Below are 72,089 nucleotides of genomic sequence, written 5' to 3' on the forward strand. Positions count from 1 at the left end.
ATCCAAGAAAACAACAGGCGACGCGGCGGCAGATCCGCTGTTGACAACCCCCGATGGGAATATAACGGAGAATATACCGGGTCCATCGGCGACTGGCTCAGAGAGGGAGACAATAGAGGACAACATAACGGGAACGACAGGAAAAAGTAGCGTGAAGGACAAAGCAGAGGATATTGAGAAGATAATAGCCAACAAATCCATCGGCCCCATCACTGCACCTACAATATCAACTGGCACTGGCAGTGTAATTACACAACCCGACTTCAACTCTCTGACTAGCCTGATTAAGGATCTGATTAAGGAACAGATGGTAGCTTTCAAAGTACACGTCGCACACATCGATGCTAAATTCGAAGAAGTTATGGAAGCGGTCGCTGTACAGTCCGTGCGAATCACGACAGTGGAGAATACGGTGACAGAAATTACACGGGCAGTCAAAGAGAACGAGAAGAACGTCAACGATGGTTTGACAGAGGTAACGAAGGAGATAAAAAAGGTGGAAGAGGCATGTCGGATAAAAATACAAGAAGTTAAAGATGAAGCGATGGAGAGGCTACTCGAAACCCAACGTTACTACAGGCGAAATAACATCCGCATTGTAGGACTTGATGAATCAGTCAATTGCACAACAGTGTTAGAGATTTTGGGTAACAACATTCTAACCACAGAGCTGATAGTGGACCAATGTTACAGAATCGGTACTCGGGAACAAAGAGGCAACGGTCCAAGAGTCATCATTGTTACTCTGCGCAAGACGGCAACAAGAGATGACATCATCAGAGTTGCACGCAACCAAAGGGGAAAGCTGAAACATGGTGAAAATTCAATATTTATCTACGAGGATCTTTGCAAAGAGGCCATCGCTCAGCGGTTCCCCTACAAGGAGGTGATGCAGAAATTGTGTGGCCTCAAACCAAGGCTAATATACCCGGCACTATTATCGATCGTGGGTAGAGACGGCCGTAGGGAAGGATTACGCATGCCTAAAGACGCAGAGGAATACTTGAATCTACATGGAGCAGATCCCCCAGGGCAGAACGTAACACTGTCTCGCACCAGATAAGCCTACTCATCTCTCTCTTTCTCTGTGTATCTCAGTATTAGAATGACTTTATCCGGGCTCAACAAAAGTAGCAGATGATATGCATGCCGGCAACACCAAGGCACAATGTGTATAATATGGTTCGTAATGCATTATATTTACAGACTTCTGGTCACCGTGGAGACAAGAATATATCATTGACACTATGAACAATCTGGAATATTCTGGGCTCATCGCTCGACTGCTCTGGGTCACTAAGAAATATCCCGAAAATACTAGTAGTCATGAACCCTGGGTAGGAAGACCATTCTGGAACATAACAGCAGTCTGTTAGTATATACTAGTGTATTCTACAACCTTCTAGAATATAATGCACCATTACAACGAAGGCCTGCAACTCTAACATTAACATCCGGTGTGTATAAGCATAAGCATATGATCAATTGACTGAAGTTTAATCAGGCCTTAATAAGGCTTTAAAAAAAATCAGCCACACCTAAATGTATGAGCACAACAAGGTTATTCTAATAATTTAAATAATCACTCCACTGATGTAGAGATTGGCACAATGTAGCTCTAAACGTCTCTGTTTTTCTCTTTTATCTATTTATTCAATTCTGTTCTAGTGGTTTCTCCACGTTGAGTTTTATTTTAGCTCTCACTCCTTTTTTTCTTTTTTATCTTACATTGTTCTTTCCCATTGTTCTTCATATTAAGGTGTTAGTGTTTCTCTACAATCTTTTCCTTTTTCTGATGTTTCCTACATAAGTTAGTAGAAGGTTCAAATGAATATATCAATGAAGGTATATTCTTTTTTTTTCATTTTTCACAATATTTCACTACAGTAAGGGAAGGCGCAAGACCAAAAGCGACATTCTATTGAATTAGAATGAAAATGTTAGATCCTATGGCAATTAGCATAGGAAGATTAGGATTACAAAACTCAGTTTGGGCAATCCGGTGGCCTAAGGGAGGGAGTCATACGCGGAGGATGTATTTATGGAACACAGGCCTGTACGACTCTCTGGGAGAGGGGAAAAAAGGGGATTTTTATTTGTATATATATATGTTTTTAAGCTCGGCTCTCAACGGGACCTCAATAATTGGATGTACATCTATTGTAGCTTCGCACTCCAGAAGCATTACCAAAAACTACACAAAAACATGTATAGATTATGGCTAGTTTGAATATAATGATATGGAACACTGGTGGGATAAATAAACAACACAAAAGTGTGCTCACACTGATGAAAAAAGAACATGTGGACGTGGCTCTACTAAGCAAAACGCACATTTTAGAGGAAGACATAGATACGTTAGCGGATAACACATATCATAATATTAGTCACTCTTCTTTTGGTACGAGAACTCGAGGTGTAGCCATAGTCGTTAGACGTAAGTTAAATATTGAATTAAAGGGAGTATGGTCGGATGCAGATGGGCGTATAACTATAGCTAGGATTGTACACAATAACAGGAAAATAGCGTTGGCAGCGGTATATGCCCCAAATTTGTACGAAGAGGGTTTCTTCTCTACACTAACCAATGCAATGTTAAACCTTCCCGATTACTCATTTATAGTAGGTGCAGATTTGAATGCCATTTGGAATCCAAGGATGGACAAATCTTACCTCGCCTTTTCCAGCGAACAAAAGAATTCATCTAAAGCATTAAAGGATTGGTCGAAGATTACAGGTGTAAATGACTTATGGCGTTCACTTAATCCCACGACCCGAAAGTACTCTTGTCGTTCGGCGAGACATAACACATTATCCAGAATAGATTATGTCTTTGCATCCCGAGACTATTTGATAAATATGAAGTGGAAATGATACCCAATGCACTATCAGATCACTGTTATTTACTCCTAAAAGGAACATTTGGTATACTATCTTCCCGAGCCCCAAGATGGCGTTTTAATTCGTTGCTGCTTAACAACAAGGAATTCATTACACAACTCAAAGAAGCCCTTATAGTATTCCTACGGGAGAATGCAAACTCGGTGCAAGACCCCAGAATAATATGGATGTCGGTAAAGGGAATGATCAAGGATTTCACTGATAGCTTTTCCTCCAAAATGCGCAAGAATCAATGCACAAAACTGTCTGAACTGGAAACGCTTTACTCAACGTTATTTAATTCTTTAAAATACAACAACTCAACTAGACTAGAAAATCAAGTTAACGTACTAAAAATAGAGATCAATGCCATATACAGACAACAATCGGAAATACAAATACGCAGCACAAGACAACAGCAGTACTCCCAAGGTTCTAAACCTAGTCACCTATTAGCCATGCGATTAAGAATTAATGCAAAATTTGCAGATATAACTACCATTAGAGCACAACAAGTACTTGAAACAGACCCCGAAATAATAAACGATACATTCAAAGAATTCTACTCCGACTTATATAAATCAGAAACGACCTTCGATCAAAACAAAATGGACACATATCTTAATCAAATTATTCTCCCTAAACTTTCAGAGGATGACGCTAAACAGTTAGAAACACCAATCACACTAGAGGAACTCAAGAAGGCCATATCCGAAATGCAAAGTGGTAAGGCTCCTGGAAGAGACGGTATCCCACCAGAAATGTACCTTTCTTGTTGGGACATAATTGGACCCTTATTACTAAATATGATCTTATACTCAGTCAAGGAGGGGAACTTCCATAAAAACGACAATATTGCACTCATAACAGTCCTTCTCAAAAAAGACAGACCCCACCGAGTGCAAGTTACAGACCCTTAAGCCTCCTCGGAACCGATATCAAACTGTACTCTAAGGTATTAGCCATCAGATTACAAAAGCATATGACGTCTTTAGTTCATCCGGACCAAACTGGCTTCATAAGAGGTCGCCTGATCACTGATAACATAAGACGAATACTGCACGTACTAGATGCAGACAAGGATGACACCATACCTAAGGCGATGCTGTCCCTGGTTGCTATGAAAGCCTTTGACAGGCTGGAATGGTCATATCTATGGGCAGTATTAGAAAGGATGGGGTTAGGAAAAGGATTCATTGATATGATTAAAGTATTATACAAAGACCCATCGGCCATGATTACAACAGGTACAATCATCTCCAAAATCTTTCCGGTATCACGCTCAGCCAGACAGGGTTGCCCTCTTAGTCCCGGACTATTCGATCTATCATTAGAGCCTTTAGCACAATATATAAGACAATCCCAATCCATAGAACCAATCGTAATCAAGGGCACACAACATAAAATTAGTTTATATGCGGACAACGTAATATTGTTCATGCAAAGCCCCAACACCACATTGCCTCATCTACTCAAGTTGATTGAGAACTTTGGTGATTTATCGGGATTTAAGATAAATTGGCCGAAGTCGGCTTTCCTTCCACTTAACACCCCTGCAAAAAAAGATATAACCCTCCCAGGTGAGATACCTATGGTAAAACATTTTAGATGCTTGGGAGTGGAAATATTCCCCACCATAAGACAAACGGTGAAGCACAATTACACAAAAATCCAAAACAAAATCAAAGACGACCTTGATAGGTGGGTAAAACTTAAAAACTCAGTACAGGCAAGGATATCAATAGTTAAGATGGATGTACTACCTAGAATCAACTTCTTCAGTTCAATGCTACCGTTACCCCCTCCAGAGGGTTACTGGAAAAGATTACACTCCTCCACATACAAATTTATTTGGAATAACAAACCACCACGTATAAAAAGATCCACCGCACAGAGAAATAAAGCAGACGGTGGCATGGCATTTCCAGATTTTTTCCACTATTTTAAGGCGTACACATTAAGACCATTGACAACATGGTTTGATCCCCAAGCATTAGTATCCTGGAGAAAATTGGAAGAAAACATAGTAGCCCCACATAGACTGAAGGACATAGCATACACTAAACTACCAATCAAGCACTGTGAACGGAAATTTGGCCCCATAATTACCCATGCGATCCGGATATGGCGTGAAACACAAAAAAAATATCCTAACCCACAAAAATGGCACAATCACACTCCCTTATTCAATAACAATGCACTCTTAATTGAAAAACGACCTATAAGATTCCCTATATGGGAAGAGCAAGGCATACACTCATTAGGGGATGTTTTTAACAACCAGGGTTTTTGTAGTTATGGAGAAATATGCACAAAATGTAATCTCACCAAGTCCACATGGCTTTTTTACATACAGTTACGGCTATGTTTGAAGTCTCACGGTGTTCCATTAGACATACCAATTGAACACCACAGATACCACAAATTCTTCTATGAAAGAGAGACATCGAGAGGTTTTGTTTCAGGTTTTTATCATCAATTACTAACGTCCTCATATGAAACCCTCCAACTAGACTCTTTCTGGAGGAGGGATATACCAGACCTGGAAAGTGACTGATTGGCAAGGAGCATGGGCAAATGTCCGACTTACATCAAGGAACCCGGACCATCAACAAATCAATCTTAACTATATTCACAGGACATACTTGACTCCTATAAGACTGAACAGAATGGGTCTTAAACAAGACTCCAAATGCTCCCAATGTACAAATGGAGACGAAGGGACATTTATGCACATGTATTGGGACTGCCCACCAGTTAAGGCATTTTGGAAAGATGTGACCCAACAATTATCAAAACTCGTATCATGGAATATACCTGTACACCCCTCTGTATTACTATTGAATGATGTTTTTGAGTTTGCAGTAAATCCACAGCTAAAGAGATTGGTTTTATCGGGTATCACAGTAGCTAAAAAGCTGATAGCATCACGCTGGTTTCAACCGGAAAAAATGTGCCGGAAAGTTTGGTTTCTTACATATCTCGATGTGATTTATCAAGAAATATCTACAGCAAGAATTCTGGGTCTCAATGAATCCAAAATGTCAATGTGGTTAGAAGTGGTGGAGAGAATAAAAGCTAGCTTATAATGGTAGTGTCTGGTTATGAGCGAGGGATAATGGAGGTACTATCCAAAGAGGGGTCCGGGAGGGGGGGGTTCGAGCTGGAGCATATGTGTGTAGGGTTTTAGATAACAGGTATTAGGGGTATATCCTGTATAAGACATTGGTATAATTGGTAATTTCGTTGGATATACACTGTATACTGTAAAGTATTATTATATACTTTTTTTGCTTTCTGTTTCTGTGCTTGCATGTCATTTTAGCCATCTTAATTGTTAGTTTCATTATGCATTGTGTGTTGAGTACTGACTTTTAATAATTTTGTTTTGCAATAAAAAAAAAAAAAAAAAAAAAAAGCATCTGCCTAGATAATGTACAAAATAAACATTTTCCGGTGCTTTAGACGTCGCTCTTTTATTTTGAAAACCCCCAGAAAGGAAGTCATTATATTTGCTTTGTTGACCGTCCGGTTCTGTGTTAGCTCCGGTTAGCTACGTGCAGTAGTTAGTATTATATTATCAATACCAGCCATTGGATTACTGTTTTCTAAATTGGGGAGGCTTTTAATCGTCAAGGTAAGAGGATTTTAAGTCATGGTATCCATAAACTTCAATCGGTTCGGATCCTTTGAATGAATGAGAATGTCCACAAACACGGCTTCACGTAGAAATCACTGACTGCGCGCAGAGACGAGTGCTTAGGCAAAAAAAAATTTCGGGTATATTTGCTTAGAAAACGTAATAGTCTAATTCAATTATTTTTTATTTCTCAACGTGGTAAATACACAGGTCACAACATGTTTACATGAACGTTTGAGTTGTATTTGGAGTGTATTTGGTGACTGTAGGACACTGTAAGGCAGTGGTCACCAACCTTTTTAAGCCCAAGATCACTTTTTTTTTTTTGGTGAAGGCAAGATCTACCTATTGAAGCGTTGAGAGAAAAAGACAGCCAAGATTGTACTTTAAACTAAATGACTTTTATTTGCCTGTATTCTAATTACATGCAATGCTTTGGTCCAACATTAAAACGTCAAAGTAGAACTATTATGTACTTTCTCAGTCAGTGCTAAGTGCAGTCATCTTATGCAGCATCACTTTTCACATCAAAACAAAAGTAGAACTGTAATGTGGACTTTCTCATATTATTAACATTGACAAACATATTTACAATTAGCATTTTATAAAGTAGAACTGTAATGTGTCCTTTCTCAGTCAGTGCTAAGTGCAGTCAGTGCTAAGTGCAGCATCACTTTTCACATCAGAACAAAAGTAGAACTGTAATGTGGACTTTCTCATATTATTAACATTGACAAACATATTTACAATTAGCATTTTATAAAGTAGAACTGTAATGTGTACTTTCTCAGTCAGTGCTAAGTGCAGCATCACTTTTCACATCAAAACAAAAGTAGAACTGTAATGTGTACTTTCTCAGTCAGTGCTAAGTGCAGTCAGTGCTAAGTGCAGTCAGTGCTAAGTGCAGCATCATTTTCACATCAAAACAAAAGTAGAACTGTATGTGTACTTTCTCAGTCAGTGCTAAGTGCAGCATCACTTTTCACATCAAAACAAAGGTAGAACTGTAATGTGGACTCTCAGGGTAAGATCTAAAAAAAAAAAAAAATTTTTTTTTTTTTTTTTTCATGGAAAGATCTACAGGGACAGTCTCAAAGATCGACTAGTCGATCAAGATCGACGGGTTGGTGACCACTGCTGTAAGGGAACGTCAGGCTATTGCACCCCCCCCCACTTCCAGTGATGAAGCTAAGCTATGCTAACGGAGCGACTGTTCCCAAAGCTAAATGCACGCACAGAGACAAAAAAGGTATGTATCTTCTTGTCTAACCTCAGGGAAGATGTTAAATATGCTAATTTCCCAAAATGTTGGAGTTTTCCTTTAAATAAAAATAAAAAATTTATTAAAATGTTAATAGTCCAGTCATCCATCCATCCAAAATAAATATCACATGTACATGAATAAAAATGTATTTCTTTATTAAAATGTTTTATTTCTGTGTACATTATTACAGATTAGATCATAAACATAGTTCAATATTTCAACAAGAGGACTGAGCAAACTGTACAACATAAACAGTCAATGTTTTGGACCCTCATTTAAACAAGATGGCATCAAACACCCCAAGCCAATGTACCACTAGGGATGCGAGCAGGATAATTGCAGAAAAACGAGGGAAAATGTATTCCACACATCTGATTTTGACCAATAATACTTAATGTATGTTATCCATACGGACTGTCACGGTTGACGACCTCCATCCAGGACATAAACATCTGACCCAGCAGCTGACTGAGGCCTAAACGTGTATATATATTTTGAACTCTTGCACTGTTTTGGATAGACTACAGATGGGAATTAGCTTCTGCTAAATCTGGTGCAAACATATTTTAATGTAACAATGATTAACTCATTGACTGCAACGCTGTTTTCCCATCTTTACTCCCTGGTGCCAGCGTTATTGACCATTTTCACGATGTTTGTGGACCCATCGTATATTCTATATTATAGATATGGAGACAAAAACTCCCGTATTAACATTATCATGATGGCGGCGCGCACAGTCGCAGCGGCCCGGAGCTCACAGAGCTGGCATACACTTTTTATTATTTTGGTAGCACTTAACTTTATTTGCACATGTTATATCTTATGTTGTATGCCAGTGGTGATGTTCCTAACAAATTTCGTTGTACCAACAATGACAAATAAAGATCTATCTATCTATCTAATAGTATGGCTAATTTGACAGGCACTATTTATAGTCCAACACTGACAAACCAGTTAATTTCTACATACTTTCGTTTGTGCGCTATTCCACACTAAACATTGCCCCGTTTAAAAATAATCCAGTCTAGTTTTCTAGATCGCGAGATATGACGTGTTATATGCATATGCGCAAATTGTTCGGGTTGCTCACCTGAAACCTATATTATTTCCAAATCAAAAGGTATATACCATATAGATGTGTCTTCACAAAGTCATCAAGGGGGGGGGGGGTGTCATTTTACGAAGCTGCGATCGTTACCAAAAGCATGTTTTAGGTTCGGTAAAATACAACGCTGTGATCAATACAAAAGCATGTTTTAGGTTCGTAAAATAGACCTTACCTTTGTAAGAAGGTACTCCAAAATGAATAATCCCAGTAGTTCCATCGCGATCGTCATTACCGGTGTACATTGGGCCTGGCTAGAATATGGAAAACAATAGGTTTCAGGCGAGCAAATCCACGACTTTGAGGGGGAGGGGATTCCTGCAGCCAGAGGCACAGAGAGACACCTTAGAGACCCAGTTCAAAAGGTAGGCGATACTGCCACCTGTCGGGATTCGATCGTCATTGCAATGCAATGTAAATGCACATCGTCTATAAAAAGAATAACACACTGGAGGTAACATAGTCCAGTAACATCTCGTCACCTGCAGCAGAGAATAATGTGGACACATTTCACCTTGTTCCTCAGGACCTGATGACCTGCAGCTTTTTGGCTGGTTGCTCTATATTCTTTATTTCATGCCTCTGTAGTGGCTGGTGGATAACCTCTTGACAGCCAACGTATTTCTAGATGCAAAGCAGCATCTATATGACCGGCGATGTCACCAACATACATTCAGTAACTCAGTAACTCACTCATGGTTAGCCGCTCTGCACCTAGTGGCGACTCACAGGAACTGCACTTTGCATCTATGAAACTGTGTGTCCTTGTTCACAACAGAAAAGTTTGACTGAACACCGATTCAATTGATCACCTGCCAAAGTGGCTAGTAGTAGAATTGACTGATCAGTGTTTTGTTGGCGCTACTTCCAAGTCCTGATCATTAATCTCAGCATTAGCTAGTTACCCTCACAGTATTTAATGTGTGCCAAGTTTATTTATTTAAATTTTTTTAAACAAGTTACATTCACTTTTTAAAATCAGTACAAGACTGAGTGGGCGGAGTCGGTGGTCATTTGGAGGCGGAGCCCTGACTGGAACTTCCTGTTTGTTCTTGAAACTTCTGGAAATGTTTCTGTAATCAAGGAGGAGAGAAGTAAAATGTCAGGGATGTTTGTGTTTCATGTTTATTTATATCTGTTCATGCATACTAGAATGTTTTTCATATTTATTTATACGTTCATGCATACTAGAAACTTGAAAGTGTTTCATATTTATTTGTCTGTTCATGCATACTATAATGTGTTTCATGTTTATGTCTGTTCATGCATACTACAATGCGTTTCATGTTTGTCTGTGTTCATGCATACTACAATGTGTTTCATGTTTATTTATGTATGTGTGCATTAGGGGTGAGCCCAAACGTTCGAACCGTTACGTTGGCATTCGAATTCTAAATCAACATTCACATTTTTCTTTTTTAATAAAAATTTAAATAATATATATATATATTTTTTTTTAATCTATTTTTCTATTCATTCTGTTTAAACCACACAGTTCACAGTTGCAGATACAGATTAGGCTACACTAATATTATAGTATTAAAATAAACTGATGAGTTATATTCATTAGAAAGTTGATTTAATTGATTTAGTTGGGCTGGGGCTTCTCCCTGGGCTGGGTCTGGGGCTGGAAAGTTGATTTAATAAAAGAAAAAATACTAATTTAATCAGATTAATCACTTTATTCAAATTGAGGATTTAGTTTGAGTATATATAAAAAATAAAAAAAATAAAAAAGATTTAAAAAACCGTTTTTAATTTTTCTTTTAACTTTTTTTTAATTAAAAACGATGTTTCGAACGTCCGTTCGCAAAACCCTGACGAAGTTCGAATCCCAAAAACAGGCTTCGGGGACAGCCTTAGTGTGCATGCATACTAGAATGTTTGTTTATTTACATCTGTGTGCATGCATACTAGAAGTTGAGTGTGTGAGTGTGTGTAATTGTGTATAATGAGGTTAACAATGTATGAGGTTACAGTTTTTCTCAATTGCTTTTGTGCATTTCTCTGATCAGAATTAAAGTTCTCATAACTGTTAGTCCAACCTCCACAACATTTTGTAATTTGTGCACATCATAGTAGCAGTTTCTCATTCCTCCGAACAAATTGCAAATGCTTTTGGACATGCATCAATTGCTTTCATACAATTCTCTGCTGTTTTATAACATTATCATTTGCTTAGGTCATGTCAGTCAAAATGAACTATACTTATGTTATGACTGCTGAATAGTCATTCCCTATAAAACTAACAGTCCTCATTTCATTGCTTGAGTCATTACATACAAATATGTTGAACTAGTTGTCAAAATCTGTCAAGCAAATTTTATACATTTCTTTATAATTTTTCCCCTGAATGGAGCTGGATGCCAGGGAATCGCTGCACACATTCATATATGTTGATGAGGCGGAATTTCAATCTGGCAAAAGGTAGAAGGCGTGGAACTAATCGCATTGGACAGAGAGCAACCACTGATGTCCCAGGCCAACGAGGAGGGAATATTACAATGTGTGCAGCCATCTCAGAAAACGGCGTCCTCACCCATATGCCCCGCATTGGTCCATACAACACACAACATCTGCTGACTTTTTTAGACACTCTTTACAGGGACATAATCCCTGATAATGAGAGGGGTCTAAATGGCGACCATCTGACCAAGTACGTTGTTGTATGGGATAATGTGCGTTTTCACCACGCAATTCTGGTCACACAGTGGTTTGCAGCACATGAAAGGATGCTGGTGGAATATCTCCCTCCCTACTCCCCATTCCTGAATCCAATAGCCAGACAGACAGGAACGTCTGGATGTGAATGAATGATTTACAGTACTGTGTATGTTGTATGTTCCAATTCAGTTCCAATATGTACTGCAATATTGTTTACAGTTGTGCACAGCTCTACCCAAAGGCCAAAGGGTGTTTCTTATGTTTGTTGTAAATTAGTTTGTATTTTTCTTTTGCACAATGCTGTGAACAAATTAAAATTGCAAAGAGCATATGCAGTTAAAATGTGAAACATACGTGTCTTGTACTCATTTACCTCACTAAATACAGCAATGTGTAACTGTAGATTTCAAATGGCTGTGCAAATAGTGTATAGTGCTGTCTTGAGCATTTTCAGAAAGTGTCACCAAGATCTGACTTTTTTTGCATTGGAAAACACTTACAGAGTGAACTGTCATAACGAAAACATGGCAAAGCCATTTGACTATCTTGTTCATAAACAATGGTGTCAGGACTTTTCATTTTGATGACAGTGACACTTTCATTGACATGAATACTTGCTTTTGACGAATGAATTATCCATTTTGAGCAAGTGACACGCTTCTGCAGGTTATCACCTAGGTTTTGCAGTTTGTACTAATTGGTTTTGAGAAATGCACTAACAGTTATGAGAACTTTAATTCTGATCAGAGAAATGCACCAAAGCAATTGAGAAAAACTGTAACAAAGTGGATTTTGTCCCTTCACTGTCTATGACTGTGTGTGTGTGTGTGTTTACCTCCATATTCTGGTAATGTCTCAGACTGCCACAGTGGAGTTTCTTGGCAGAACTTTCGCTCCCATAGAACGTAGAACACAGCTTACAGAAGAACCCTGTCTTAGGAACCACAAACTCCACACCTGAAAAGAAAGAGAGAGAGACAGAGACAGAGAGAGAGAGAGAGACAGAGACAGAGACAGAGACAGAGACAGAGACAGAGACAGAGAGAGACAGAGAGAGAGAGAGAGAGAGAGAGAGAGAGAGAGAGAGAGAGAGACAGGAGAGCAGGGTGGGCGACAGAAAGTGAATCAGTGACCAATAGTCCAGTTTCAGTTTGTAAATGATGACATGTGTGTATTTAGGCAACAGGCAGACAGTGAAGTGTAGTAAATGCATATTAACCCTCTGAGTACCAGGGCATTAACCCTCTCAGTACCAGGGCATTAACCCTCTCAGTACCAGGGCATTAACCCTCTCAGTACCACCGGCAATATGGCTGACATACACTTCTAGGTTTTTAATTGTATTACCTTTTTACATTTTGCTCCCATCCCCCAATTCAGATATTATGCCAATTCCCTTCCTGGTCATTGTGCTACCCTACTGTCAGTCTGGGGAGGGTGTAGACTACCCTACTGTCAGTCTGGGGAGGGTGTAGACTACCCTACTGTCAGTCTGGGGAGGGTGTAGACTACCCTACTGTCAGTCTGGGAGGGTGTAGACTACCCTACTGTCAGTCTGGGGAGGGTGTAGACTACCCTACTGTCAGTCTGGGGAGGGTGTAGACTACCCTACTGTCAGTCTGGGGAGGGTGTAGACTGCCCTACTGTCAGTCTGGGGAGGGTGTAGACTACCCTACTGTCAGTCTGGGAGGGTGTAGATTACCCTACTGTCAGTCTGGGGAGGGTGTAGACTGCCCTACTGTCAGTCTGGAGAGGGTGTAGATTACCCTACTCTCAGTCTGGGGAGGGTGTAGACTGCCCTACTGTCAGTCTGGAGAGGGTGTAGATTACCCTACTCTCAGTCTGGGGAGGGTGTAGACTACCCTACTGTCAGTCTGGGGAGGGTGTAGACTACCCTACTGTCAGTCTGGGGAGGGTGTAGACTACCCTACTGTCAGTCTGGGGAGGGTGTAGACTGCCCTACTGTCAGTCTGGAGAGGGTGTAGACTGCCCTACTGTCAGTCTGGGGAGGGTGTAGATTACCCTACTGTCAGTCTGGGGAGGGTGTAGACTACCCTACTGTCAGTCTGGGGAGGGTGTAGATTACCCTACTGTCAGTCTGGGGAGGGTGTAGACTGCCCTACTGTCAGTCTGGAGAGGGTGTAGATTACCCTACTCTCAGTCTGGGGAGGGTGTAGACTGCCCTACTGTCAGTCTGGAGAGGGTGTAGATTACCCTACTCTCAGTCTGGGGAGGGTGTAGACTACCCTACTGTCAGTCTGGGGAGGGTGTAGACTACCCTACTGTCAGTCTGGGGAGGGTGTAGACTACCCTACTGTCAGTCTGGGGAGGGTGTAGACTGCCCTACTGTCAGTCTGGAGAGGGTGTAGACTGCCCTACTGTCAGTCTGGGGAGGGTGTAGACTGCCCTACTGTCAGTCTGGAGAGGGTGTAGATTACCCTACTGTCAGTCTGGGGAGGGTGTAGACTACCCTACTGTCAGTCTGGGGAGGGTGTAGACTACCCTACTGTCAGTCTGGGGAGGGTGTAGACTACCCTACTGTCAGTCTGGGGAGGGTGTAGACTGCCCTACTGTCAGTCTGGAGAGGGTGTAGACTGCCCTACTGTCAGTCTGGGGAGGGTGTAGACTGCCCTACTGTCAGTCTGGAGAGGGTGTAGACTGCCCTACTGTCAGTCTGGGGAGGGTGTAGACTGCCCTACTGTCAGTCTGGGGAGGGTGTAGACTACCCTACTGTTGGTCTGGGGAGAGTGTAGACTACCCTACTGACGGCCTGGGGAGGGTGTAGACTACTAGGGCTGTACCGAATGTCATTTTTTAACATTCGAAGCTTCGATTGAAGTATTCGAACGAAAAATATATATATATGTACTACATTTTTTTTTGTTTTTTTTTTAACTGAATCCTCAATTTGAATAAAGTGATGAATCTGATTAAATTTGTCTTTTTCTTTTATTAAATCAACTTTCTTTAATGAATATAACTAATCAGTTTCATCAACATAAATAATCCAATAAGGACACGGTTGGTATGAAAGTGATGGTGACGTCTTATAGTATAATATTATAGAAAAAAAAAAAATATATATATATATATATATATATATATATATATATATATGTTTTCTTTTTTATTAAAAAAAAATTCTAATGTTGATTTAGAATTAGAATGTCAACATTATCATCGAACCTTCGAAGCATTCGGTACAGACCTATAGACTACCCTACTGTCAGTCTGGGGAGGGTGTAGACTACCCTACTGTCAGTCTGGGGAGGCTGTAGACTACTCTACTGTCAGTCTGGGGAGGCTGTAGACTACTCATGTCTCCTCTGATACATGTGGAATCACCAGCCACTTCTTTTCACTTAACAGATAGGAGTTTCACTGGGAGACCTTAACACTATTTCTCTCAGATCCCCTCCCTGCTGAACAGGCGCCGCGACCGACCAGTAGGAGTCGCTGTTACAACGACCAGGACTCATACATCACAGGCTTCCCTCTTGTGAACACTGCCAGTCGTGTTCATAAGGACAACTGACCAAGCCAAAGGTACTGCTGCCGGGAATCTAACCTGGGTCTCTGCTTAGACCTCTACACTACCCAGCCACCCTGGGTCTCTGCTTAGACCTCTACACCAGTGGTTCCCAAAGTCGGGGTCGCGACCCAAAGGTGGGCCGCGAGCAGCCACGGATGGGCCGCGAGATGATTTAAAAAAAATAAAAAAAAAAATAAAAAAAAATAAATTTTTTTTTTTTTTTTTTTTTTTTTTTTTTTTTTTTTTTTTTTTTTTTGTCAGGCCACTGAACTTAGAAGCAGGCTAGGACAGTGTTTCTAGTTGTATTCTAAAATTCTATTCTATTGTATTCTAAAATGTGACTATATGGTTTTATATTAACTTAATAAATAAACAAAAACGAAAAATCTACTTATTTCAACGAACATTTCAAACTAAATAACAGATTATGCACATAAAACGCTGAAAACAACCGAAGCAACAATAGTATTTTAATGAGGCTATTATTATTATCATTATTATTTTGCAACAAGTTAGCCCTCTCATAAATAGCACATATAAATGAATAACTAACTTGAACTAACTTAATAGGATTGAAGTGATATTTGGCTTAAAAAATCGGTCGCCTGGCAAAAAAAAAAAAAAAAAAAAGCCAGACGATGTGCATTGGGCCGCGGCTCTCTGACGCCTTATTTTCTGGGCCCCGGCCTGAAAAGTTTGGGAACCCCTGCTCTACACTACCCAGCCACCCTGGGTCTCTGCTTAGACGTCTACACTACCCAGCCACCCTGGGTCTCTGCTTAGACGTCTACACTACCCAGCCACCCTGGGTCTCTGCTTAGACGTCTACACTACCCAGCCACCCTGGGTCTCTGCTTAGACCTCTACACTACACAGCCACCCTGGGTGTCTGCTTAGACCTCTACACTACCCAGCCACCCTGGGTCTCTGCTTAGACCTCTACACTACACAGCCACCCTGGGTGTCTGCTTAGACCTCTACACTACCCAGCCACCCTGGGTCTCTGCTTAGACCTCTACACGACCCAGCCACCCTGTGTGAACTAAATAAATTCTAGGTTCAGAGTGAATGTGTGTGTGTGTGTGTGTCTCTCACAAACAGGATTGTTGGGTCTGAAGGGAGGCAACTTGAAGTCAGCTGGGACATCTAGAGACCGAGAACAAAACCTCTTAGCATCTGAGGACGAGACCTCCTCCCTTCTCTGTTTACTAACATCTAGAGAAAGAGGGGGAGAGAACAGACAGTGTAACTGAGGGGTACAATTCCCTGACTGTATTGTTAGATATGATATTTAATACCACTACCTCTTGTACTTTAACTTCTGGCCATCCAGTACATGATATAAGTATGATGAACACTTTCCCACCTGATGAAACGAATCCACACAAATGTACCAAATCGAAGGTTTAATATAGCAAAAGGTATATACAACGTTCACTTAATTACATTTATGATTTGAAATATGAAATATGCACTTTTATGGCAAATGAGTATTCGTAGGTAAATCAACATTGAATGTCCAATCTCTGGTTACGCAGGGAGTAAGTATACAACCTGGAATATTTAGGAAACGATAGCGATGGTACTTAAATGATTATAGCTGGATACACTAAAGGGGGGGGGGGGGGGGTGTCCCGCTGGTTGTAAGACAGTAGGAGGGGGGGGTTAGAGAAGCCGCTGGCGGTATCCCATCTGGCCGACGGTGTCTTGGGAGAATCCAAAGTCTTGAACACGGTGCCCACAGAACCTCGGTCCGCAGACGAATACAGCTGGACCCTCTGTGGACGGTAGCTGCCGGTCCACAACGGAGAGACGTGAGGCGACCTCACTGGTGTAGAGCGCCGTCTCACCTGGAGTCCTCTCCGGGGGGTAGTTCCAACACTCTGCAGTGTTGGCCTTTATCCATGGAATAATCAAAGCACCCAAAGCATAATCCAAGCCGTGGAAGGCTCGCCGTCGTCCGGGTAGAGTAATCCAATATACAGGTCCAGTCGCTCTTGGCCCGGAGCTCCTCGGATGCAAGCACCACTAGGGGTCTGCTCAGCCTGGTTAAGCGTCCAGATAACGTCAGGAACGATGGGGGTACTGATAACTTTAGAACTCTAACCGAACGATGCACCATACATAAATAGACTATTATTAGCTTAATAGAATACGTCCAACTCGACGGTATAGTGCCAAACTATGACTATTCAACTATTAATCTACACGATATCTCAATGCCTATTTCTGGGCCAAGTAGGCCTTACTACACCACACGTGCGTCGTGGGGAGGCTTTGCGTCTGTCACTCTGTTGGAGGGTAAAGAACTGGACTAAAAAGAAAGTTCTACTTTACTTGCGCCATATATATATGCGCTATGAACAAATAGTACCATTCGTATTTCGCCCGACATATTCCTGCGCGGAACCGGGGCTTGCCACGACATGTTAGGCGGCACGATTGAACTTGGACCTAGGGGTATGGCAACCTGGCGCCAGGTTCTCGTCCAATGGTAGAATGAAACTATTATGGGCTGTTTAGTAGACTAAAGGGATATTCAGTGCATATTGTACAAGGAATATACAGGGGATATCAAACGATATACAAATACAATTAAATATATATATAAATAAATATATATATTCGGTTTAATCTGATCCTTCACAACAGACAGGATGAGACATTTGAGAGTAAATGAGACAGGATGAGAGATACAGAGAGAGAGTAAATAAGACAGGATGAGAGATACAGAGAGAGAGAGTAAATAAGACAGGATGAGAGATACAGAGTAAATAAGACAGGATGAGAGATACAGAGATAGAGAGTAAATAAGACAGGATGAGATAGAGAGAGAGTAAACAAGACAGGATGAGAGATAGAGAGTAAATAAGACAGGATGAGATAGAGAAAGAGTAAATAAGACAGGATGAGAGATACAGAGAGAGAGAGAGAGTAAATAAGACAGGATGAGAGATACAGAGAGAGAGAGAGTAAATAAGACAGGATGAGAGATACAGAGATAGAGAGAGTAAATAAGACAGGATGAGATAGAGAGAGAGTAAACAAGACAGGATGAGAGATACAGAGAGAGAGTAATTAAGACAGGATGAGAGATAGAGAGAGAGAGTAAATAAGACAGGATGAGAGATACAGAGAGAGAGAGAGTAAATAAGACAGGATGAGAGATACAGAGATAGAGAGAGTAAATAAGACAGGATGAGATAGAGAGAGAGTAAACAAGACAGGATGAGAGATACAGAGAGAGAGTAATTAAGACAGGATGAGAGATAGAGAGAGAGTAAATAAGACAGGAAGAGAGATACAGAGAGAGTAAATAAGACAGGATGAGGCCCAGTCCACACGATCACAGGTATTTTTGACAGAGGTTTTAAAAATTATTCAAAAAAATTTAAACTCTGTCCACACGACGTGGTTTAAACCCTGCACAGAGTGACGTATATATATATATGTAGTACAATGCCAAAGCAGTAGGTGGCGATGTAGTTCATGAAGGCAATTGCAACCAATCAGAAGGGTTTAGAATTAATACCGGAAACTGAACTGAAGCCTGAACACAAACATTCCTCCTTGCTCACAGCCAAATTAGCTACAGCTAGCAACGAATAATGTAAGTGCAATAAACAAAAAATTATACATTCACTGTCTGTTCTGCCTCATTTGTTGATGAAACAAAACCAACATCAACACAATTCACCACCAAGAGCGGAGTTTAGTCTCACAAAAAGATCGCCGATTTTGTTAGCTTACGTGCTAACGTAATAATAAAGTAACTAGTAGAATGAATGGATGAAAACGTTATTTAACACATTGCAGAATGGGTACAATACAATACGGCTCAATACAAACAATTGTTAAGGGGATGCAGACTGTTGTAGTTTGGACTGGGTTCCTTATAACAATAACTTGACAACGCGTGAGCTTAGTTTAGCCGCAGCTACAGGTTTACTCTGGTCAGGTCAGGAATGCAACAACCGACATCATCAGTCGATCACAACACTCTTCAACACAGACGATACGTTTAGAACAAAAGTTTGTTACAATCATTTTCATATAACGCTACTTGGGACAGCTCTGCTGTAAAGATGTAGTTGGCTCTGCTCTAATCTCTCTACCCCGCGTTCGGTTGCTAACTAGCTATTGTTTGCGACAGTCTGCCGTAAACATGGGAAATAATTGCGACAGCTCTGCCGTAAACACTGGAAATAGCCTCGGTTACTATGCCCACACGCAACCACTGTAACCGGGATGCGCGCAAAACTTCATCCTGGACTCCGGTTTTCAAAGACCGCGGTTGCAGTGTTCCAAAACCCCGGTTGCGTGTGGCCGAGCAGTGCAACCGCGCACATTAAGGCTCGGTTATATAACACCCGCGTTCGTGTGGACAGGGCCTGAGAGATACAGAGAGAGTAAATAAGACAGGATGAAAAATACAGAGAGATAGTAAACAAAACATGATGAGAGATACAGAGAGAGAGTAAATAAGACAGGATGAGAGATACAGAGAGCAAGAGAGTAAATAAGACATGGTGAGGTGAGAGGGGGAGAGAAGGAATGAGAACATAAAAAGCGAGGGAGCATAAATGAGAAGAAAAGAAAGACAGAGAGAAATACATCAAAACTGAAAAATACATTCATTTCCATTTTGATCGAGTGAAAGCAGGATTATAGAACTTTCAGCAAGTTAACCTCTTAACCTGATGGGTCCAGTACCGGACCCAAAATGACATCACGCCATAAATCCATCTCTACAGACTGTATGAATTAATGTAGCTTTTTCCCCCTCAAATGTAGCCAAGAGTAAAGACCCTAACTCTATCACAACAGCAGTCAATGTGTATATTTTCAGCAATATGTTTGTTTACCAATAGGTTAAAATGTTATTAGTGAAATATGAGTTTTGGAAATCAATTCAGAAACTAGCAAATATCGACAGAAGGAAATGTGCGCCGCCATTTTGTTTGTAGTCATATGAGGAGAGGAGACCCAGGGCTTTCAAATGGCGTTGGAATTTCGAAAAACTACACTACACAGCTCAAGCCAGCTCCCGTCAATCATATGACTTGTGGATTTACTTTTTTTTTTTTAATCAGGATTATCTCCCACAAACCTGAACGTTATTGGCATAAATTAGAACGCAGATCGTTTATCTACCTTTCTGTGAACGTCTAGCAAGAAATGTCATTGGAATCTGATGAAAAATGACGGAGAAATTCACAGAATAAAAAAGTAACTTACAGTAGATTTCATTCACGGTTTGTGGATCACGCCTGGTGATACTAAATCCAGATTGAACGCTGCCATTGGAAAGGGGAGATTTGGCCCGATCCATAGATGTGCGACTTGGCTATAATAAGGTAATTTATAGGCCTGATATTCTATAATCATATTTCAAATTGCATGTGTCCTTGATGGCAGAATTCAGTATTGTATCTACAAAACCTTCTGTTTAATCATATTCCCTTTGCTTAGATTTTCTGTACACATGATCTCAAGAAGGTGCTGAATTTCTGACACTGTGAATACATTCCCTGAGATCCATAGATGTCCCTAGATACCAAGTACATGCAAATGGACCTTGTAGAAGTGGAGCAATCTTCCATTTACTTAGGTATGTCATTTTAGATGGATTTTCAGAAAATAGGGCTAGGGCTAAAGAGGTTAAGAATGTATTACTTATAAAAAGAAAGAGAAAATGACACTTGTATCATGTATTGAATCTCTCTACCTTTGAGAGCAGCTCTAGCCTGGTCTTCTGACTCCATCCCTCCAGCCGAGGTCTGGTTCTCAGGGGGATGATGCTGCTGGTCCTGCCCAGTAGAGGCGGCATCGATGCTGGGTCGGTTCTCTCTCACCTCAGCCTCTTTGATCTGGAGGTCTGGGAGATCGTCAATCAACGACGCAGATGCATCTTTTACCAATGAAGAGGTGGCGTCTGGCAAAGTGGAATGGGTTTGTTCTGTGGGAGGGGCTTGTATTTCTGTGAGAGAGGCTTGTTGTTTTGTGAGAGGGGCTTGTTGTTTTGTGAGAAGGGTTTGTTGTTTTGTGGGAGGGGCTTGTTGTTTTGTGAGAGGGGCTTGTTGTTTTGTGAGAGGGGCTTGTTGTTTTGTGGGAGGGGCTTGTTGTTTTGTGAGAGGGGCTTGTTGTTTTGTGAGAGGGGCTTGTTGTTTTGTGAGAGGGGCTTGTTGTTTTGTGAGAGGGGCTTGTTGTTTTATGGGAGGGGCTTGTTGTTTTATGGGAGGGGCTTGTTGTTTTATGGGAGGGGCTTGTTTTGTGGGAGGCTTTTCCTCCTTTTCCTCTTTCTCCTTCATGGTCCCACGTTTTCCTCTAGTCGACTGCCTCACTGATGAAGAATGGAAAGAGGAAGAGAGGAAGATTAAATTAGAGACAAAATGGATTCAAACATGATTCTCTCTGGTGTCCATGGATCTATCTTGATTCTCTCTGGTGTCCATGGATCTATCTTGATTCTCTCTGGTGTCCATGGATCTATCTTGATTCTCTCTGGTGTCCATGGATCTATCTTGATTCTCTCTGGTGTCCATGGATCTATCTTGATTCTCTCTGGTGTCCATGGATCTATCTTGATTCTCTCTGGTGTCCATGGATCTATCTTGCACGACCCTGATGCTGCCAGAGTTAGAGGTTCGAGTGCCACTGGGAGCCATGCTAATACTGTATACACCAAATTACACGTTATTTCATGTACATGTTGTGTTAATATTAGGGGTGTCTCGATACCGGGTCCGATACTGTGCTCATGTACTTGTAAAACTACTCCGATACAGCGGCACCTGCTACCACTTTACGCCCATGTCACGTTTTACAGCAACAGATGTTAACCTCTTGTCGGTTGAGCAGGTAGGCAGAAGAGGAGCAACGTCAGCTTGCTCTGCTAAACTGTCAAGAGAAGTGATGTGCAGCTGGAACAACAATAATACATGCTACATGTGAATATTTGGGTCTGAATATAATCTCACCGCTCACCAGTGGACAGTTCTGGAAAATACTATCTGTTCTGGCTCCGTTTGAGGAGTTAAGCCGAAAAGTGAGCTCCTCACTTGTGATTCCTGCTGTGACCATTGCATCAGAGACATTTGACCAAAGAAACAGACGAGGATCATGGCATTAAAACAACAAAAGGAACCTTAGCTGTAGCCATCAAGAGACACTTCATGACCCATTCTACTGCATTGCAACTGTATTCGATCCAAGGTAAATTGTATGTGTGTGTGTTTGGTGAGTATGTGAGAGAGAGAGAGTATGATGAAATTGTTGTCATTATGAATAACGTAAAACCTTTTACTATTTAACTTTTACATAATCAATTTAATGGTATTATTAAGTACTCATATTGGTACCTTGTATCAGCAAGTATGCAATAGAGTTCTGGTTCTACCTGTCCAGTTCCAATATAGTTATGGTTCAACCCATCTAGTCCCAATAGAGTTCTGGTTCCATCTGTCTAGTAGTCCCAATAAAGTTCTGGTCTAGTCTGTCTAGTCCCAATAGAGTTCTGGTTGGTTCTATCTGTCTAGTGCCAATAGAGTTCTGGTTTGTTCAATCTGTCTAGTCCCAATAGAGTTCTGGTCCCATGGTCACTGAACTTCGTAAAGGAAACATGTTTGTTTTGGATTTCTAGACCTAAATAACCTAAACACAACAGACCTCATTCTCGAACATTTTCGCAAGTGTCTTCATAAATATCTTCTTAAGAACTTGTAGGAAGTTTGTAAGAACAAACTTAAAGATCCCTGTCAGATTCATGAACACATGAAAACGTGAGTGAAGAATGCCACTGATTCCTCTTAACGTGCAACAGCCCGGCTCTTGAGGATGATTTGCCCACCGGTGGAACACGCTATTTTGGCGACCTCTAGCATATTATGTGCATATATATATATTTATTTTTATACAATTCTGACCTCCATCGAAAGCCCTAGGTCTACAACGATTTCATGACGGCATCATTTGCTCACGTCTAAATCATCCGGTTTCCGATGCAATGTGTGTGCTGAGATTTCTATAAACTCATATTTCTGGGGAGGGTGTAGACTACCACATCCTGCCTTACTGTTGGTCTGGGGAGGCTGTAGACTAGGGCTGGGCGATTCTTGCTAAAATGTGAATCACGATTTTTCTCTCTAAGAATTGAGATCACGATTCTCTCACAGTTCTTATTTTTTCAATAAAATCATTTAAAAAGTAAAGTAAAAAGTATTTTTTTTTAAATCGTCATAACTTAGAAATGAGATTGCATAGGTCTATGAATCGAGATCGCGATTTATTTTCGATTAATTGCCCGGCCCTAGTGTAGACTATCACCTGCCTCCTCTGATACATGTGTCAGAGTCGCCAGCCTCTTCTTTCCACCTGACAGCTAGGAGTTTCACTGGGAGACCTTAACGCAGGCAGAGGTTCATGCTATCTCCCCCAGATCCCCTCCCTGATGAACAGGTGCCCCGACCGACCAGTAGGATTGCAACGACCAGGACTCATTCCCACCACAAACACTGGCAATTGTATTCATACGACGGGACGACTGACCAAGCCAGAGGTACCACTGCCGGGATCTGAAACCTGCGAGTGCTTAGACCTCTACACTAACTAGCTGCCCTGGGTCTCTGCTTAGACCTCTACACTAACCAGCTGCCCTGACAGTGGGCTTAGACCTCTACACTAACCAGCTGCCCTGGGTCTCTGCTTAGACCTCTACACTAACTAGCTGCCCTGGGTCTCTGCTTAGACCTCTACACTAACCAGCTGCCCTGACAGTGGGCTTAGACCTCTACACTAACCAGCTGCCCTGGGTCTCTGCTTAGACCTCTACACTAACCAGCTGCCCTGGGTCTCTGCTTAGACCTCTACACTAACCAGCTGCCCTGGGTCTCTGCTTAGACCTCTTCACTAACCAGCTGCCCTGACAGTGGAACATCATACAACTGTCTGCGTAGCAGCATTGCAAGAAGAATTCTGGAAAACATTCCAGACAATGTACACCTGAAAAGGTTTAGGTTGTCAGGCAGACTGCATGTGTGTGTTACCAGGGGTCTGTCTTCCTCTCTTCTTGGGTCTTCCTCGTTCCTTCGGCGTAACGACCACCACCTCCTCTTCCTCTTCCTCCACGACCTCATCAACAGTAACAAAATTCATCCTTTCCTCTGAAGAGAGACAGAGAGATGGAGACACAGGAAGAGGGTTAAGAGGGATGAGTCATAATGAAAGGACAAAGAAAGTTCACTGGGGCAACTTCAACCACCACACACACACCTGTGTGGTCAGTGCTAAGCTTGCGTTTAGCAGTGCTGGACGTTTTCTTCGCATGTTCCTCCTTTGTCTTCTCCTCTTCTTCACCTCCTACCGCCTCATCTAGACTCACCAGAGTCTACACAGAGAGAGAGAGAAAGCATTACAGAAAAACAACAGAGTGCGAGAGAGAGAACTTAAAAACCAAAGGCATGGTGGAAGCTATTTTGGGATGGCTTCATAGCGGAGATGCTCACAATCAAGTCTTTGAGCTAGAGTCCAAGTCAAGTCTCAAGTCTCTTTGGAATAATAAGTATTTAATCCGCTGTGCATCATATTTATTTCTAGGGAGTACAGTTTGTTTTTCATGATGATCATCCATCTCTGATTTATCTTTTATCATTTCAGAAATGCATTGAATAAAATTATATTATGTCATCTTTTATCTACATTAGGGTATCGATAAGGTCACTTTAAAATATCATACTGCACTGTAATATGATAAAAGACAGGATTGCTATTAAATGTTATTCTCTATCTATTGTTACCGCAGCGCATTGCCGTTTTTAGTGTTCCACCCTCTGTCCAACGCAATGTATTTCCCCATTGCCCATTTCTAAATCGTCGTTTAAAACAAATAAAGCATTAACATTTGCATGGTGTACCTTTCTGTGCTTATTCATCCACAATCTATAGCTCAACATGAAAATATTCACAATTAATCATTAAAAAGAATCGCCAAATTTGATTTCAACCAAAAATGCTTAAAGGGGACATGCATTATAAATGGCTTTTTCATTATTTAACATTGTTTTATAGCAATAGGGGTTATTATCAATGGGTCTGTGTCTCTAATTACCATATTGGCTCATCAGTCTAGTCTCGAGTTCAGCTAAGCTGTTCTGATTTGACGGTATTGCTGACATGAATAGGGTACCGATTTGCATAACTAACGCCCCCTCTATGGTTGACAGCGACAGCAGAGCGAGTGGAAATATCTTCACTTCCTCAAACAGAGCGAGGCAGAAAGAGAGCGAGAGAGAGAGAGAGAGAGAGAGAGAGAGAGAGAGAGAGAGAGAGAGAGAGAGAGAGAGAGAGAGAGAGAGAGAGAGAGAGAGAGAGAGAGAGAGAGAGAGAGAGAGAGAGAGAGAGAGAGAGAGAGAGAGAGAGAGAGAGAGAGAGAGAGAGAGAGAGAGAGAGAGAGAGAGAGAGAGAGAGAGAGAGAGAGAGAGAGAGAGAGGAGCTTCTGTCAGGGAAACAAACACACACGCATATTACACACAACCTGACGTGCGGGGCTTCTCCCTGGTAGAGAGAGAGAGGGAGGGGCCGCAGTGCAGGAGTGTGTGAAACACAAACACACGCATTTACACACACAACCTGGATCGCGCGGGGGAAGCAGTGGAGAGATAACTTTATGCTCCGTGTCCCTCTCTCTCTCCCTCCTGAAATCCTGAGGCTGGAAATGAGGCTTTTGAGTACTTCATTAGAAATATAAAACAATGAATTTTTTTGAAAAAAACCTTACAGACTCACAGGAATTGTGTAAAGTTGCCCAAATAGTGCTAGGAATAGCAATGCATGTCCCCTTTAAACAATAATGTTAGTGATAGAAGGGAACTCATTTTGTGCAAAAATGGAAAGCTTTTCAATTTCCATGCGGCAGAATTGTTACAATAGCCGATAATCCATTTTCCCAATGATAAATCCCTATACGGGTGGAACAACCAGTGACGTCAGACTACACCTCCCTATAGGACTGGTCTTCTACAATATGCGTATTACTAAATCATCAATGAATACAACCGTGTGGCATTAATACTGGGGCATCACATTGTTGAATGAAGTTGGGTACAGGTAGAGGGAGAGCGGTGCATCATGAATAAAGCTCAACAGGAAATAGTAGTTTTTGATAAGCATGGATAAACATGCTTATCAAAAACTACTATTTCCTGAATAAATAAACGAGTGAGTTAATATATTAACAGAACCAGTTCCTGACCTCAGGGTTGAAGGCATCGCCCGGTTCCTCCTCCTGGCTGGGTGGTTGTGGCGCTGTAGCGCTCCGTCCCACCCCTCCGTCCTCTTCCTCATCCAGGGTGACCAGTGCCTGAAGATATCCCTCCATCATCCCTTCATCCATCATCCCTTCATCCATCCTTCCACTCCTCTCAACTCCTCCTTCAACCACCTCTCCACCAGGCTCATCTGCTCCCACCTCATCCAGAGTCACCAGCCCCTCCAGATCCACCTCTTCTTTGTTTCTCCCTCTCTCCTTCCCTCTTCTCCTCCCTCCTTCTGCTCTACTGCTACTGTTGCTGCTGCTATTCCTCCTCTTCTTCTCTCTCCCTTTCTCCCGCTCTTCTCTCTCCTTGCTCCTCTTCTCCCTCTTGTCTCGCTCCTTTGTCAGACACTTCTCTTTCACAGCGGCTTGTCTCTTGCTGAGCTCTTTCTCCTCCTCTGTGTCGTCTGGGTAATCTTTCTCTTCCTCGCTCACCTCATCCAGCGTCACCAGAGCACTTTTAGTTGTCTGGTTTTCCTCTCCTTCGGGTGTTTTATCCTCCTCCTTAGTCATATTGTCTTTCTCCTCGTTTTCAGACCCTTCAGCGGGGCCGTCGCTCTTCTTGGCTGTTTGGTCTTTGTCTTTGTTTTCATTGTCAGCGGCTCCTGTAGTGATGTCACAACTCTTGCTCAGTGTCTCATATTTTTTTGAAGTTTTATCGTCTTTCTTAGCCATTCTTTCTTTCCTTCCTCCATCAGACCCTTCTGTGGTCATCAGATCATCTTCAACTTCTTCCTCGACAGAGTCCACTATCTGATAGATAGCCTCCTCTTCCTTGGATTCATCAGTTCTACATTCTTCTCTAAGCGCTCTGTTCTTCCTTTGTCCATCAGACCCTTCTGCAGTGGTCAGAGAATAATCAATTGGCTCATCCTCCACAGAATCTACAATCTCTTTCTTAGATGTTCTGTCTTTCTTCACTCTCTCAGACCCTTCTTCGATGGTCAAATAATCAACAGTTGGCTCATCCTCCACATAATCTACAATCTGATATGAATCTGATACTTCTATCTTGGTTCTGCTCTTTCTCGTTGGTTTGTCATCTCTTTTAGCTGTACCATCTTCTTTTGTACTTGTGCTTTCCTTCTTTCCTCTATCAGACCCCTCTGTGTTGGTCAGATGGTCTTCTACTGGTTCATCCTCTACAGAATCCACTATCTCATACATAGCTTTCTCTTCCTCCGTTTTGGATGCTTCCTTAGTTTCCTTGCTCTTACTTGTTGGTTTCTCCTCTTTTCTAGCCATTCTATCATATGTCTTTGCGGTGTTGTTCTTCTTTCCCCTCTCAGGGTGTTCCGTGGTTGGCTGGTCATCAACACAATCTACAACCTGAGAAGAAGCTTCTTCTTCCTGTTTTTTGGATGCTCTCGTCGTCCTTACTGGTCTAGTCATTCTCTCCTCTTTCTTCTGTGTCCTTTCCCTTCTTCCTTCAGGCGTGTTGCTTTTCCTTGTCATATTCTCTCTTTTCGCCGCTCTATCATGTTTCTTGGGTGTCCTTTCCTTATTTTGTGCCTCTTCTGCAGTGGTGAGATTGTCGTTATTTGGCTCATCCTCCACCGAATCTACAATCTCAAATGCATCTTCATCTACCTCTTTTTCATACGCTTTTGTCATGGTGTCACTATTTGCTTTCAGGTTGTTCTCATCTTTAGATGTTTTATCGTCTCTCTGAGGTGTTGCTTTCTTTTGGTTTTTGGACATCCTGGTAGTGATGTCACTCTTCTTTATTACTTTGTAGTCTTTTTTCACTGTTTTTTCCTTCTTTCTTTCCTCACATTCCTCTGTAGCTGGCTGGTCTTCAACAGAGTCAACTATTTGATATGTATCATCTTCTTTTATCTGACTATCCCCTTTTTCATCAAACTGAATACTGGGCATTTCAAGCACTTCGCTTGATGTGCATTTTAAGCTTTCCTCATCCATGGAAGTGGCATTGTCAACCGAATCCAAAATCTGGAACAATTCATCCTCCAAGATCTGGTTATCTTGTTTTTCTATGGTGTATTTCCTGTCATCTTCTCCAACACTCTTATCCTCAGCAGAATCTGCAATCGGAAGAGAAGATTCCTTGGGGTCCTTGTTATCTTGGATTTCTAGATCGTCTTTGGCAGCTTGGTTGCCATCTTGTAAAGATTCCTCTGAAACCAGTTTGTTATTATCTTTACAATCCATTGGAGTTTGTTCGCCTGAATCCAAGACTTGCAAATTATCTTCCTTAGGCATCTCGTCATCTTTGCCTCCCATGTCTTTATCAAATGTGTCTATCATTTGATGAGCTTCTTCAGGTAGTTGTTTTTCCATTTCTTTGTCATCGTTGACTGGTTGATTGTCTTCTGCATCCATTTCCGTTAGGTCTTCAATACTGTCCAAGACTTTGAAAGAATCCAACATATCCATCGGATGGTCACTCTTGCTTTCTTCATCATCGACACTGTCCAATATCTTATACGTTTCCTTGTGTGCAGTCTGGCCTTCCTGGGATTCAGCAAATTGGTTTTCATAGCCATCATCTTTGTCCAGGTGATCTTCAGGTTTTTCATCACAGTCTTCTGTAGTTTTCTTGATGTCTGTTTTGAGGTTGTCTTCTGTAGCACCAGGATCAAGTGAGGGAGAGGCACCACTCTGGGCGTCCTCCCCTTGAGGAGGTGAGTCTCTCTGGGCTTGATTTGTTCCCTCTACTCCCTCTTTCTCTGACACCTGTGGTTGTTTGACTGATGTTTCCATTTCTGCTTCTGACTTTGTAGTGTTCACTGCAGCAGCTTCTGCCGACACCTTGTGGTCAGGCTTTGCTACTACACCCTCCGAGGTTGGTACTACTACATGCACCAGGTCCTTCACGACTTCTTCCATTGGTTGAGAGGGGGCAGTGTCGTCTGTTACTTTCTTAATGGCTGTTGCTTTGGATGTAACAGTAGCAGAAGAGCAGGTTGTACGTCTCGTAGATGGTACCGGCTGTGACTTTTGAGCAGGAGTTTTACTGCTAGTGATGTCACGCTTCTTTATTACTTTGTCTTTTTTCACAGTTTTTTCCTCCTTTCTTTCCTCACATTCCTCTGTAGCTGGCTGGTCTTCAACAGAGTCAACTATTTGATATGTACCATGTTCTTTTATCCGACTATCCTCTTTTTCAACAAACTGAATACTGGGAATTTCAAGCACTTCGCCATCATCTTGGTCCAGGTGATCTTCAGGTTTTTCATCACAGTCTTCTGTAGTTTTCTTGATGTCCGTCTTGAGGTTGTCTTCTGTAGCACCAGGATCAAGTGAGGGAGAGGCACCACTCTGGGTGTCCTCCCCTTGAGGAGGTGAGTCTCTCTGGGCTTGATTTGTTCCCTCTACTCCCTCTTTCTCTGGCACCTGTGTGACTGATGTTTCCATTTCTGCTTCTGACTCTGCAGTGTTCACTGCAGCAGTTTCTGCTGACACCTTGTGGTCAGGCTTTGCTACTACACCCTCCGAGGTTGGTACTACTACATGCACCAGGTCCTTCACGACTTCTTCCATTGGTTGAGAGGGGGCAGTGTCATCTGTTACTTTCTTAATGGCTGTTGCTTTGGATGTAACAGTAGCAGAAGAGCGGGTTGTACGTCTCGTAGATGGTACAGGCTGTGACTTTTGAGCAGGAGTTTTACTGGTAGTGATGTCACTCTTCTTTATTACTTTGTAGTATTTTTTCACAGTTTTTTCCTTCTTTCTTTCCTCACATTCCTCTGTAGCTGGCTGGTCTTCAACAGAGTCAACTATTCGATATGTACCATGTTCTTTTATCCGACTATCCTCTTTTTCAACAAACTGAATACTGGGCATTTCAAGCACTTCGCCATCATCTTGGTCCAGGTGATCTTCAGGTTTTTCATCACAGTCTTCTGTAGTTTTCTTGATGTCCGTCTTGAGGTTGTCTTCTGTAGCACCAGGATCAAGTGAGGGAGAGGCCCCACTCTGAGTGTCCTTCCCTTGAGGAGGTGAGTCTCTCTGGGCTTGATTTGTTCCATCTACCCCCCCCTTCTCTGGCACCTGTGTGACTGATGTTTCCATTTCTGCTTCTGACTCTGCAGTGTTCACTGCAGCAGCTTCTGCTGACACCTTGTGGCCAGACTCTGGCAGTGTTTTACTGGCAGCTGTGGTGCTCTTCTTTTGTTGTTTTTTCTGAGCAGTGGAGGACGGCTTTTCAGTGGGGGGAGCAGAAGAAGAGGAGGAGGAATACCTAGTGACAGTAGAGGAGGATGAGGCGCAGGTTGTTGTAGATGGGATGATTTTAGACGAGTGCTTGGAGACTGAAGGAGAGTCTTTACTTGATTCTACTTTTTTGGAGGATGAGGACGATGACGATGCGTTTTCTTTTGTGCTGACTTCATCCACAGTGACAAACTCTTCCAAGTTGAAATCATCCTGGTCGAATGGGTAGGCTTCAGGAGGGAGATCGTCCCTCACAAAGAAACTCACGTCCTGGGTGGAGAGAAGATATTTGAATTGATTATAACCTGTTGAACAATTAACATTAACAACAGTGTTGTAAGAGGTAAGAACAGGGAAGAGAACATTTCTGTTTTGCGGAGGTAACATGAAAATTATTCAATTCTTCATCATGAGGTACGAAGTAAATATAAAGGGAGTTAGGTCATGTGGCTGAGATGGTGCTCTTGTATCCTTAACTGTCTGTAAAGCAATGCAATGTAAAGCAAAAACTCTGAAATATATGAATCTTATGTATGTATACCTTAACTGGTCAAACTGTTCTTCAGATCACCCCTCTTGCTATATTAAAGCACTCCAAGTAGGAATGTATTTCTTCACATCCCTCTGAGAAACACATACATGTAGGCTCCATTAGGAGGTGTCGGCTCACAGTCAGCTGATTCTAGCGCCACCTGGAATATATTGGAGGCTAAGTGTCCAGTATGTCACCCAATAATAATAATAATAAACTGTATTTGTAGCACCTTTCATACAAGAATTGCAGCCCAAAGTGCTTCACAACAGTGATGTAGACACAAAATAGAATTTGGAGAGAATTAGTAGTACTTGTCACACTACCTTCTATGGCCAATATTGATTCAAATGTAGTAGGTCTGCAAACCTTTACTGTATACACTTCAACCTCTTAAACCCTAGCCATATTTTCTGAAAATCCACCTTTATCCATTTGCATTTTATTGGTATCTAAGGACATCTATGGCTCTCAGGCAATGTATTCCCAGTGTCAGAAATATTGTGTCTGTTACTAGGCTTGAGTAAATTGTGATGAACCAAAGGAGAATATAAATCTTTGTTTCTTTTTTCATCTTTGACGGTGAATAACACCATGCTAAAAATGACCAGACATGAAATGTACAAAAAATTTAAGTAAATTAATAAAGGGCAGATGATAAACAGGAGATTTTGTAGAGACTACTAAATTCTGACATCCAGACACATGCTATTTGAAATATGAGTATATAATATAGAATATCAGGCCTATAAATGACCTTATACAATGGCATGCAAATTTCTTGATTTTGATTGTCTGAAACAAGTTATTTCTCATAACACACGCCAAGTGATCCCAGAAGCCGCCCACAACCGAATAACTTTGTTTCCGAATCACTCCGCCGTTCATTCTTTTACTGAATGAAACCAAGATGGCGGACAATAATCTTTATGAATGGATGTATTGATTCAGTCATAATGACTCATTCAAAATAGATAAATTTACCTAGAAGATGTTAGTTGTTTACACAATGTTGGATTATGTAATTGGTTTGTCATGACTCATTGTCAAACAAAATATAAATCGCGGGGGGGAGTGGCCACTGGCAGAATCCGACTCCTCTCGGGTGAACGCGCAGACACTATCAGCCTACCCAGCATGTAATAGAACTCAACTCGTTATTATTGGCGCATAGATAGCAGAAATATGGGAAAGTTTTGATTATATTTAAAAGGCTTTGACATTGTAAAACGAAATAAGTGGAGTTTCGAAGCTGTAAGCAGAATACAAGTCATAGGAACACCCACGATAGTGCTCTTCCCCCTTCCTACTGTATAAGAAAGAATTAAAGGGGCGCCCCAGTGGTGAACCACATGGCGCGCTCAGCCGCGACACGGCCGACCCGGGTTCGACTCCCAAACCAGTCGTTATTTGCAGAATGTCTTCCCCCCACTCTGTCTCCCATTCCTCCTCTGTCTCTCTCGACTGGACTGCCCAGTAGAATAAAGCGATAAAACGCCAAAAAAAAATCTAAAAAAAAAGAAATATATATTAAAAACGCATTGCAAGGAGAACAGAGGTTATTTTTTTTGCGTGATTTAAAAAATGCTGTATTAACTCATTCAGAGCCACGCCCCTTTGACCATATTAGGGCTAGCGTGCCAGTAAGGAAGTCAATGGGAGGTCGGGGAAATTTGCAAACGCCTAAACTATATCTTAAATTATGGCTATGGGTCTAAAACACCCCTCGCTTATCAATGACTTGCTTGCAGTCAACATGTACGAAACGGATTGTTTTTTCATTGGTACATTTCCGTTTTATACCATTTTGAATACGAGTATAGTTTGAGATTTTGGAGAATTCCAGAGAAATCCGTGATAATAGCCCTTTACTGGAATACACAAAACAAGTCATAATTTTTCGGCTGATTTATGAATCGTTTTCAAATAAACGCTAGATTATCGATAGTATATGTGTACTTATGCACGCTAGAGAAGCGGGCTGAAAAATCGATTATCCATGCCGTGGATACAACTAACGTTACGCACACACACACACACACACACGCTGCAATGGTGGTGATAGGAACATCTGATTACCCCAAGACTGGTAACATAGAGTCCTTACCTCAGATCAGATGTTCTGCAAAAAGATGAATCAAATTCCTGATAGACATTCCAAATATTGATCGCGTTTATTGATCCAACGTTATAGCACCAAAACATAATCGAAAGCTGCTCCGAGCCTCCCCAGTGAATGTGGTAACAGATACTGCTTGCCCGAGATGGGAAAACCCCGGACCAGAGTTTTTCTCTGATGCACAGTCCCATCCAATCCAATGATGTGCAATACCATCCGGGAGACAATAGGCGGCGGTATTTGCCCTTTTCGAGCTCAGACCCATTCCCAATGATAACGTCAGGCTGGATAGATGAAAAATGAATGGATATTGCTAATAAAAGAAATAACGATTAAAAACCCGAGTTTTCTCGGGTTTTCTCGGGTCTTGGCACTCAACGCATAGCGAGTTAACCCGACTAATCTCGTGGTTGACACTGAATGGGTTAAAAGAACCAATATAAGGATCCATGCAAGCTTTCTACTGTGGGTACATCTTGGCGTCCCGCAACTATTCCCCAATCACTTCTATCACCGAAAATGCTTAGAAAAGGAAATGTTATTTCGTATATAATACACTCCACGTGACCCCAGAACCTCAATGTAAATAAACCATAATCACCCTACAAAAACAGTAGTGTATTTGTAAATCTGGTATGTCATAAATGTATAGATGTAGCAGTACTGTCTATCTGTATGTCATGTATGTCATGTTATGATGCATTGAAAATGGGGGACCCTGATGTAAACAAGACGAAAGTCTTTCTCTGGTCTGCATCCCCTTAACACATCCTGCGCCAAAAACGGGTTTACTCGTTATTGCCCGCCAATTGAATAACGCCAACAACGAGTTTACTCGTTTTTATGATCGTTATTTCCTTTATTCGCTATTGGCATTCATAATTCATCCAGGAAGGCTCCGGGAGCCAGCTGGACCCGGTTTGATATTTCAATGCCTCAATACCGCCGCCTGGTGGATTTCGGGCGAGTTGCACTCCACTCTAAACCGGATGGGGCGCTCTGTGCATCGGGGAAAATCCTCCGGCAGAGATATCTTGTTATGTTGATCAAGACAAACACTTGAGTGCATTTGATCGCTTTCGAGACACAAGAATCAATATGCTTTCGGCGTTTATTGCGTCATACAAACGGAAAATGGATCTAGCAGATCGACGTCAAATAATTGGAATTTTTTTTCTCCAGGCGCATTGGCCACAGGTAAGAGGAATCTAACGTTAATTCCAGCTCGATTGTCCATTTATTTCATTGCAATCCATCTGCTCAACGTATGATGTCTTACTAAGGAAAGCTGTTACTGACAATCAAGGAATCATAAACGACCCCCCCCCCCCTTTCCTTCACGCATGATGGAGCATAATATAGCGTGTATAGGAATGAAACGCCAATCGATTATGTGTAATATGCGTCGGGGCCTATAACTCGCGTTCTAGGAATGACTGCTATACACTCCAAAAACATACTTGTATTCATGACGGTACTAACACGACAATGTATGAATGGAAAAATATAACATTCTCACATCCGGAATGATAGATACCCGATGTTAAATGGGCCATAGTAATGTCGATATAGCTATAATATTTAAAAAGTTATAGCCCTGCAAAGAAGGTGAGCAACTCCATAGGCTTACAGCAGTGGCAGAGAGTGGTATATGATGGGCAAACTGCGTGGCACAGAATGTGTTAACAATTGTGTGTATTGAGCTGTACTGTATTGTACCCATTCTGCAATCTGGTAATAAAATGTTCAATCAATCAATCATTCCAATAACAACCGCTAACTTCACTGTTAGATGGCATGCTTTGAAGCAACCTATGTATAGATGTAGCACTGTCTATCTGTAATAAAAATGTTCAATCAATCAATCATTCCAATAACAACCGCTAACTTCACTGTTAGATGGCATGCTTTGAAGCAACCTATGTCTAGAATTAGCACTGTCTATCTGTAATAAAATGTTCAATCAATCAATCAATCCAATAACAACCGCTAACTTCACTGTTAGATGGCATGCTTTGAAACACTGCACCTCCCAGCTGCTTCTAGACACGGAGGTAATTTTTTATTTTCTTTTACCAACTTTTTCTGCAGATGGTTTTGTGAATAAATGTCCATTATGCTTCAATTACCGTACTTTTCGGACTATAAGCCGCGGCTTTTCCCCCCATTTTTCGACCCTGCGGCTTATATAACGGTGCGGCTTATATGTGACTCGACGTGACCAAACCCGAAAATGTTAAAATCAAAATATTGCTTTTTTGACTGCATTGAAATGTTATTTATCTGTTCCCTTATTTGCTAAACTTAATACAACTTGTAAATGAGTTCATTCTTGTTATTTGTCTGACAGTATTGTGTCCCAATGCTAATTACATATGGTAATTAAACATTAAAACACCTGCGGCTTATAGTCCAGTGCGGCTTATATATGTACACATCATTCAATTTAGCTGCTGCGGCTTATAGTCAGGTGCGGCTTATAGTGCGAAAAGTACGGTAATGTGTTTATTGTATAGCAATAAGGTTGGATGAATTCGGCAATTGTATAAAAGACATTACACCACTTGTAGTCATGTGTTATAAGAATTAGAGCATGCCTAGGGGGGTCTAACGACCCTTGGCTGCGCCTCGGGCCTAACAACCACCCCTAGGCATGCTCTAATTCTTATAACACACTCCTGCGCGTGATGTAATGCTTAATTATTATGGCCAAGTCGCACAACTATGGATCGGGGCAAATCTCCCCTTTCCAATGGCAGAGTTCAATCTGGATTTAGCAAAAACCGTGAATGAAATCTACTGTAAGTACAGTTACTTTTTTATAAATGTATATATGTAACTTTCTCTGCCATTTTTCATCAAATTGCTAGACATTCACAGAAAGGTAGATAAACTAACTATGTTCTGTTTTATGGCAATGACGTTCAGGTTTGTGGGATATGATCCCGAAAAATAAGAGAAAGAAAAAAGTCAGCTAGAAGTCAGATGATTGACATGGGCTGGCATGGGCTGGCGTGAGCTGGGAAGTGTCATTTTTTGAAAATCGAAAGGCCATCAAAAGCCCTGGGTCTCTTCTCTCAAAAGACTACAAGTTAGGTTGCACCAAATCCTCGCGTCTATAAGCGTCTTTTTCTGACTCGATGCCCTGAGCTTTCTATAAACTCATATTTCACTAAACAGTTCAAATCATTGGTGAACAAACGTAGTGCTGAAAATATACACTTTGACTGCTGTTTTGACTGAGTTAGGTTCTTTACTCTTGGCTACATTTGAAAAAAATAATTACGCAACATTAATTCATACATTCTGTAGCTCGGGATTAAGAAGTTAATTGAAACAGCCTTTCTGCCATGTATTACCAAGTTTTATAATTAAATTAAAATCTATAAAAAATATATTGTAATATATTTCTGTCCTTAAAATGTATATATACATATCGATTAAAATCGATAAGACTATTAGCAGGTTTCAAACTAAGTCTAAATCACATTGCATGTGTGCACGACAAAGGATAATAGTGATGATCTAGCGTTGATTTCAGGAAGATCCGATAATCAGGCGAAAAATGACAACATGTTTATTGAATTACACAAAAATGCTGTTTTCATGTCTTTTCCCTGGAATTGCTCATAAGCGGCCGGACTATGTTCATATTCAAAACGGTATAATTTATACTATAAAACAAAAATGTACGGATGAAAAAATAATCTGTTTTTTGCACGTTGACCAGAAGCAGCTCAATGAGACTCAACGGCGTTATTAGACCCATAGTTTAATGGACGGCACGGAAGTGGTCACTTCCCGGAAGGGGCGTGGCACTCAATGTGTTAAAAGGCTACGGTGAAGAGATACGTTTTTAGCTTACTTTAAATATGTAAGTGTTGGGGGACCAAAAACAAATGAAAATTATCATAATTTGTGAAATAGTTTTTGCTCAATAATGCTTTGGAACGGGAGATATTTTAAATATCAAGTCAAGATGATATGCTGGCTGGCCAGTTTGCTCCACTGTCTGACTGAGCATATGAATCTGAGATATGAAACGTTGTTTGCTCGTCATCCAAAAACGTTCAGTTCATGAGTAATACACATTTTGGATTGAATGTAAATAGCGCTGACCCCTATTAGTCGATTAGTCGACTAATCGGTCGAAATGAGCCGTAGTCGACTGCCAACCTCTTAGTAAAAAAAATTAAAAATAATAATAATTATAAATATTTTTCTTTATCATTCATTCCAAAAGAAAAGAGGCCTAGAAGCGTGGCTAACGCTAATGGCACGCATACCAGAGGCTAACTGCCTACAAAACAGGCACAGCGGCACTGAAAGAGGATTTCACCCTTCTAGACTAGACAAATATCAAGATGTATCCATCAGTGGACCAATTGCATGCTTTTGCAGAGGACAAGAAGCCTTCAGTCGACTCCTTCAGACATCAAGCACCCCCCACAGCCCAAATGGAATGATGAGAAAAAAAAATAAAAATAGACTAATAGTCGACAAATTTTGGCCAATCATAGTCCACTATCCAAATCCTTAGTCGGGGACAGCCCTAATTGTAAACAATATATACAGTTTCGCAGCATAAAATCCTTTTAGTTTTTTACACTGTTGGTCAGTTATTTAACTCTGTACGGAATACCATTGACCCCAATTAATTTACTTTCAAAAATGTATTTAACCGGGGGAGCTCCCGTAGCTCACCGCATATCTCTGCGCTATTTCTGCATCTGGGAAAACCGTGCTCGTCACGGATCTGGGGGACACGAGTTCGATTCCCGGACCCGCCGTCATTTCTCAGAATGTCTTCCCCTGCTCTACATCCCATTTCAACCTGTTTCTGTCGGTCATGCTTGACCAGAAAAGCGATAAACGCTAAAAAATTAAGTTTAAAAAAAAATAATTTATTTAACCATGTCCAGTTATACAGGTTAAATACTGTAAATATTTCAAATGATGATCTTCCATACACAGGCGGAGGAGGTATTTTTCCTTTCTGCGTCCTGCCCTGCTCCTATAGGTGCCACCCCTCACCAAAAACACACAGTATTTCCTAGTGAGTCTCATTGCAAAGCTTACATATGTGAAATAGTTGGGGGGGTAGGGGGGGGCGCAATCTTTCGAAACATAAAAAAACGTGTTGTTTTGCGTCTATATTTATCACATAAACCAGCCAAAAAAAGGTCAGTTTTTGACTGAAAGGGCAGATGCTGAAGGTTATTCAGGGTGATCTTGTTTACTTTTAAAACAGATATCAAAGATCAAGAAGTTCCCTATGTCAAACCATGGTACAATGAACTATGAGGTATTAAAGGTATGAGGTATAACACCATTTCCAAACTGGATTTAAAAGGTAAATCATAGGTCTGCCTGCAGTGAAGTACACAAGACATATATCCTACATTTTAGTTAGTTATTAATCTATCTACCTTTACCATTCGCATTGTTATTTCTCAATCCCTCCAAACTGTGCGTACGCATGGTGTAAAGTCAAATTCTTTTTTCTTCTTTTTTTATAAATCGTATCGCATCTTTCAAGCCCTGTTTTGTATGAACGCAATGGTTATAAATGAGGCCCCAGGTCACCCCTTTTCTCCCCTGTCTTACCTCAGGTTTAGACGTGAACCACCTCATAGACCCTCAATAACCCAAGAGTAAAGCTAACTTTATACTTGAACGTCAAAGTGGCGGCGCTAGCGCCCAAGAGGCCACGGTGAGGACTACGTGCAGCTGAGGGTAGCACCCAAGAGGCCACGGTGAGGACTACATGCAGCTGAGGGTAGCACCCAAGAGGCAACGGTGAGGTCTACATGCAGCTGAGGGTAGCACCCAAGAGGCCACGATGAGGACTACATGCAGCTGAGGGTAGCACCCAAGAGGCCACGATGAGGTCTACATGCAGCTGAGGGTAGCACCCAAGAGGCCACGGTGAGGACTACATGCAGCTGAGGGTAGCACCCAAGAGGCCACGATGAGGTCTACATGCAGCTGAGGGTAGCACCCAAGAGGCCACGGTGAGGACTACATGCAGCTGAGGGTAGCACCCAAGAGGCCACGATGAGGACTACATGCAGCTGAGGGTAGCACCCAAGAGGCCACGGTGAGGTCTACATGCAGCTGAGGGTAGCACCCAAGAGGCCACGATGAGGTCTACATGCAGCTGAGGGTAGCACCCAAGAGGCCACGATGAGGTCTACATGCAGCTGAGGGTAGCACCCAAGAGGCCACGGTGAGGTCTACATGCAGCTGAGGGTAGCACCCAAGAGGCCACGGTGAGGTCTACATGCAGCTGAGGGTAGCACCCAAGAGGCCACGGTGAGGACTACATGCAGCTGAGGGTAGCACCCAAGAGGCCACGGTGAGGACTACATGCAGCTGAGGGTAGCACCCAAGAGGCCACGGTGAGGTCTACATGCAGCTGAGGGTAGCACCCAAGAGGCCACGGTGAGGACTACATGCAGCTGAGGGTAGCACCCAAGAGGCCACGGTGAGGACTACATGCAGCTGAGGGTGCGTCTACCTTAATGATAAGCAAGCAGTGCAAAAATGCGGAAGCATTCGTCACCGCCGCCACTACGGTAAAGCGCCTTTCTTTTCAGGCCCGCTTGGGAGCTGTCGCGCGGAAATAGGCTTGTCTATTGCCATTCTCTTTGACAAACTCTAACCTTAACCAGCTCCTTAACAGCGCCTAAACTTAACCGTTCTAACCTTAACAACTCCGAAACAATGCCTAACCTTAACCTTAACCTTTACCATGCCTAACCTTAACCATAGAAATGATATTGCCATTCTCTTTGACAAACTCTAACCTTAACCAGCTCCTTAACAGCGCCTAAACTTAACCGTTCTAACCTTAACCAACTCCGAAACAATGCCTAACCTTAACCTTAACCTTAACCATGCCTAACCTTAACCGGCGAAAGAATACACGTTAAAAAAAAAATCACGTTAAAAAAAAAATATTCAATGGGATTCGAACTCGCCAGCAAACGAGCCATAGGATCCACAGCCATGTAGTCTTGCCAATGAGCTATTTCTAGATACTGAATAAGGGGCGGTGACTTATATATATTGAGCTACGCGTCGAACCAAGGCGGGATCTCATGCGCATGCGCGGGCACCTCGCGCGAGCACGCCGGCGCACGCACGCACCTGAGCGAGCACGCCGCCGCCGGTGCACGCACGGGCGCTGGGCGGCGGAAAATGAAAGGCGCATTACCGCACGCCACTACGGTAGAATGCTTCCGCATTCTTGCACTGCTTGCTTATCATTAATGAAAAGGCGCTGAGGGTAGCACCCAAGAGGCCACGATGAGGACTACATGCAGCTGAGGGTAGCACCCAAGAGGCCACGATGAGGACTACATGCAGCTGAGGGTAGCACCCAAGAGGCCACGGTGAGGACTACATGCAGCTGAGGGTAGCACCCAAGAGGCCACGGTGAGGACTAAGTGCAGCTGAGGGTAGCACCCAAGAGGCCACGGTGAGGTCTACGTGCAGCTGAGGGTAGCACCCAAGAGGCCACGGTGAGGACTACATGCAGCTGAGGGTAGCACCCAAGAGGCCACGATGAGGACTACATGCAGCTGAGGGTAGCACCCAAGAGGCCACGGTGAGGACTACATGCAGCTGAGGGTAGCACCCAAGAGGCCACGGTGAGGACTACATGCAGCTGAGGGTAGCACCCAAGAGGCCACGGTGAGGTCTACATGCAGCTGAGGGTAGCACCCAAGAGGCCACGGTGAGGTCTACATGCAGCTGAGGGTAGCACCCAAGAGGCCACGGTGAGGTCTACATGCAGCTGAGGGTAGCACCCAAGAGGCCACGATGAGGACTACATGCATCAGGCGACGCCAACAATGTGTAGGTATGATGGTCTGTGCAGGTATGATGGTTGCCCCTTTGTGTAAAAACAGTTCAATCTATGTGAGAATGACTTGCATATACGACACTGAGTCCTTATTAATTCTAGGGCTGGGCAGTATGACCTGAAATCCATATCAAGCTATATTATAACATTTACCTAGTGATACATTACTTTTGGTGTTTTTGTTTTAACACCAGCACACATATACCACATTCTCCATTGTGTTGGCCCCCTTTCAACATGTTTGTAATGTTTAAAATTAAACAGTCTGTGCACTGGAAGAATGCATCACCTTCTTTTTACACCACACACACACACACATTGTTTACCTCTCTGTCTTCTTCCTCTCCTCTCCTTCTCTTGACTGTGGGGCCCTCGTCACGCCTGCCCCTTCGAGAGCTAGAGGAGGTTCCAGAGGACTTGGTTCTCCTGGAGGTGGACGGAGGTGGAGACTGGAGCTCCTCCTCTGAGGGGGCCCTGCTGCTCTTGTCGTGCCTGGAGGAGGCACCCCTCTCTGGCCTGGAGTGCTCCTGGCGGCCCCCGGGACTGGAGCTCTGGGGGTTGAGAGGGAAGGAAAGAGATCATAAAAATAAAAAAGATATAGGGCGGCTACGTGGCGCAGTGGGCAAGGCGCTCGCAACGAATGCTGGAGACTAGGCTCGAACAGGATGCCTCCTGTTCGAGCCCCGCTCTCCACATTGCTTTCAGTTTAGCTGGTCATCCACAGTAATACACATTGGCCGTATTACGGGGAGGGAAACTGAAGGGTGGGGATCGGGCGTTGTGGACAGCGACTCCTACAGGTCGGTTGGTGCGCCTGCGCAGTAGAATCAAGAAGCGACGGGGGCGGGGCCCCTCCAAAGCCCAGACCCCCGACGCTGAAAGATCGAGCCGCGCAGGTGAAAAGATGCGACGGCTGTTACCTCGAGTATCGGAGGGGACTCGTGCTATGTATGACTTAGTCCACATTGCAGCCGGCTTGTGGGAGGCAAGAAACAGCGTTCGAAGACAGGGGAGGGTTGAATTGGACGATATGAAAATTGGGATGGGAGAAAAATAGAAAATGGGAGAAAAAGTGGATAAAAAAATAAATAAAAAAAGATATGGGTACAATTATGTCTGAACGAGATTCATGATTTTGGTATTCCATCCCCTTCTTTTTACCTCTCTGTCTTCTTCCTCTCCTCTCCTTCTCTTGACTGTGGGGCTCTCGTCACGCCTGCCCCTTCGAGAGCTAGAGGAGGTTCCAGAGGACTTGGTTCTCCTGGAGGTGGACGGAGGTGGAGACTGGAGCTCCTCCTCTGAGGGGGCCCTGCTGCTCTTGTCGTGCCTGGAGGAGGCACCCCTCTCTGGCCTGGAGTGCTCCTGGCGGCCCCTGGGACTGGAGCTCCTGGAGGTGGACGGAGGTGAAGGGGGGGACCACCTGTCCCCTCCGCGCCTCTCTTGCCTATAACCCCTTGTCTTAGGGTTGAGAGCAGAGGAAAGGGAGGTGAGGATGAAAATAGGTAAGGAGAGGGTTCTCTCTCTCTCTCTCTCTCTCTCTCTCTCTCTCTCTCTCTCTCTCTCTCTCTCTCTCTCTCTCTCTCTCTCTCTCTCTCTCTCTCTCTCTCTCTCTCTCTCTCTCTCTCTCTCTCTCTCTCTCTCTCTCTCTCTCTCTCTCTCTCTCTCTCTCTCTCTCTCTCTCTCTCTCTCTCTCTCTCTCTCTCTCTCTCTCTCTCTCTCTCTCTCTCTTCTCTCTCTCCTCTCCTCTCTCTCTCTCTCTCTGAAATCCAAAAACAGGAAAACATAAAACGGATTTCATAGGAGAGTTAATAAAGGTATGTCATGTCTGTTTTTATTTCAATCAGAACTGTATTTGGAAGTCTGGGTACTAGCTATCGATGCATGTTTTTATTAAATGTTTATAGTCAAATGTTAAATAAAACCCCTGCCAATACTTTAACTAGCAGTACAAATGTTATATAAATCCAATACCTTCTGACTTCGAGATTTAAAAAAACATGTTAAAATTAATGTGTTGTGTCTCATCTTCATCTGCTACTTGCAGGCGAAGACAGACCTTCTCAACAGGCTGCAGGGGGAACATCTTGCATTTTATCACACGTTGTTCGGAGGTGTGTTTTGCCGAGTATGAATGTCCGTTCTATATGCCGTAAACTATCATTAATTTGATCTCCGAGAGACATCCCCTTCTCAATCTAGCACCAATTCCACCTCACGCACTGAGAGAGGGTGGGTGTGTGTGTGTGTGTGTGTTCGCCACACTATGAGGCTATGCTAACAACATCCGGCCCTTTGCGCAAATTATATTTTGGGAAGGGGTGAACTTGGAGTTTTGAATAGAATTCGGCACACAAAAAAAAAGTTCTGCACGTGCGTTCCGTTGGTGGTTACCGTACCGTTGCATTCGTTCGGTACACAGCGCGTACTGAACCGAAGGTCCAGTACTGAAACGGTTCAGTACGGATACGTGTACCGCTACACCCCTAGAATCCAGTATGAAGAACAGCATAGATTGTGCTGAGAAAGGGGGCGGCTACGTGGCGTAGTGGGCAAGGCGCTCGCCACGAATGACGGAGACGCTGGGCTTGCCTGTTCGAGCCCAGCGCTCCACATTGCTTTCAGTTTAGCTGGCCGTCCATACTAATACACATTGGCCGTATTAGGGGGTGGGAAACTGATGGGTGGGGATCGGGCGTTGTGGACAGCGACTCCTACAGGTCGGTTGGTGCGCCTGCGCAGTAGAATCAGGAAGTGTCGGGGGCAGCGTGAGCCTCCCACGCGTTACTCCTCGCCACTGAGAGATCGAGCTGCGCAGGTGAAAAGATGCGACTGCTGTTACCTCAAGTACCGGAGGGGACTTGTGCTATGTATGACTTAGTCCACATTGCAGCCGGCTTGTGGGAGGCAAGAAACAGCGTTCGTGACAGGGGAGGGTTGAATTGGATTATACGAAATTGGGATGGTAGAAAAAGCATAGAAAATGGGAGAAAAAGTGGATAAAAAAAAAAAGATTGTGCTGAGAAAGGACAGATTTACAACATCATTGGTAAATAGGAAAACGGGATTAGGGTTAAAAAGTTCTGGATTTACCCTTTAACATTATCAGAAAACAGATGGAGAAAGAAAGAAAAAAGAAAGTGAGTAGAGAGTTGGAGAGACAGAGAAAGAAAGAAAGAGTTACCTTATAGATTTTGACAAGCCAACCACCTCTCATGGTGAAGTTCATACATGCGGCCACAGCTCTGCTTCCTCCTCGTCCTCAAACCAAACTGACGCCTTCAAAAGGAGAGACACAATGGACACAAACTGTCACCTCAGGCCTGTGCGATATGGGGGGGGGGGGGGGGGGGGGGGGGTCATGGAACAGATGTCCATCCAACTGGACTGCAGGATAATGGGAAGAGTGATACAGTATCAAATGGTAAATGGTGCATTTATATAGCGCTTTACAATTAGTTCCTCACATTTTACCCATTCACTCACACATTCACACACCGATGGCAGAGGCAACCATGCAAGGGCCAGGCGCCAACCTGCTCATCGGGAGCAGTTAGGGGTTAAGTGGCTTGCTCAAGGACACTTTAACACACTGCCTGGGAGGAGCGGGAATCGAACCAGGAACCTCCGGATAACCAGGCGACTGCTCTACCTCCCGAGCCACTGTCGCCCCAGTATCAAAGTGACACTGTAATTGTCAATTAACATTCGCCAGAATTTAAAAACCCTTACTTACCAATCGTGATGTTAAGTGGTGAGTGGTGAGATACTATGACCCATTTGACATCGAGTATCTATCGTTCAAGATGTGAAAAAGGAATAATTTTTCCATCCATTCATTCCCGTTTTATACCGTGGTGAATTATGGTTTTAGAGCGGTTTAGGGTAATTCCTGGGAGGCTAGTAATAGGCCGTGACGCATATTATACTTAAAGGGGAACTATTTTACTATTTCTTTCACTATTTGGGCACTTTTACACAATTCCTGTGAGTCTATGGAACACCTCTGTAATATATATATTTTTTTTATTCATTGTTTTGTATTTCTAATCAAGTCCTCAAAAACAGCATTTTTCTACCTCAAGATCTCGAGCCGTTTTGAGCTGATGTGGACTGGGGTGCAGGTGCTGGTGCCTGAGGAGCCACATTAACATGCAGCAGTGACTATATGACATCACATATAGGCACATTTTCAAACGACTCAGTTCAGTGAGGGTGAATATTGTGAGAGGAGAATTGGAAGAATGCGCCAATATGAGAATTTTGAGACATAGATCATATTAATATAAGTTCACATAGCTAGGAAACAATGCTAAACACTCAAAAAGGCCATTTATAAGATAGTTCCCCTTTAATACATTGGCATTTCGTCCCTATACACGCTACAATAAAAAATTTGAATGCATATATATTCTGTATATTATGTTCCATCATGAATGCATGAAAGGGGGGGGGGGGGGGTTTCTGATGAATTGATAGTCAATAACGGCATTCGTTAGTATAACAGCATATGCTGATCAGGGTGATGGCTATGAAAACAAGGCACAATCAAGCTGAAATTGACGTTAGATTGCTCTTACCTGTGGCTGGTGAGATTCCAAAAAGATTATTCCAATTATTTGATTGCCATCTGCTAGATCCTATGTCCATTTGGGCCACGACATAACCCACCACAGCATAATGAATCGGGGGTCCCGAAAACTATTCAATGCGATCGGGTAGAGCCCTCGGTCCAGGCTACTAGAAAAGTCCGCCCGGATGAATTTCATCGACACACAGCCACATACAGTCTCAAAAGGAGTGCAACATCGGCAGCATACCACCAGGCGGCGGTATTGGACTTTTGCGATTGCAGACTCATTCCCTATGGTTACACAGACTCCCTGGATGGATAATGATTGGAAATAGCGAATAAAAGAAATAACGATCAAATAACGAGTATACTCGTTGTTGGCGTCCAATGATTGGCGGCCAACAACGTATACTCGCCGTTGGCGGAGAATGAGTTAATAGACCTGTTCGCTGTATACAAACATACCGTGTCCGAGCCAATCAGCAATACCAACTGAGTCTAGGGATGGGTACCAATTCCTGTACTTTTAAGGGTATCGACCGAATCACGTCGGTACTACCGAGTACCGATTCACGTGAGATCCACCGGTGCCCATTTCGGTACGGACATTTTTGAATTTTATTTTTATGCGTGGATTGTGGATCTGAATTACGACGAATCTGAATCTGTGGATTGTTGAATTGTATCACTGTCACTCACACGTTATTGTGATATTGTAACTGGGATTAAAATGTCTGAGGAGATGCGCTGTTTGACGGATTTGATGACGTGGACGTGACTTGAGAAAATTAATGAGCAATTGCAAGCCTTTGACGTTTTGATGAATGAATTTGAGAAAATGCATTTATCTGTTCAAGCACTGTTATCTGATGATGAAGAAGAGGGTGATGAACATGACTGGTGTCACTGGTATAAACCAAAGGTTAATCAATTCAATGCATGTATGGATGATGTCCGAAAGAGATTAAAACCTGATTAATAGTGAAACTGTATAGCCTCCAAGCCTCTCTGACACGTTATTTCGGGGGTCGCGCCTTGACAACTTTGGGAACCATGTATTTATATAGTACATGATACCTAAGCACATACAGTACAGATATCCTCATGAGTATATATTAATTTGTATCAATTAGATACTCTTTGGGCTTGTTTTTATCTACTTATTCTGAAAGAGTTGAACTAATTATTTTCGCTAGCAAGATCTCATTCGATTATTCATTCCATTAAGCCTACTGCCAGCAGGCACATTTAAAGAAATATAATCTGATTGGGGTAATGAGGGACTTAAAATGTGCCTATAGATTATGCATTTAACTTGTCGGCGAGGCTATTGAGCCGTACTGTATTGTACCCATTCTGCAATCTGTTAATAAAGTTTTCAATCAATCAATCAATGCCGTTAGAAAATCAGGATTTCTGCGATCGACACCTGCTGTCTTTTCAGGTGAGGCGGCCGCGCGCAATTATCCTGAGTATCAAGTCTGGTTTGAATTAACGAGACTGAATCAGCGTTCGAGGAACAGGGAAAGCCTGGATTCAAACATCGGGTTAATTGAATCTGGCTAATGGGACTTTTGATCGACTTAGTTGAACCAGGTATGGGGAATAGGGCCCTGGTCTATAGAGATCAGTATTCTGCCCAGCACCATGTCATTCATTTTATGCTATTTGCTGTGAAGCACTTTGAGCTGCAATCCATGTATGAAGGGTGCTATATAAATAAAGTAATTATTATTATTATTGAAGCATAATTTGTTAAGGTTCCAGAAAGGAGAAAAATCCCATGTATTATTATGATATGCCTCTAAGAATAGAAAAGGTGGTAAAATAGGGCGGCCGGGTAGCGCAGCGGACTAAGCGTCTGCCTACCACCGCAGAGACAGTGGGATCGAATCCAGCTGCACCTCCGGCTTAGTCGGCCGTCCATACTGACACAATTGGCAGTGTCAGCGGGTGGAAAGCCGGTGGGGTGTGTCCTGATTGTTGTAAACAGCGACTCCTACAGTTCGGTCGGGGCGCCTGCACAGCGAGGGAGGGATCTGGGGGAGGCAGTGTGATCCTTCCACACGTTACACTCCCCCAGTGAGAGTCCTCGCTGCCAGGTGAAAAGAAGCGGTTGATTGGCTACACATGTGTCGGAGGAAGCATGTGATAGTCTCCGCCCTCCCAGACCGACGGTAGGGGGTAAGTGCGCAACGACCAGGAAGGGGATTGGGAATTGGCATAACGACTAACGAGAAAAACGGAAAAAGGAGGAAAAAATTTAATAAAAAGGTGGTAAAATATAAGCGTCGAGACACACCCAGGTACACTTACAGCTCTTAACCCCCTCATCTCAATGTAACAGTACTTCACGCTCGGTCCAAAGCGCTCCTCCAGAGCCCTGAACACGGATCCAGGGGTCATGTTGTATGGAAATCCTCCCAATTTGATCACGACTGGAGGAAGGACGTCAGGAAACTCAGGAGACAGAGCCTGGAGAGAGATCTGTAGGGATGGATACAGATAAGAGAAAGAAAGCAAGAGAGTAGAAGAAAAGGGACTTTATTAGTAAGAGAAGAAGTCTTTATTCGTCATGCAGATGAACACACACATGAGATGGGCGACCCACAGGAACACACACACACATTGTGTGTTGCCGATGAAATGTCTCTCTGCACTTAACCCACCCTGTCGCCCTTCCCCCCAAGGGCAGCCGGGAGCAGACATGGGCGTGGGGCCACGCCCGGGGACCAGTCAAAATGCTCCTGTCTGCATGTTTTTCCATTAGGTTTCTCTTATCAGGAGGGGAAACCCTTGCGAGCACTGGGAGAACATGCAAATTCCACACAAAGGCCCGGGAGATACCCCACGGGCGGCACTGTGGCACAGTGGTCCGCACTGCTGCCTCACAGCAAGAAGGTCCTGGGTTCGAACCCCAGCAGGGGGCCTTTCTGTGTGGAGTTTGCATGTTCTCCCTGTGTTCGCGTGGGTTTCCTCTGGATACTACGGTTTCCTCCCACACCAAGACATGCATGGTAGGCAGGGACTACAGATAAAAACTAGCTCATTAGCTAATTCTGGCACATTTACATTGATGTGGAAACTGAAGATGTTCATTAATGTGCACTGTCCCTGGGTAATTTTTTTAATAAATAACTTAACCTGGGTACCTGGCAAGGTGGAAACCGGGTCCCAAAGCGGGAATAAAACCCAGGACCTTCTAGCTGTGAGGCGACAGTGTTAACCACTACACCATCTTTTGGGAGATACTGTACTGTGTCTTGAACAATGTGAGTGTCTGCCAGTCTCATAAGCATCCAACATAAACAATCACAAAGAACATTACACGCCTCGTCCAGGGGCGGGGCTAGGGGGTGGCTACTTGGGCTCAAGCCCTGAATGTTTTCTGAAAAGCCCTGAATCTATTTTCAAAAAATAAAAATAAAGTTTCTCTTTTTTTTGGACAATTAATCATTGTTACATGAAAATATGTTTGCACCTGATTTAGCAGAAGCTAATTTCCATCTGTAGTCTATCCAGCTGCTAACTGTATTTGAGTGAGTTAAGTCTTGGTGTTATGGTACTCAGACCTAAGCTTTAAATCACAATCAACAAGTTGACAACAACATAATTCTTCCACCTTAGAAACATAGCTAAAGTACGGCCATTTATAAATCAAAAGGATGCTGAAAACTAGATCCATGCCTTTATCTCAAGCCGACTCGACTACTGTAATGCACTCCTTACCGGCCTCCCGAAAAAATACGATGATAACTATTTTATTGCAATGCACTATTGCATTATTTTATTCTATTTTACTAACTATTTTATTGCACTGCACTATTTTACTTTGTATCAGTGATAATCAAACCGTAAACAAAGACGCATATTAACACTTTCAGCGCCAGATGGCGCTGTTTACCGTTACTGTTGAAAGGCCAGCGCCTTTTAACATGGGGATACGTGGCTGTGTAAAGCTATATTATATATTATAGCTATGGATCTAATAATATAGTCGATTGTCATTGAGTTTCTTCCGGTCAAGATGCAAAAAACATTTTTCCATCCATACATTTCCGTTTTATACCGTCGTGAATATGAGTGTAGTTTCAGGGTGGTCTGGTGTCATTTCCAAAATGACAGACACCAAGCCACATCGTTTCAAATGGAGTGCAATAGCGGCCGGAAGGTGTTAGGCGGCGGTATTGGACTTTTGAGATCTCAGACCCATCCCCAGTGATAACACAGGCTGCCGGCATGTCTTTATGAATGGAAATATCGAATAAAAGAAACAACGATGAAAACCAGACTATACTCTGCTTTTCAGGGGTCCTGGCGCTCAACGTTCGGCGAGTTAACCCTAGATCTTAGATCCTAATATGAAAAACGATGTGATTTAATGTTCTATGTCTTACCTTGACTTTGTCTATTTTACTGCTATGTATTTTATGCTTTACATCTGCACTTTATGCATTGCTCTTGATCTGCCAATGTTGTGCTCATTTTATGCCTGTCTTTTTGTACTGCTGTGAAGCACTTTGAGCTGCAATTCTTGTATGAAAGGTGCTATACAAACAGTGTATTATTATTATTATTATTATACATTATTATAGTTTGCTTCATTAATTAAAGGGTGTGAATTTAAGTGTTCTCTAGTGCCTTTTGTCCGCTTTAAGGTGGTGGTATAAGTTAAAGGTTGTGGTGTCGAAGTAAAAAAAAATCCACCTATCTGGGCTAAGCCCCGGATCTCCTACAATCCTAAATCCGCCCCTGGCCTCGTCTCTAATTGCACTGTGTTTCATTGAAAGCTTTTGATCAGAAGAAACACGTTTGCCTGCCATGTTTTTCTTTACGAACTGTCCTGCTGACGAGAGAGGGAATGCAGTCTCACCTCCTTCCCCTGGTTCTGGTTCCGTTGTGCCATCGCAGGTATATCTGTTGGATCGTCGCCGGGCTTCGCCGGTGCCGGTGTGACGGCTAAAGCGGGAGAAGGAGCGCTTCTTGTGAGGACGGAGGTCGTACCGTCACCTGGTTTGGCTGAAGACGGCGCAGAAGAAACTAGGTCTGAGGTCGTCGTCGTCGTTTCCGGCTTCACACCACACTTCAGTGAGTCGTGAAAGTGCAGTGAAGGAGAGTGTTGAGAAGATGCCGCTTCACTCGCAGCTTCACTTATTTGTGCCTCCTTCACTCTGAAATGACACGAGAATCCCAACTTGTCATTTTGGAGTGTGGCCTGTTTGCCAGGTTTGTTATCAATTCACTTTCAATTAAATCAATTAATTGCATGCTTGCATGCATTATCCAGTTCTCATATATATATATATATATATATATATATATATATATATATATATATATATATATATATATATTATATACATATTTTGCCCTACAAAGGCAGAATAAATAGATAAATAATTAGAAAATTTATAAATATAAAAAAGCCTCAGCCACCTGCATCTGCAGAACAGCACATTTATATTTTCAAGAAAATCCACTTCCTAAATTAATTAATTCAATAACAATTTTACTAATAACAAACACTTACTTTTTTATCATGGATGGATAAATGTAGCAGTGACCAAAGGTGTTGCTAGGTTACAAGTTCACCATGATTGATACAATGTATCAACAGAGTAGCTGAGACGCACATATATATACACATCTGAGATATACACTCACATAGGGGGCAGAGGCACACATGGATACGAAACACACACAAGAGATAGGAGTACAGTCACATACCAGGAAGATGCACACACACACATATGAGGCATGTACACATGCTTACGTGATACACGTACCCACATACATGTGTCGGAGACATGCGTGCATGCATGTTATGCACAACTGCATATGTCTGGGGCGCTTTCTCTCACATGCAATATGGAGAAGGGTGGCATCCCGATAGAGGATGCAGCACATACCTGCTCGAAGGTAGTTCGGTCTACATGCAAGGTATATATATCAGGAATGTATACGCATAATGTATAGTATAGTATGTTTCTTTTTTCGTAAGTCTTTTTTTATTTTCCATGTCAGTTATTAATGTATTTGTATGAGTCCTTTACATGTTTTGTATGTTCTTACAAAAAAGAAAAAGGCAAATCCTGGAAATTGAATATGATGATGTGGAAAGAAATGTTTGGAATGTTGGAGAGATTTGTGCAAAAAATAAAAATATAAAAAAAACAATGTATCAACAGAATGTCAAGGAAGTAAAGTGCTTCACTGAATAAGTGAATATTTCAGCCAATCACAATGTCTGAATTAACTGTGGTATAGAGCAGTGGTTCTCAACTGGTCTAGCCTCGGGACCCAATATTTTCCTTAGTCATTAAGTCGCGACCCAAATTTTTTAACCACTATGATTTATTTAAAAAAAAAAAAAACAGTAATACACAATCTTTCATGCACTGTTAAAAACATGAAATAAACACAAAAAAGTGCAACAAAAGTGCAACTAGGGCTAAAAACCCAATGAAATAAAATAATAATAGATAATATGCTTCTTAGCAGATTTCTTAGCTTAAAGGAAAACTCCAACATTTTGGGAAATTAGCTTATTTAACATCTTCCCTGGAGTTAGACAACAAGATACATACCCGTTTTGTCTCTCTGCATGCATTAGGCTTAGGGAACGCCTGCACCGTTAGCGTAGCTTAGCTTCATCACTGGAAGTGGGTCAGACCTTTACCCTGAAGTTCCCTACAGTCCCCTACAGTCACGAAATACACTCCAAATACAACTCCAAAACGTTCCTGTAAACATGTTGAGACCTGTGTATTTACCACGTGGAGAAATAAATTATTGAATTTGACATTTACGTTTTCTAAGCAAATATACTCTGAACTATTTTTTGCCGAACCACTCCTCTCTGGGCTCAGTGATTTCACGTCACCAGTGCTACTTTACACAATAAATGAGTTATAATAATACCACGAGTGTGGATTCACTCGCCCAAACCCTGTAGCCGTGCATCGCAGTCATGAAAGGGGCTAACTAGGTCGATAGTCCAGCAACGTTGTGACTGTCCTATTCATCAATCTCACAATATTCGCTAACGTTAGACAGATGGAATACAGCCTTCCATCTAAAAACATAAATGAAAACTTACCACAGTCATGGTATCCATAAACGAATGAAATCTGCTGGCCTCACGTTAGAAAGTAGCACTGGTGACGTGAAATCACTGAGCCCAGAGAGGAGTGGTTCGGCAAAAAAAAATTCAGAGTATATTTGCTTAGAAAACGTAAATGTCTAATTCAATTATTTTTTATTTCTCCACGTGGTAAATACACAGGTCACAACATGTTTACAGGAACGTTTTGGAGTTGTATTTGGAGTGTATTTCGTGACTGTAGGGAACTTCAGGGTAAAGGTCTGACCCACTTCCAGTGATGAAGCTAAGCTACGCTAACGGTGCGGCTGTCCTATGCAGAGAGACAAATGGTATGTATCTTCTTGTCTAACTCCAGGGAAGACGTTAAATACCGGTAAGGTAATTTCCCAAAATGTTGGCGTTTTTCCTTTAACATAACAGACCTAAGTTTGGGGGAACTAATGGGATAACTGGAGTTGCAACAAAAGTGCAACTAGGGTTAAAAACACAATGAAAAAAATTAAATAATAATAATAATAATAATAATAATAATAATAATAATAATAATAATAATAATAATAATAATAACAATAATAATAATAATAATAATAATAATAATAATAATAATAATAATAATAATAATAATAATAAATATACCCTTCTTAGCAGACTTCTTAGCTTAACATCCCAGGGAACTAATGGGATAACTGGGGATGTTGTTTGCTCCTGACAAGAGTATCAATGTCTGCGGTAATGGTAGACAAAGCAACTCTGAGGTCATGCTCAATGTCCAATCTGTTCCTCTGCTATCTTCAGCTGGACCAGAGCTGAGAAGCCACTTTCACAAAGATAGGTAGTGAAAAATAAAAGAAATTTTTTTCTTTTTCTTTTTTTAAACAAACATTCCCCCCCCCCCCCCCCCCCCCCCCCATACACATCCGCGACACACTCAAAATGGCCCTGCGACCCACCAGTTGAGAAACACTGGTATAGAGGATGTCTATATTATGTCTATTCTTTTTCTGGAAAGTCAGCTATTCATATGATCAAATACTGCAAGAGGGAATAAACTTGGGTCCATTTAGATACAAGTGTTCTAAGAAGTAGCGTCGTCTCCCAGTGCTGAACAGCTTTGGTGAGGATGTCTTAATATTCAAGGGTATAGTGGTTTAACTGGGATTACGTTGCTAGGAAACAGCTTGGATTCGTGCTTATTTCCTGTCAGCAACTGATGTTAGCAACTGATGTCAGCAACTGATGTCAGCAACCACTGCAACAGGAAATCAACTTGGGTCCATTTAGAATGCTTACATTGTGAAGTTGAAACATTTGATAAATGTTTTATTTGTTAAATAAAGTTGTTCCCGATTCTGTATGGCATACTGCTAATAGTGATGTACCCAGTACTAAATCTATAGAGATATATTTTACATACCTGTACGCGTCTATACTTTCCACAAGCAAGTTGTTGTTCCGCGTTGCTCCGATTGGCCGCTGACCTACGCTAGTTTTTTTCCCCACGCCGGTATGAGCGTAGCGTGTATATAATAATAATCCTCGCACACGCACGCTGAAATGGGTATCGTAGAACATGACAGACATCTGATTTATTAATACCTATGCGCATCAATACTACTAACTATCAACTAACTCTAACTCGCTACCGCCGTGCATTGCTATACTAACTAAGATGGACGATCACTGCTATTCAGCCAAGCCAATAGCCAAGCCAAAGCAGAGGTACATTTTAGTACAGTTATAACAGCTAAGGGGTGTTGTTAATGCATTTTATTCTAAAACCTGGTGTGCTGTAGGCTACATGATTGATTGATTGATGCTATTCAGCCAAGCCAAAGCAGAGGTACATTTTAGTACATAGTTATAAACAGAGCAGAGATAAGCAATAATGTGCAGAGATAAGCAATAATGAAGTCGTGTTTTGAACATTTATGTTGTGTTGATGGAATCATGTTAATATAGAGAGATGAAAACAATATAATACGTTATTTCAATTGCATTTTTTTTAACTAAGAGTGATTTGAACTTGTGACCATAGGCTCCACAGCCAGCTGACGAACGAGTTGAGCTACGCGGGCCGATGTTAAAACTGAGTGACTAATCCATGATTTACACTTGCGTTTGTCCCTAATCTTTAGTATTGGCATTAATAAATCAGATGTCATGCTAATATGTCATGTTCTACGATACCCATTTCAGCGTGCGTGTGTGCGAGGCTCGCTCTCGCATTATTATTATTTCTACGCTGCTCATTATTATTATTACGCTCATCAGAACTAGCGTAGGCAGGGGCGGTCAGTGGCCAATCAGAGCAACGCGGAACAACAACTTGCTTGTGGAAAGTATAGACGCTACCTGTACAGGAATTCATATATATAAAAAGAACCATTGGACTTGGCACCAGGTCAGACACCAGAGGTGACTGCAAGGTCCAACGTAGACTGACCACGTTTGGTCTAAACGTCTCGTCTATAAAAAGCAGCCAAACGTGGAACAGTCTCCCTGTTTCCCTAAAGAGTAAGCCCCACCCTCGCTACTTTTAGAGGTCAACTCAAACAATGACTGAAGACCAACCAGTCATGTGACCACATGTGATATGTCTCTAGCCTCTAGTATTTTTGTGTATTGCTGCTATGTATTTTCTAGTGTATTGCTGCTACTTATTTGTACATTTCTGTTTTATATATCCTGTCTTTATGTTTGGGGACAACAGATGGAAATTAGCCTCGTGCTAAATCCGGCAATTTTTACCCTCTTACCATGTTCCAGGTACTGTATCTGCTTCATGTTCTGTGTTCATTAATGTTGCATTGTCCCGTCCAAATAAACACATAAAGTAAAAGTACATGAGATGCATGTCTTCATTCTCCAAATGAGTAATTTTTACCTTTTGAAATATCCAATTGTCTTCAGAAGTTGATGCCTGAGGGATGAAACAAGTTGTCTTGAAGTTAATCAGATTATTTAATTTTCTCTTTCCTTTCTTCCATCCTTCCACCCATCCTTCCATCCATCCATCCATGAGTAAACGGTCTTTGTTTCCATAAATGTGAGACAAGTGATTTTGCACATTTCCCGGCAGTGTTTAATGTACTTCTTTTCTTTTTTTGTTTCATTGTTGAAACCATATGGATCATTTGAATGACCTCCCGTATCATGAGTGCACAAATTTTTCTCCCAATTTTTCAATTTTTCTCCCATCCCAATTTCGTATTATCCAATTCTTCCCTCCCCTGTCTCGAACGTTGCTAGACCATGCCTCCCACTGGTCGGCTGCAATGTGGACGAAGCCTTGCATCACGTGTCCCCTCCGGTACACGAGGAGGCAGCCGTCGCATCTTTTCACCTGTACAGCGCAATCTCTCAGCGGCGAGGAGTAACGTGTGGGAGGCTCACGCTGCCCCCGATACTTTCCTGATTCTGCTGTACAGGCGCACCAACCGACCTGTAGGAGTCGCTGTCCACAACGTCCGATCCCCACCCACCGGCTTTCCCACCCCCTAATACTGCCAATTGTATTAGTATGAACGACCAGCCAAGCCGGAAGCAACGCCGAGAGCTGGGCTCGAACCCAGCATCTGCTGCGTTAGTGGCGAGCGCCTTGCCCACTGCGCCATTTAGCCGCCCACATTCAGCTTTCTAACTGAAACAGATTAGGATATCAACCACCAAATGTTCGCTGTATTTCAGAAAGTGATTTAGGTTAGGGTTAGGTGTTACCGCTCCAGTGGAATTAAGGGTTAGGTTTATGAACAAATGTGCATACACAAGTGATGGAGAGTTTAATCCTGCTGTTCCCTCTCCCATCTCCTCTCCTCCCGTTGTCCTGTCCTTTGTTTCTTTCCTGACCTCCTCCTCTGTGCCTGACTTGGCCTCTGCCTCTGGCGCGTCATGGCCAGCGGTGGAGGGATGTGGAGGACAGATGGTGAAGGTCAGGGGTTTGACCGGCTTCTCGACACTCTTCAGTGAGTTGTGAAAGTGCAGTGAAGGAGAGTGTTGAAAAGATGTCGCTTCACTTATTCGCGTCGCTTCACTCGCAGCTTCACTTATTCTTGCCTCCTTCACTCTGAAATGACACGAGAATCACAAGTTGTCATTTTGGAGTGCGGCCTGTTTTCCAGGTTTGTTATCAATTCACTTTCAATTAAATCAACGAATTGCATGCTTGCATGCATTATCCAGTTCTGTTTTATATCCTGTCTTTATGTTTGGGGACAACGGATGGAAATTAGCCTCGTGCTAAATCCGGCAATTTTTACCCTCTTACCATGTTCCAGGTGACTGTATCTGCTTCATAAAAACATTTCTTTTTAACAAGGCTTTTGCCTGAATTTTCTTTTACTTTTATTTTTACTTCTATTCATTTTACTATTATTTTTATTTTATTTTACTCTTAGGTTCTTCCATTTCACTGGTTGTTAGTCTTTTTAATTGTTTTTATTCATTTTAAATTGTTTTATTCATTTAACTTTTGTCTTTATCTCCTGTAGCACTCTGAGATTCTCACGAATGTAGAGCGCGGTACAAATTGAATCCATTATTATTATTATTATTATTATTCATGTTCTGTGTTCATTAATGTTGCATTGTCCCGTCCAAATAAACACATAAAGTAAAAGTAAAGTACATGAGATGCATGTCTTCATTCTCCAAATGAGTAATTTACCTTTTGAATTTTCCAATTTCCTTCAGAAGTTGATGCCTGAGGGATGAAACAAGTTGTCTTGAAGTTAATCACATTATTTCATTTTCTCTTTCCTTTCTTCCATCCTTCCATCCATCCATCCATCCATGAGTAAACGGTCTTTGTTTCCATAAATGTAAGACAAGTGATTTTGCACATTTCCCGGCAGTGTTTAATGTAATTATTTTTTTGTTTTGTTTCATTGTTGAAACCATATGGATCATTTGAATGACCTCCCGTATCATGAGTGCACATTCAGCTTTTTTTTTTTATTTTTGTCTACTTTTTCTCCCAATTTTTAAATTTTTCTCCCATCCCAATTTCGTATTATCCAATTCTTCCCTCCCCTGTCTCGAACGTTGCTAGACCATGCCTCCCACTGGTCGGCTGCAATGTGGACGAAGCCTTGCATCACGTGTCTCCTCCGGTACACGAGGAGGCAGCCGTCGCATCTTTTCACCTGTACAGCGCAATCTCTCAGCGGCGAGGAGTAACGTGTGGGAGGCTCACGCTGCCCCCGATACTTTCCCGATTCTGCTGTACAGGCGCACCAACCGACCTGTAGGAGTCGCTGTCCACAACGTCCGATCCCCAACCACCGGCTTTCCCACCCCCTAATACTGCCAATTGTATTAGTATGAACTACCAGCCAAGCCGGAAGCAACGGCGAGAGCTGGGCTCGAACCCAGCATCTCCTGCGTTAGTGGCGAGCACCTTGCCCACTGCGCCACTTAGCCGCCCACATTCAGCTTTCTAACTGAAACAGATTAGGATATCAACCACCAAATGTTCGCTGTATTTCAGAAAGTGATTTAGGTTAGGGTTAGGTGTTACCGCTCCAGTGGAATTAAGGGTTAGGTTTATGAACAAATGTGCATACACAAGTGATGGAGAGTTTAATCCTGCTGTTCCCTCTCCCATCTCCTCTCCTCCCGTTGTCCTGTCCTTTGTGTCTTTCCTGACCTCCTCTTCTGTGCCTGACTTGGCCTCTGCCTCTGGCGCGTCATGGCCAGCGGTGGAGGGATGTGGAGGACAGATGGTGAAGGTCAGGGGTTTGACCGGCTTCACGCCACACTTCAGTGAGTTGTGAAAGTGCAGTGAAGGAGAGTGTTGAAAAGATGTCGCTTCACTTATTCGCGTCGCTTCACTCGCAGCTTCACTTATTCTTGCCTCCTTCACTCTGAAATGACACGAGAATCACAAGTTGTCATTTTGGAGTGCGGCCTGTTTTCCAGGTTTGTTATCAATTCACTTTCAATTAAATCAATGAATTGCATGCTTGCATGCATTATCCAGTTCTGTTTTATATCCCGTCTTTATGTTTGGGGACAACGGATGGAAATTAGCCTCGTGCTAAATCCGGCAATTTTTACCCTCTTACCATGTTCCAGGTGACTGTATCTGCTTCATGTTCTGTGTTCATTAATGTTGCATTGTCCCGTCCAAATAAACACATAAAGTAAAAGTAAAGTACATGAGATGCATGTCTTCATTCTCCAAATTAGTAATTTACCTTTTGAATTTTCCAATTGCCTTCAGAAGTTGATGCCTGAGGGATGAAACAAGTTGTCTTGAAGTTAATCAGATTATTTAATTTTCTCTTTCCTTTCTTCCATCCTTCCATCCATCCATCCATCCATCCATCCATGAGTAAACGGTCTTTGTTTCCATAAATGTAAGACAAGTGATTTTGCACATTTCCCGGCAGTGTTATTCTTTTCTTTTTTTGTTTCATTGTTGAAACCATATGGATCATTTGAATGACCTCCCGCATCATTCAACATTCAGCTTTCTAACTGAAACCGATTAGGATATCAACTACCAAATGTTTGCTGTATTTGAGCAAGTGATTTAGGTTAGGGTTAGGCGTTAATACATAAACCATCAAGTGTTCACTGTATTAGAGCCTTATTAACAGTGTTCACTGTATTAGAGCTGTTGTGAAGGGCCAGATTAAACCGAATATATATATTTATTTATATATATATATTTAATTGTATTTGTATATTCTCTAATATTCCCTGATATCCCTTGTATATTCCTTGTACAATATGCATTGAATATCCATTCTAGCCTACTGAACATCCCATAATAGTCTCCATTCTACTATTGGTCGAGACCTTGGTGCCAGGCTGCCATACCCCTCAGACCCAGTTCAAACGTACCGCTCCACATGTACGAACAAGTCCTAGTTCCGCGTAGGAATCTGGCTACCGCACCACTAATGGGACTATTTGTTCATAGTGCGTATATATACTGCGCTACTAAAGTAGGACTTCCTTTTTCAGTCCAGTTTCTTACCCTCCAATAGAGTCACAGACGTAAAGCCTCCCCGCGACGCCACGTGTGGGAGTAAGGCCAAGTTCGCCTACCATCGGTATTGAGACATCATGTATATTAATATTTGAATAGTCATATTTGGCACTATATCGTCGAGTTGGACGTAGTCTATTAAGCTAATAATAGTCTGTTAATATATAGTGCTTCGTGCGGTGAGAATACTACCGTAGTCAGTACCCCATCGTTTCGGGCAGAGAACTGGCTGCTTACCCAGGGTGGTTGACCCCACGTGAAGCTGCACCCGAGGAGCCCCAGAGCCGACGAGCGAGTGGACCTGTATACCGGATTATTCTACCGACGACAGCCCGCCTTCCCAGGCACGGATTATGCTTTGTACACATTGATTATTCCATGGATAAAGACCCCCGACACTGCCGTGTGTTGGAACCCCCCCCCCCCTGGAGAGGACGCAAGGTGAGGAGACGCTCTGCAAGACGAGGTCGCTTCACGTCTCTCCTCCGTGGACCGGATGACGCCGGCCCACAAAGAGTCCACCTGCTTTCATCTGTGGTCCAAGGATCGCCGGCGCATTGAACGGCACTACAGTGGGTTCACCTGGGATACCCTTGGCCGGATGAGGCAGTCGGATTCTACCCCCCCCCCCTTCCTACTCCTGTCGGCTTACAAGCGACCGGATTAACCCCCCCCTAGTGTGTCCAGTATATAATCATTAAAGTATCATTGCTGTTATTCCTTAAACTATTCCAGGTCGTATATGTACCGCCTGCGCCTTCAGAGATTGGACATTCTCTATTGATATACCGACGAATACTCTTGCCATAAAAGTGCATACTATTTCCATTCATAAATGTGATTGATTTGATTAAGTGCTTGTTCTACACACCATCGCTGTGTAGAAATAAAGACCTATTTCTAATTCGTACATTTGTGTTGGATCCGTTTCATCTACGTGACAGTGTTCATCATAATATATTTATGCCGTGTACTGGGTGGCCGAATATTAAGTACAAAGGTAGTGGTAGTAAGTATCATATCTAGTAATACAGTCAGGGAATTGTACCCCTCAGTTACAAGAGCCTTATTAACAGATCACTGGCCTAAAAAATCAAACATTTACCAACCCGACAGGGAATGTGCATGTATCCCAGGAATTGTTAAAACATACACACTTTGATGGTTTACAAAAAGGTACTTTCAATACAGCTCTCATTTTCAGTCAGACCAAGACGCTTTTATGTCCCTCCGATGCAAAGGCAACGTGTTCTGTTTACATCTTAACGTGAACTAGGACAACTAACCTGAACCCTGACAGACAGACAGAGACACTAACCTGCTGAACAGGATGAAGCGGTTCACCCTGACAGACAGACAGAGACACTAACCTGCTGCCCAGGATGAAGCTGTTCACACTGCCAAGACTGATGGAGTCTGCTTTCAGACACAGACTGCAAGCATCCGCCCGGCTGTACATCTCAAAGTACACCTGAAATGGATTATACAGCAGGAATGTGAGCATAACAAAAAGGTACATTATGACATTTAATAAGAAAAACACAGTACGTGTGTGTGTGTGTGTGTGTGTGTGTGTGTGTGTGTGTGTGTGTGTGTGTGTGTGTGTGTGTGTGTGTGTGTGTGTGTGTGTGTATGTATGTGTCTCTACCCTGTCAGCGAGTGGCAAGTAGTTCTTGCAAGGCTTGGCGGTCATCACAATGTCGATGAGTGCTTTGAAAATGTCAGAACTCCATGACTTCAGATCCACGATTATCAACGAACTTCGTACCAGATTCCTTCGTTCACCTAGGATCTCCTAGAATAAAAGGAAACACTTATTATCATCATAATTATTATTATTGTGATTATTTATATTAACACTTTGAGTGACAGCCACGAGAAATCTCGTTAGTTCATGCCATGCGTTGAGTGCCAAGAACGAGAAATCTCGTTATTTAATCGTTATTTTTTTTATTATCGATTTCCATAAATTTTTCATCAATCTAGCCTCATGTTACCAGTGGGGCTCTATCTGAGCTCGAACAGGGAAAATACCGCCCCCTATCGTCTCTCCGGGTGGTATTGCACCCATTGGATTGGACTGAATGAAATGGATGGGAAAAAAATAGTCCGGAATCCACATTTTACTTGTCAGGCATGTAACCGGAGATGATCCCATTCATTGCCGAGCCGCAGAACAGTGTGGAATATGTGTTTCCAGTACCCAGTCTTGGGATAATCAGAGTTTTTTTCACCTATATCTCAGCGTGTCCCATATGTGTGTGTGTGAGCTGATCAGGAAATCTATTTTTCAGCCCGCTTCTCTAGCGTGCATAAGTACACATATACTATCGATAATCTAGCGTTTATTTGAAAACGATTCATAAATAGGCCGAAAAATTACAACGTGTTTTGTGTATTCCACTAAAGCGCGATTCCTGCAGAGTCACCTTTTTTTCCTGGAAGTTTAAAAAAACAAGCGTTTTTCAAAATGGTATAAAACGGAAATGTACAGATTAAAAAACAATCCGTTTCGACAATGTTGACTGCAAACAAGTCATTGATAAGTGACGGGCGTATTAGACACAGCCATAATTTAAGATATAGTTTATGCGTTCGCAAATGTGCTTGCCCTCCCATTGACTACAGCATTGGAAGTCAAGCGCTAAATCGTGCGCCCCCCTGCTGGCACGCAAAGTGTTAATACTAGGGATGTCCCGATCACGTTTTTTTGCTCCCGATCCGATCCCGATCCCGATCATGTGATTTTGAGTATCTACCGATACCGATCAACAACAAACATGACCATGTTCACGTCTTAAAACTCATACTGAGGCCTTAGTTTTGGTTTTAAATTGCATATCATCATTCATTTATTTATTGTCACACAGAGCAGAAGAATTTTGCCAAAACAAACCAATAGTATCCAGCTGCAGAACGGCAGACGAGCCACACTCTCAGACCCAAACGCATTTCCTTTGATTTAATTATACATCAAATGATTTATGTCAAGGATTGCAATGCCTCGCTTGAATGAAGTTAACTTTTCACCTGGATAACGTCAACATTCAGGGTGAATGTAATGTGAGAAATTGGGATTAAAAAATAAAAATAAAAATAAAGAAATGTTATTTGGGTCCGAGAGTGTGGCTGGTCTGCCGTTCTGCAGCTGGATACTATTGGTTTGTTTTGGCAAAATTCTTCTGCTCTGTGTGACAATAAATAAATGAATGATGATATGCAATTTAAAGCCAAAACTAAGGCCTCAGTATGAGTTTAAGACGTGAACATGGTCATGTTTGTTGAATAAAAAAAGAAAAGTTTAAAAAAAAGTTAAAAAAAATTTTTTTTGCCGATCCCGATCTTCGGAAAATCACATGATCAGCCCCGATCACGATCACGTGATCGGATCGGGACATCCCTAGTTAATACCATTATTCTGATGCTCATTACTGCTAGTACTAGTACTCATCTATTATTATTAGAGGTAAAAAATTCAACAGATTAAAAAAATTAAGTTAAAGAATTAGTGTCGTGTTTGATATCGACCGCTACTTTATTTATACTGTGGTGTAAAATATGATTTAACTTTTCAACGTTTTTAAGAATTAATGTAATCAAATGCAAAGTCACCAAATAGTTTTCTAATGGACTGACAGATAAACATAATTTTATAATCAGCAAATACCATTTCCCTAGTACTAAGTTATTGGTATAGAACAGATAGAAAAGAAGTACTTTATTAATCCAGAGGGATATTCAGCACCACAGATCGCTCACAATGAACATTTAGTTAGTCAAAAATAAGAATAGGAATATAATAATAATACAATTAAAATTCGAATTAACACTTTAATCGCCGGAAACGCCGAAACTCGTCATTCCCCGCCATGCTCATTCTGCCGAAGACGCCGTAACACGTCTTTGATATCAATATTTCAAAAATCTGTGATCGAAATCATATTTCTCCCCCGGGGACCTGAGATATACTGCTGAGCTCCACTCAACTCTAACGGTTCAAGAGCGCCATCTGGTGGCCGATCGGCAGATCGCCCAACAGGAAGTGACGCGCCAAACAGGAAGTGCTCACCCATATTTCGTCCGGGCACTCGCGATCGTTAGCAGGACTCCATCTTGACACAGTGAACACTGATCGGTGCAAATAACTCGATAAACAACATGATTTGGACGTATATACTATTATACAACCTGGAAATGGATCGGATATTTCGACATCCCATAATAGAAAAAATTCTGTTCCACGCTCATCTCCCAACGCCGCGAGGAAGGTACGTGAGTTTCAGCGTTATTTTCTAATGTCTTCTATACTAACTGCTCTGATGATCATATGACCCACACTAGATGAATGATATAACGTTGCCCACGGAATTATAAACGACCCCCCGCCCATCCGGTCAACATCAGATCATACGTAGTAACTTCTAGAAGTACCTCCAGTTGAAATTTTTTATCTGGCACCGATCGCTATCAAACTGTATTTGATCATCAATATAATGCATTTGGGGCTATAAATCAAGTTCTGGAGAAAGCTGCAGAAAACGATAAAAACATACTTATACTTTAGACCGTATTTTAGTATGAATATGTGAATGAAAAAGTATAACGTTGCTACACCCTGAACAATAGATATAGGACATTGAATGGGCAGGGCGGCTACGTGGCGTAGTGGGCAAGGCGCTCGCCACGAAATGCTGGAGACGCTGGGCTCGTCAGTTTGAGCCCAGCGCTCCACATTTGCTTTCAGTTTAACTGGTCGTCCGTACCACATTGGCCGTATTAGGGGGTGGGAAACTGATGGGTGGGGATCGGGCGTTGTGGACAGCGACTCCTACAGGTCGGTTGGTGCGCCTGTGCAGTAGAATCAGGAAGTGTCGGGGGCAGCGTGAGCCTCCCACGCGTTACTCCTCGCCACTGAGAGATCGAGCTGCGCAGGTGAAAAGATGCGACTGCTGTTACCTCAAGTACCGGAGGGGACTTGTGCTATGTATGACTTAGTCCACATTGCAGCCGGCTTGTGGGAGGCAAGAAACAGCGTCCGTGACAGGGGAGGGTTGAATTGGATGATACGAAATTGGGATGGGAGAAAATATAGAAAATGGGAGAAAAAGTGGATAAAAAAAAGGACATTGAATGGGCCATAATAATGTCAATTTAGCAATACAATTTAAAAAGTTATAGCCCTGCAAAGAAGGGGAACTTCTCCATAGACAAATAGAGATGGCGAGGGATGGTAAATTATGAATTTAACCATGGCGATCAAAGTGTTAAAATACACGGTCAGAGGTATACATTCTAAAATATGTATATATATTCTAAAATTCTTAAATATACAGTAATATACAGTAAAATGTCAAATTAAAATGTAAATGTCCAGGAAGTCAAGTCAAGTCAAGTCAAGAGTTTTATTTGTCACGGCATACGAGTATACAATGAAATGCGGGTGGTCTTGCCCGCAACGATGTGCATAATACAATAGTAATAATATATAATAGAATCCAATAGAACGACATTGTGCAATAAAACAAGTAAACAGAGTAGATGTGCCTATAGTAAATTGTAAATGTACAGGAATATATACAGGGATTTACTCTGTGCTCAGTGACAGTGTAATACTTATTGATACTGAGTACAAGTAGTTTAACCTGGTACTGGGTGGGTATTGGGTAGGGATGCAAGGAGTCCTCTAAGCAATTACATGTTCCATTCCTTAGAGAGTACTTGTGTAATCGTTTTGTAGTTTGTTTTTCTGTTATTTTCTTAAGCAGTCAGGAAACACATGTGAAGCAGTATATACTGTATACAGTGGGGGAAATAAGTATTGAACACATCAACATTTTGTTCAGTAAATGTATTTCCAATGAGCGTATTCAAGCGAAAAATCTAAACATTAAAGTCCATATGTAAATAAAGTTATGTGTAATAAAGTGGAATTAAACAGGAAAAAAGTATTGGACACACTAAGAAAAAGCAGTAGACCACAGCAAGGAAAGGCAAGGAACTAGCTGAAAACCGAAACTAATTAGGAGGCAACTCTACCTCCTATCTGTGCTAATAATGTCAACTGGGTTAGAATATATTGATGGGCTATAAAATGGTTTTTTTTTGTTACCAAGGTGCCACACAAGAAACATCAACTGATGGGTAAAAGCAAAGAGCTCTCAAGACCTTCACAAACAGATTGTTGCAAATCATGAAAATAGAATTGGCTAAAGACGTATTTCACAACTTCAGAATCTTCCAGTAAGCACCATTGGGGGCATTATCCATAAGTGGAAGCAACATCACTCCATCATCAACCGGCAATGCACAGGAGCTCCTCGCAAAATTTCTGATCAGGGAGTCAGAAGGATACTTAGAAGAGTAGCCAAAGAGCCATGGACCACTAGGAAAGAGCTCCAGAAAGACTTGGAGGCAGCAGGTACAACTGTGACAGAAAGGACCATAGGCAATGCACTCCACCGCCATGGCCTCTTGCGTGTGCACGCTCAGCCCGCAAGACTCCACTACTGAAGAAAAGACATGTTGAAGCTTGTTTAAAGTTTGCCAAACAACATTTGGACAAGCCAGTGAACTACTGGGAGCATGTACTCTGGTCAGATGAGACCAAAATGTTACTTTCTGGCTGTCACACAACACACCATGTTTGGAGGAGAAATGGCACTGCACATTACCTGAATAACACTATACCAACAGTGAAGTTTGGAGGTGGAAGTATCATGGTGTGGGGCTGCTTCTCCTCTCCTGGTACTGGCAGACTTCATATCATTGAAGGAACAATGAATGGATGTACCGATAAGTTATTGAGAGGAACCCCCCCCCCCCCCCCGCAATCTTCAAGATTTAAAGACGATCTGTGTAGAGGAATGGGCCAAAATCACACCGGAATACTGCGGGTGATTAGTTACATCATACAGAAAGCGTCCTTGAAGCTGTCATTACAAACAAAGGCTTCTCCACTAAGTATTGAATTAATTTCAGTTAGTGTGTTCAATACTTTTTTCCCATGTCATTCCACTTTATTACACATAACTTTATTTATGTATGGACTTTAATGTTTAGATTTTTTGTCTGGATTCCCTGAGTTAATACCAAAGTCTGGTGAAGATTTCACTTGAATGGCCACATTGGAAATATATTTACGGGGCAAAATGCTGATGTTCAATACTTATTTACCCCATTGTATACTGTAGGTTATGACATAGCCTGGCAGATACCCACAGACTGGCAGTGAGTCCAAGACACTCACTTTCTATTTCCTTGGAATATACAGTGAATCGAACAATTTGCAATTAAAATGTAGACACTGACTAGACATGTTTTACAAAACAATTGTATCTGAATCAGGAGATTCTCTTCTTTCCTCCTACATTGAGAGTATCTCTCTATGTCACCCACAGCCTGTTTGGCAGAGCACGGAAATTCAACTTAGAATTCACTCAAAATCTTGAAACATCTAGATTGGTATTTTTCTGTCTTCTGCATGGAGACAAGTAAATACGTTGCAGGGAGAAATGGGTCCAAATATGAAGGCAACACCAAAAATGGTATTTTCACATTGTCTGCTAAAAAAAAGTCACTCACCGAGGAAAATGTGTATTTGCACCAAATTCACATGGAGGTTAAAAAACACCTAAATAAAACGTTCCATGTTGAAAAAACTATAATTCCCTGCTGGTAAACTATGGTGTTATTCAGTTATTCAGTCCTTGAGCAAAGACACTTAACCCCTACTGTAACTGCTCCCAATGAGCAGGTTGGCACCTTGCATGGTTGCCTCCGCCGTCAGTGTGTGAATGTGTGAGTGAGTGGGTGAATGTGAGGTATATTGTAAAGTGCTTTGGATAAAAGCACTATATAAATGCAAATTATTTACCAAAAATACGGAAGTCCAAACAGCTGATTAAAAAAGGTGAGACACTGAACACATTGAAAAGGTGAGTTTTTCACAATATGAGACATTTAAATTCATGAATGAATTCAATGAGACTGAAGATGGAGTGACTTACAGTGTTGCTGAGATTCATTAGCTTCATGTACCAGCTGTCCTGCAATAGAGCAGAAATCACAGAAATGTTGACGCACAACATGGAACATTGCCTAGCAAACACTTTCTGTACAAATTGACTATTTTATTTGACCTTACCTCATTTTGATATCTTATTTTATTTACATTATCATACTACTACTAGTTATTGGACACACACACCCTGCACCTTATCATGCACATACTGTACACTACACGCAAGACACTTTCTGTAAATAATTGACCTCTTTTATTTATTTATTTTATTTGATGTTACTACTACCACCTATTGTTACAATTCTTGTATTCATTGATGTTTCTTAATTGTGCACTGTTGAGTCTGAGCTCGAAACACAAGAATTTCATTACCTGCAATGCCCCTGTATTGTTGTGTATTTGACAAATAAATAACTTGAACTCTAGCAAACAGCTGCATGTCTGTGGGTGTCTGTATGTGTGTCGGTCCTACTCCTTACCTCATCATGGCTACTGTTAACTAGTGTGTGTCTGTCCTTATCTCATCATGGCTACTGTTAACTAGTGTGTATCGGTCCTTACCTCATATTGGCTACTGCCAGTTAGTACAGGATCCAGGACAAAATGGAAGGTCAGCTCACAGCCCTTCAGGCTCACAGGCTTTTCTGTGTTGGCCAGGACAAAATCACAACAGTTGTACCACTTTGGGAACCTCACAAAGGCCTGGAGGAGATGGGGGGACAGAGGGAGAGATCAGTGCCGTCACCTGATTGTATTCATTGTACCTCAGGAGAGAAAACAGACCGTATTCATTATACCTCAGGAGAGAACGAGAAAATGGATCGACTGATCGACTGCCACTATGGATCATTCTTAACTCTTTCAGTGCCACTCACGAGATTTCTCTGGGTTTTTTATAGGTGGTTGCGTGCCACTCACGAGATTTCTCGGAATTATTATTATAATTTTTTTTTTGCGATCTGAAACATTATTGCATCACCCGAGCCTACCCGAGTATAGCCGAGCTGCGCCGGTGATCACTGTGGAAAAAAGCGCCCCCTGTCGTCTCCCAGATGACATAAGTGATTTTGGAATGGACTCAATGAAAATGAATGGGGAAAAAAATCCGGTACTCCACATTTTCCAGTTCACTGATCCAGCCGGGGTTACCACAGTTCATTCTGGAGCCTCAGATCCCCGCGGATCATGGAGATCTACAGTGTCGCGTTGGATCCATACACGTATCGATTTTTTCGAATGGTGATCAGGAATTGGAATATACCAGTTGGATACCATCTGATGTCAGGTAAGGACTATGTTATCAGTGGTAGGATAATCGGAGTAAGTTTGATGAAGTTATAAGCCGTTTTGTGAAATGTCTTCTTTCGGTTTCACTGTAAAAGTCTGTGAGGAAATCAACGGAGCGATTATCAGTGCGCGGCCATAATGTGCTTGCGTGCACGTATAATATTGATCATCTAGCGTTTATTTGAAAACGATTCATAAAAAGGCAGACGAATATCAACGTTGTGGAATATTCCACTAAAAGACGATTTTCATAGAATGCTCCAGAATGAGCTGTTTTTTATATCAAAACGGGGGCTTTTCTAACTGCTCTGAAACGGAAACGACGCGATAAAAAAACAATCTGCCTTCACAGCACTGACTGGAAAATAGTCTTTGATAATGTGATGGGCAGATTAGACACATAGCCATAATTTAAAACATAGATTAGGCGATATTAACGTTAACATTGGCGCCGATGGTGGCATTCAAGCGGTAAAACGGAAAACCAGGCGTGGCACTGAAAGAGTTAAAGTAACAGTGATGATTTGTTGCTTAGTGGACAAAGTCCAATGACTGCTAGTGGAGATCAAAGTCTTTAGTGGAGGACAGCCCTACTGTGTGTGTCTTACCCTCCTCTGAAAGGGCAGGATGAAGACATTGAAGCGTCCCGGGACGTAGCCCCAGGGATTGGCCAGGGTGACAAGGTCCTCCACGCTGCACCCGTCTTCTGGCAGACCGGTAACCATAGCAACTGTATGGTTTCGATTCATATCACGAGTGATGACCTAGAATTGAGGGAGAGAAAGTTAACTACATATAACCATATCACATTAAGAGTGCACAGATATGTGTAGTAAGACCTGGAAGACATCAAACTATTTTGGAAGTTTGGAGTTAAATGAATTAACACTATGATCGCCGGGGACGAGTTAAGACGTCATTCCTAGCCATGCTCATTCTGCCGAAGACGCCGTAACTCGTCTTTGATGTCAATATTTCAAAAATCTGTCATCGAAATCATATTTCCTTTCCGGAGCCCTGAGATGTACTGGTGAGCTCCACTCAACTGTCTAACGGTTCGAGAGCGCCATCTGGTGGCAGATCGGCAGATCGGCCAAGAGGGAGGGGCGCGCCAAACAGGAAGTGCTCATCCATATGTGCTCCGGGCACTCGCGATCGGTAGCCGGACTCCATCTCAACACACTGGATGATCAATCGCTCGCCCTAACTCAATAAACAATGTTATTTGGACGTATATAGTATTATACAACCTGGAAATGGTTCATCAGGATCAACATCCCATAATCGAAAACGGTCTACTCCACGCTGATCGTCCAACGGCGCGAGGAACATACGGTAAGATTCAGCATTATTTTCTAACGTATTCCATATAAACTGCTATGATGAACATATGACCCACTCTGGATGAATCATCTAACGCTGCCCACGGAATTATAAACGATCCCCCGCCCATCCGGTCATCATCAGATCATACGTAGATCATTCTAGAAGTACGTCCAGTTGAAATTTTTCATCTCACGCCGATTGCTATCAAACTGTATTTCATCATCAATATAATGCATTTGGAGCTATAAATCAAGTTCTGGATAAAGCTGCAGAAAACGATAAAAACATACTTATACTTTAGACCATATTTTAGTATGAATATGTGAATGAAAAAGTTTAACGTTGCTACACCCTGAACAATACATATAGGACATTGAATGGGCCATAATAATGGCAATTTAGCAATAGAATTTTAAAAGTTATAGCCCTGCAAAGAAGGGGAACTTCTCCATAGACAAATAGAGCTGGCAAGGGATGGTAAATTATGAATTTAACCCATGGCGATCAAAGTGTTAAGAATAAAAAAAAAATTATTCAATCAAAATATAATAAAGACATTTCATGAAGCCAGTCATAACCATATACTAGCTGGTCTTTTTGTAGTTATGCTACACAAACATACATAGTTATGTGTAGCAAGTGTGGACAGTCTGAACATTATTATTACATTATTAGTAGTATTATTACCTTGTCATCATATAATATAATATAAATCCTTTATTTATCCAGAGGGAAATTCAGCACTACAGATCGCTCACAGTAAACGTAAACTCATCATTGTAATTTTAATCCATGTCCTAGTGTTCAATATTGTATTATTGTATACAAATACCAGTGACAATTGACTGCTGAACTATGGTCTTAACCCTAACTAACCTAGAACTATGGTCTTAACCCTAACTAACCTAGATCTATGGTCTTAACCCTAACTAACCTAGAACTATAGTCTTAACCCTAACTAACCTAGAACTATGGTCTTAACCCTAACTAACCTAGAACTATGGTCTTAACCCTAACTAACCTAGAACTATGGTCTTAATCCTAACTAACCTAGATCTATGGTCTTAACCCTAACTAACCTAGAACTATGGTCTTAACCCTAACTAACCTAGAACTATGGTCTTAACCCTAACCAACGTAGAACTATGGTCTTAACCCTAACTAACCTAGATCTATGGTCTTAATCCTAACTAACCTAGATCTATGGTCTTAACCCTAACTAACCTAGATCTATGGTCTTAATCCTAACTAACCTAGATCTATGGTCTTAACCCTAACTAACCTAGAACTATGGTCTTAACCCTAACTAACCTAGAACTATGTTCTTAACCCTAACTAACCTAGATCTATGGTCTTAACCCTAACTAACCTAGAACTATGTTCTTAACCCTAACTAACCTAGAACTATGGTCTTAACCCTAACTAACCTAGAACTATGGTCTTAACCCTAACTAACCTAGAACTATGATCTTAACCCTAACTAACCTAGAACTATGGTCTTAACCCTAACTAACCTAGAACTATGGTCTTAACCCTAACTAACCTAGAACTATGGTCTTAACCCTAACTAACCTATATATATGGTCTTAACCCTAACTAACCTAGATCTATGGTCTTAACCCTAACTAACCTAGATCTATGGTCTTAATCCTAACTAACCTAGGGCATCAGCTATAATATAGATATACTGTATA

At 42.1% G+C, this 72,089-nt stretch overlaps 1 protein-coding gene across 1 annotated transcript; it reads right to left on the minus strand.

Annotated features, from left to right (window-relative positions):
- Positions 1-7,997: 7,997 nt before the first annotated feature.
- On the minus strand, positions 7,998-48,111 carry LOC311230111 (uncharacterized protein). The gene is made up of 11 exons (XM_084316278.1): positions 47,980-48,111; positions 44,275-44,369; positions 42,255-42,551; positions 41,420-41,644; positions 26,337-30,842; positions 24,359-24,473; positions 24,133-24,249; positions 20,817-21,431; positions 16,184-16,303; positions 12,392-12,513; positions 7,998-9,965 (listed from the first exon to the last, which is right to left on the minus strand). Exons 2-11 carry the CDS (start codon positions 44,317-44,319, stop codon positions 9,903-9,905), a joined length of 6,225 nt encoding a protein of 2,074 aa, XP_084172404.1. The 5' UTR covers positions 44,320-44,369; positions 47,980-48,111; the 3' UTR covers positions 7,998-9,902.
- Between the last annotated feature and the right edge of the window lie 23,978 nt (positions 48,112-72,089).

This window comes from Notolepis coatsorum, assembly GCF_963971535.1.
Source record: "Notolepis coatsorum genome assembly, chromosome: 1".
Classification (NCBI taxonomy): domain Eukaryota; kingdom Metazoa; phylum Chordata; class Actinopteri; order Aulopiformes; family Paralepididae; genus Notolepis; species Notolepis coatsorum.

Coding starts and splice junctions, on each gene's coding strand:
- LOC311230111 (XM_084316278.1), bottom strand. CDS start 44,319: ATGAACTTCACCATGAGAGGTGGTTGGCTTGTCAAAATCTATAAG. Junction 42,552..44,274: donor GGCTTGTCAAAATCTATAAG/GTAACTCTTTCT, acceptor CTCAACCCTAAG/ACAAGGGGTTATAGGCAAGA. Junction 30,843..41,419: donor GAGAGGAAGAAGACAGAGAG/GTAAACAATGTG, acceptor CTCTCCACCCAG/GACGTGAGTTTCTTTGTGAG.